Source organism: Uloborus diversus, chromosome 2 (genome assembly GCF_026930045.1).
Source record: "Uloborus diversus isolate 005 chromosome 2, Udiv.v.3.1, whole genome shotgun sequence".
NCBI classification, from domain to species: Eukaryota; Metazoa; Arthropoda; class Arachnida; order Araneae; family Uloboridae; genus Uloborus; species Uloborus diversus.
The window spans coordinates 33,309,626-33,381,714 of NC_072732.1; positions in this window are offsets into that span (position 1 = coordinate 33,309,626).

The following is a 72,089-nucleotide window of genomic DNA, read 5'->3' on the forward strand; positions in this document are numbered from 1 at the left end:
TCGTGATTCGTTTCAATCTTTTGTGGGTTACGTTTTGTTTATTCTTCAACATGATAGAGCAAATAACTGCAACAAATTTCTTTCAGTTTCTATGAAATAAAAGTTTTATGTATATTTTCACCCATTCATAGTAAAACAAAAGTTAATGCTATTTTTTTTTTAAATTATTTTATTTTTATTTGAAGGCAATTTTTGCCTTCAATTCACGAATCGAACCGCACCATGCTGCGGACACTCGCTGGTCAGATAAACTTATTTTATTTACTGGTTTATTGGCGCTCTCAGCTTCAATTAGATGACACCCGCCTCCAACTCGGTTATTCATTATTCCAGATTGAAGAGTTCTGATAAGAACGAAACTGCAGTCTCTGGATGTGATAACCGGGCTGCAGAGATGGGCAGATTCGTATTCGTAAATCCGAATCCGAATTTGATTCACAGTACCTTAACGTGTCAATCCGAATACGAATACATTCGTATTCACAAGTGTGAATCCGAATACGAAATTCGGATTCATACCTATGAATCCGAATCCGAATCTATTCAGATTCAGACCTATGAATCCAAATCATTTCTGATTTACATCTGTGAATACGAATCCATTTGGATTCACACTTGGATTCACTGAACAATTCAATTCAGAAGCCCAATATAAATAAATAAATGTCTGTCTGTACCTCGCTACAGGTCGAGTTTTTGGTGTTAGTGAATTTCTGAAGAAAAGTGACGATATTGTTATGGGTCCAAAAATTTTAAAAGTGGAATTCTACCAAAGTCATGTAAATTGAAACTTGATTTGTTTATATAGTTTTACCACAGATAATTTATCTCAATTTCACAACTTTAAAATGTAATGAATGTTCAGTGATTGATGTTACAAAGGACAAAATTTGACAAAATTTGATTGTAAAAATTTGTTGATGTTATAGATACTTGTACCGTTGAAAATGCCGATTCTCTTTGAAACGTTTCGTTAAAAGAACAAATATATTATGATGGAAGAAAACGGCTTTTTATTCAATAATACAAACATACATTTCAACACTCCGTCTCCGGAAGGAAGCATAATTATTTACTAATAGTTCTACTAACCAAATTTCTCACGAAAAAACAGAAAATGCGTAAAAGAAAGCTAGGTTGTATTTTGTACTTCGCATTTATTTTCAACTATCGCAATCATTGACTACTGCGAAAACGTTTTTTTTTTTTTTTTTTTTTTTTTTTTTTTTTTTTGTACCAATGAGTTCTATAATAGGGTAGAGGAACGACTCGTATACTGCTTCCATTGGCCGCCATGAACAAGCACGGACACCGATTTGAGAGAGATTAGAGTGGCAAGAACGGTAGTTTCGTTATGAAACGTAATGAAATTCAAGCGGCGATAAATGTTTATTAGCGTCAAATTGCTGATATTTTTCCTCAAATGCAATTTTAAATGGAAATAACGATGGAATCTGCTGGAATTTTTTGTTAAATAATTTGAGGTTAAACTGTATAAAAAGTTTTAATGCATGATGTATAAAAACATAATGCACTGACAGAATACAGTGATTTTCAACAGATAAATTGGGAAATTTTTAATCAGTACTCAAGAATAGCAAAAAACTCTACAGATTTTATTAAACAGATTATAAAATAGTGTTTAAATTGTTGGATCTTACTTCATAACAGGGTAGATAAAAATCAAGATTTTTAAATATATATATATATAAAAACTCGGATTTTTTTATTTAAATCGGATTTTTCTGTTTTAAATAGAATTTTTGAAATTTAAATTTATTTAAATATAGTATTTGATACTAACAAGTTAAAATGCTCAAGTTAGATGTTAAATTAGATAGTTCTTTTCCTATATATGGTTAAAAATTCATAAAATCTAAGTTTGAGTTATTCAGAAATCAGTAAAAAATAATTACACACCTGAGCTTGATAAAATCTTGCTACAATATAAAGTCCCATATCCATATGGGTGTATTCCCAGACATTTTTTAACAATCAAAATAAATAACACCTTTCTTTATTCTAAGGAAAAAAAGGGAAATAATATGGAAGTACATAAACTGAGAAAGAATAAAAATAGCGTAGAACATTGAATTATTTTCCTTTTTTTTTTTGGAAAAATAACACCTGAAATAAAATGCACGAAGAAAAAAAGGAAACCACATGCTTCTTGTATTTTAAATATTTTAATAAAACTCATCAAGGACTGAAAAGAAGACTGTTTTTTAGAATTATTATCTTATAAAACGCATACATATTTATTTTTCTCACAGTTTTGACTTACTGTAAGTTGAGGAGGATTGTATGTTTATTTTTTAGTGAATAAGTAAATAGCTTAACTAGGGTGGTTGAAAAATACATGTAAAAAAAGTTTCTGATAGATACTGAACAGGACACCCCTCAATATTTTTAGACTTGTGGATAGTAATATACCGGAAGAATTTTGACTTCTTATTTCAACTGAAAGAGAGTGCTCAACTCCCTCCCCCAAACATCGTGAGTATGGGGAGGGGCGTTAAAAATTACATTGAACTGAAATAACAATGCTACATATTATAATATACAAAAGTAATATGCATATACATTGCAAAAAAATTATTTACAAAAACACAGCTGGGGAAATCAAATGATTCCAGATTAGTGACATTTTCCATGCTACGACTAATGTTAAATTGAGCACCCTCTTAAAATTTGAGTAAGAAACTAAAACTTTTACAGCATAATACTATTAGTAAGTCTGAAAAAAAAAAAAAGGGTGTGTCCTGGACTTTAGCTAAAAAAAGTTTTTTTGAACCACTCTAAGCTTAACTCTTAATAGGTACGTATCCAATTTAATTTATTATTTTTAATTTCATTGAAAGGTAATCTGCAAGTTTTTTCTTTTTTAATGTTAATTGCTACTATGATTTTTTTAATATTTTTCTTCGGTTTCAATTACATTTATTTAATAACAATATGAATTTTTTTTGTTTCTTTTGTAAGATTACTTATTATTCCGAGGACAATTCTTTGAATTCGGAATAAGTAGTGGTACTAAGTGGTGATTTTTTCAAGCCGGTGAGTGATAATGCCGATGCTATTTCCCTGGAAATAGCCTCTCATAAATCTATTCGAGCTTTATGTTTAAAATGTGATGCGAATGTTTCCTCAAAAGCTAAAGAAGTTCAGGTGAACATTTTGAATACTTCGAATTTAATACGCCATTTACAGCGATACCACTCCACTGATACTGTGGAAGAATTCAAAGCTAGACTTATATCAGCTAGAAAAAAATTCGTTACCACGAACCCCCTAGGGAAGACCCTAACTTGGGAGAATGAACATTTTTTTTTTGTTTTATTTTTAAAGGGACAAATCTACACACTTATACCTTGTCTTGAAGGGACGTAGTAAGGCATAACCTGAAAATAGAATACTTCGTTCGAATGGAAAACATATAATTAATATGCTACTAGAGGTAAAAGTTCAAACCTGTCCCAAGTATGGGCACTTGACTGTACGAAAAATTAGCGAAAATTTTTAGTGTTCATGACCATAAAATCATGATTTTTAACTTTTTATGGACTTCTAAAACCTGGGTCCAGTAGTATTCGGCTTGGGGCTCCAAATAGTAGGAAGTTCATTTTCGGGTCAATTACTTAGTTTAACGCCAATAAATATACATCCAAAAACTCGCTAACACCCAAAACTCAAACTGTAGCGAGGTACAAAGAAACATTTATTTATTTATATTGGCCTTTTAAATTGAATTTTTCAGTGAATCCACGTGTGAATCCAAATGGATTCGTATTCATAGATGTGAATCAGAAATGATTTGGATTCATAGGTATGAATCCGAATTTCGTATTCGGATTCACACTAGCAAACATGAATCTATTCGAATTCACACTTGTGAATACGAATGTATTCGTATTCGGATTGACACGTTAAGGTGCTGTGAATCAAATTCGGATTCGGATTTACGAATACGAATCTGCCCATCTCTGCCGGGCTGTCTGGTATATTGCTCGTAATCTACTCTTGATTTCGTTCTTCTTAGCTTAGCCGATCGTCCCAAGAAACTTCGTGAATTGGCCGGACAAAGCCCGAAGTGAAAAAAGGATAGGACATTGGCGGTAAGGTAAACATCGAAGTTGAATAAAACGCGAATTGGCTGGCCAATTCACGAACTTGCCGGTTTGGTGCTTTGGCCGTAGCATATATAGATAATTGAATTAGTCATCGTATAGAATGTTTCTTGCGCATGTGAACTATATTACCCATTTATAATATAATATGGTACATATTATGTTATAAAATATAATATGTAGCATATATACATATTTGAATTAGTCATTATATACAATGTGAAATACACCGTCAGTATTTCTGCTTTAGCCCTGGCTAATGGGCGGTAATTTACTGAATATTATATAGAATGTTTTATGCGCATGTGAAATATATTACCCATTCGAAATAACTCAGCTATGGCTCTCTTCTCGAGGTTCAATGCTACTATACATTCTTAGTTCAAAAGAACGAAAAAATAACTTTTAAAAAGGGTGAAATCTATTGCGAGTGCATTCATTCTTCCTGAGTGCTAGCTTTATCGAAAAAAGACGCTTTACGAAAAAACCAAGACTGAAACTTTTCCTTATTGGCATGAAATTCGGAAACACTCCTTTTGATGAGCGAAAAATAAAAACATTCTTTAAAAGGACTCAAAAACATTTTCATTTGTGTCACGTGATTTTGTTTTGTTTAGGGAGAATATTCCATATCTCCACGTTCGGCTTAACTAACGTTGGTCGCGAGTACCAAGTGGATGTCGCCATCTAAATGTCTTCATTTGATAATTAAAACAGTTTTTGTTGCTGAATGAGGTTTCTGAAGGCAATGCACAAAAACTGCATGGTAAGTACGAATAATTTTCTTTTTTATTAAAACTTGTAACAGTTAATATTTCTTGAACTGCTCGTAAATCGTCACAAATCACCCACGTGCAATGTTACGACGAACTTTTTGTAACTTTTTCTTCCAAATTAATGAAAATTTCATCAACAATTTTGTTTCGTTCATCGAATCAAAATTATAACATTTGAAACAGCCGTTACCATCATTGGTGTGTGTGTACTGTATGTATATTTTAAATTAATCAAATATTGTTTGTGTGTATAATTAACTTTGAAGAGTATCATAAACCTGTATAATACACTCATTCATATGTGTAAGGGGCCATTCATTAAGTAAGGGTCCTGAGGGGGGAGGAGGTGGAAAATTCTCTACATACCCTTGCTTTGAGGGGGGGGGGGGGTAGATCCATTCTTACGTAATATTTTCCAAGCCGATATTTTATATTAGAAATCACGCGGTCAAGTGGTTTGGCAAAGATTATATTTCATTTGCTTCAGGAAGGTAAAAGGATGTATTATAGGATGAGCTGTTTTTTACTTGTGTTTCAAAGAATGAAACGTGTAAAATATAATGAAAGAATCAGACTGTGTTTTGCATGTCTTATTTTTAATTATTATCGCATCATATACAAAAATTATTTGTCGAAAAAACATTCGGTCTAGATTCCTGTTCAGAGTCACAACTGACTACAACTGTATTTATGTCGAGGACTGCATACTAAGTGCCTTGCCTCCATTATTTTATATACCGATAGATGGCAGCACCATCACCGGATCGAACAGTTAATGAGAATTTAGAACTAGTCCAGGAGCTAATAGCTACCTAGTGCTAGCACCCCCAGAGGTATCGTTTCACTTGGAGAACATTGAGACCACGAGCATATTTAACGTCGCCCAGTCCCCTTTAATGACGACGGTGGGTCTTCCACCATCGAGGTTCGAACCCCGGACCCTCCGGCCCCGAATCCGACACTCTACCGATCGGGCTACCACGGCCCGGTCTAGATTCCTTACAGTAAATATTTCTATACTCAAAAAGGTTTTAAAAAAATTAATGACAGTTAATTTAAGAAAGATCCCAGTGATGTAATATTAGTTATTTTATTATTATGAAGAAAAAAAAAAGAATCTTACGTAAGAGGGGGGGGGGAGGGCGGTATCTTACATACCTTTACATAAGGGGTGGAGAAGGTCAATAATTGCCAAAATTGTCCTTACGTAATTAATGAATGGGCCCGAAGAAAGAAAATGAATTCAAACGTATCTTGTCAAAATTTATGAGTGATTTTTTAAATTAATTAGTACTGATGTAACTTTTAAAACATTATTAATGTTAAAAGGCACACCGAGAATATCAATATAGAGTTTCAAAATTTTAAATCTATTTATTTGGAACTGTGTGGGTTTTTATTTTTATTTCAATCTTTAGATTCAGAGATGTACGTGATATTGCACGTGGTTGATTTGTAACGATATACGAGTAGTTCAAGAAATATTACCAGTTAAAGTTTTAATAAAAAAGAAAATTCTTCGTACTACTTACCATACAGTTTTTGTGCATCCTCTTCGAAAACACTAAAAACAGTTTTTTTCCACATTTTTTTAACCTAAAAACTAATTTTTTTTTTGAAATGAAATAAGTTTTAAAAACAGTTTTAAATTCAAATACACAGCATAAGCACATGAAAACACGTTTAAAAAACAATAGGGAAGTTTTCGATTTTTCAATTTTATTTTTATATGATAGAGTAACATGTATGAACATCATAGGTGAAAAAATTTTTGCGATACGATAAGTAGTTTTTTTAAAATTAATTTTTAAAGTTCAAGCGCTTGTGACGTCAAATGGCATAGGAAGTGACGTCATGCGCTCTTCCGATAGGGGAGAAGCCGAAGGTCACGCATTCGTCTTCGAAGACGAAACGTAAAAGGTTTATCTCCTCGCATTTAACTCCTCGCGTTTCTGGAACATTAAACCTCTCATCCTGTCGGAAATATTCGAATATCATCATTGATGTTACACGAGGAAGATTATTTAGATTGTGCTTTAACGAATCCGGTCTCCATAGTATGTTCAAAAGAATTATTGAATTTCTAAAAAATATAAATATCAGCGCGCTCAAAATGTCCCTAGCGAAAACAAGGGATCTTCGGCGGAAGGCTGCCCATTCGCGCCCTTTGACGTAGGCTCGTGACGTTTCAGATGAGCGCACTTTTGCGCGTGGATTTTTAAAAATTCATTAAAAATCAACCACGGTGTTTTAAAATTCGGCGATGGTGAATTTTTTAGTTTTGAGGGTCAATTAACAATATCCAATAGCCAAAATATGATCATTTAATAGGTTGCAACTTCCCTATTTCACCAAATGAGAGTGAAATAATTTTACCTATTTTATTCTAAAAAAGAGTGAAATATCGGCTTTCCAAAACGGAAAGCAGTCACTCATTTAGGGTATTAATTTAGTCTTAAAAAATGGAAAATAACTTATCAAAAGGGAGTGAAATTAGCTTATCCAAAAGGAGTAAAAATAATCTCTCCGCAAAAGGAATGAAATTCACTACTATAAGGAAAGTGCGTTTTCGAAACTGGAAAGGAGTGAAAATTTACTCAGTCTGAATTAAAATCGCTGGAATTTTTTAAGAGAGGATTTTCTTTTTTCCACCCTTGACCACCTAGATTTGCTCTGCTGCTACATAGCCCCTGTTAATAGCTAGAAATGGGTATTCCTTGAATAAAGTATTTATTACCATTTCTGTAAAAAGGTACCATTTTTTCTTTGAGAAAAATTAAGAATGATCAACAGGCATACGTGGTAAATAAAAACCTTTTACAAAGTAAAATCCCCGGAACTAATTACGATACTTGATAAACACCACGTTTACGTAAATATAATAAAATATTTAACGACTGCACGTCAAGTATTTTAATGTATTTATTTATTATTTTATTACTATTACATAAAATGTACTCAAAAATGATAAATAAGTTTATTGTTTCCCCCACTTTAATTAAACTCGTACTATTCTTACAAACACATTTGGTATTTAATGCATACAGTATTCATCCCAAATCTCACACATATATGTAAATTACAAAAGAGTTAATTCAATTTCCAGTATTTTATTGAATTAATTAGAATTTTAGCCTGAAGCATGAATGTTATTTATTCATGAGAACTGAAAGCGAGACTATCTCTTAGTCGTTTAATTTGATTTGTAATAATTAACCCTTTGAGATTACGTGCAGTTAAATTGTATATGCCTGTGCATTTATTACAATGATAAGCTATAGAAACTTTATGAGCTGCAATGTATCTATCACACAAGAGCTAAACGCAATTTCTCAGCTATGAATTAATTTGTAATACAAATACCTTGTAGGCACAAAACGTGCAATCATGGTTTATATTAAAGTAATATACCATAGCAGTAAGTTTTAGGGGGAAAATCAGTTTAAAAGGTCGAAATTTTAGTGTTTTTAGTGAATGTTTTTAGCATAACTTGTTTAAACTTGGAGGATATTTCATTCATCTTTTGAAGTACACTTTGCATTTTTTTCAAGTCATTTTTACCAGAAATATTGGAGTTAGAAGTTGCTGTCCGTGAGCGGTCGCCATCAGAGCTTGTGGCTGATGAGCATTACCGAAGCCACAATTATTATCTGTAATCATTACAATTTTTCCTTCTCGTAAACAACATATTTCCTAAGAATATGAACCTAACTATGATCAGCATGAATAGTTGATTTATATGAATATTAAAAAAGTAAATAAAAAACAGGTTAATTGTAATTTTTTTTCGCCGAAAGCGACGCAAAAAATTAGAAAATTGTAGTAAAATTTTGCTTTAAAAAAATCTGCATATGAACTTTAGGCTGCATCAAAGTTTTGCAACAGCAAGAGGCGTTTCCAGAAAATTGATTTTTAGACCGCAAGTCTTTTTTTCGTCATTAGCCGGCCCGATAAGCTTTAAAATGAGGGGGGGGGGGAATTCCTTCAAGAAGTAAGAAAGATCTCGCATACCGACAGAAAAATAATACACAGAAATAATATACGAGATCAGATATTGAAGAGAAGTGATTTTATTTTTGAAATTTTATATATTATACAATTTGTCTACAGTACGCCTCCTTGCAGCACCGGTAAGAGGCTGCAAAGGAAGCCCTTTCACCCCCTGGCTTTTCAAAATAAATAAATTTCTAAAATCAATATTAATCTAATATTTTTAACAGTAATATTGTGTTTTTAACCTTTTAATAACAAAAAATTTTGAATGAGTAAAATTCATTTTATTTTAAGCAAGACCAAACTACAAAAGTGCAAAAATATTGTAATCAGAGAGATTTGTAAAAATTATAAGTTAATTAACTTTATCAAAGATAAAAATACATCTCAGTATTCGCTTTTAAATAAATAAAATAAAAATAGATAAAACTAAATTAAAAAAAAAAAAACTAAAAATAAATAAATTAAAAAATTTGTAAAAAAAATTCTCAGCGATTTACATGAGGGTATACCCATCTGCATATGAATCTGCCGACGCCATGGGCCAGATTCAGAATTTTTATGCAACAAAGAAAAAAAATCGAACTTTTTATTTTCTTCAAATTACTGATAACTTGTCACATTTTCTTTAAAACTACATGAGCAGTAATTTTAAATAAGTAATAATTTCTGCGTAACAATGGGAAAACATTTTTTGAATCAAAAAAAATAAAAAAAAATCTTGTAACAATATAAGCACACATGTACATCCTACACCACAACAAACAACAGTGGCACAACTAGAAAATAATATTTAAGGGGGGGGGGGGGGCACAGTAGGAAAAAAATCTCATCAATTTGATTGATTTGATTTGCTCTTCAAAGCCCTCCATTCTGAAACTCGTAGTTTTAAAAACGCAATTTTAGACAGTCTTTTTGGTGATGTTAGGGGAAAGAACGGTACAAAAGAATTTGTAGAAATTGAAGCCTTAAACAGCGGTTTATAAGCCACATTTATTGACGTTCGGGTAAGGGATGGGGCTCCGAGACTCTCCCCGATCTTTTTTTTTTTTTTTGAAAAATAAAAAGAAATCAATTCCTCCTTCCCCATCTAATTTTTGGAAATTGCAGTTCCAAACACGCAATTTTAGACAAACTTTGAAGATTTTTACGGGAAGGGGTTCTGAAGCTTTCCCCTGGAATTTTTTTCAAAATTGTTTTTTCCAAAAACACAATTTTAAGCGATATTTGAACACAGTTTTAAGTAATGCTGTAAGGTATTCCTAGACTTTTCCTGAAATTTTGCGAAATTGAAGTTCTGCAAATGAAAGTTGATGCTCCGTAATATTTTTGGCGGGAGAGAGGGATTAGAAGGAGAGACTCTTTTATTTTCAGACGAACTTGGAGAATAAAGGAAGAAATAGGACGGGGCCGGGGGGAGGAGGGGGGACCAACTGACAAATTAACTGTAACTATTGAAAATTTTTAATTCAAAGATTTCTTTTTGAAAGAAATTAAGATTTACCCTAACATCATTATTTTTTTCGAATTAAAAATGTTTTCTGCACTGTCGTGTTTCTTAGATACGTTTTGATTTAACATACAATTTTAGCAACTAAATTAAAAACGTGAAGAAGTAATAACTATTAAGGTATATTCAAAAAAAAAAAAAAAAAAAATCTAAAAATAATGACTTTTTCTTTAAATTGTCATTATAGTACGCTAATTACTTGAAGACAAAGAGTCAAGAAATGAACAAATGGTCTATTGTGCAAATGAAGGCTTCTTCCTTTACTGTATGTTGTTTATTTTACTTAGCCTGAATTCCGTAAGAAGAGCATTCAAAATATGTAAAATAAACAACATACAGGCAGGGTAACGATCTCGGCGAATCCTGCTGTAAATATTGAGGCTCAATGCGTTGGTGTTGAGGAAAAAAAAAAAACAGACAGTCCTTGGCAGCGTATATAATCCGCACCTCATTAATTTTACATTTTTTTAACAGATAATCCGAAGATTATAGGCAAAAAAATTCGGTACAATTCTTTTTTTTTTTTAATTTCAAGCACGTACGCACAAAAAAAAAAGTTTTAAATTATTGTCTGAAAAAAAGTGAAGGGGCCCGGGCCCCCTCCGGCCCCTCTCACGACCACCACTGCCAGCACGTGTTCATTCTTTAGTCGAACGGTTACAATACAAAATCATTTAAACTAAGTTCGTTTCTTAAGCCTAGCTTTTTGAAAGTATAGTAAAAATTAGTAAAAATGTGACTGGCTATTTGTTTTTTGCCGAATGAAGAAAAAAAATGATATTTTACCCATCAAGCTGTCAGTAATTTTAATGTTTTACTTCGTATTCTAATAAATATTCATAATTTAACTAAATAAAAAGCGTAATTTCACTTTGTGGTAGAAATTTTTTATTTGTATAAAGGGTCAAAAACTCATTAGAAGAATCTACATTTCAGTATAAGACTTATTTTTTTTTTCGGAACAAAAAAGCTAGGTTGGCAATTTGGGGTGCGCTGCTTCACTTTTCCAACTGTACCGTAATTTGGTGGGAAGTCCGACTTCTACAGTACACATATGCCATAAGGACCCGTTTATAGGGTAGGCAACCATTCACAGCACAACAACGCATTCTCACGAAGAAAGGACAGGAGAGAGAAAGTACGTCCATGCCCGAGCCGGGATTCGAACCCGGACCTTCCTGTCAGTCAGACATCTCTGACCACTAGACAAGGCAGGCGGCATCCGGCCTATTATTTTCAAAAAAAAAGTTATTGAAAATTTAACCAAATGAATTTGTCACAGATTACTTTGTCAGTTTATTTTCTTCTGTCACATAAGAAAATGTGTCTTATCTGAGACGATACTGAATCGATAAGGTAAACTTTCGGCTGTAATACTTTTCACCAGGAAGTCACTCTACCCCCCCCCGGATACATAATAACTCTCTCTCTCTCTATATATATATATATATATATATATATATACAGTTGGCTCTCTGTTTAACGACGGCTTTTCACGGTCCCAGATGGTCCACTACAGTGTGAAAAGCATTCTATTTAAGGATGCTTTCTACTTAACGACGATTTTTTGTGGTCCCTTGAAAGTCGTTAAACAGAGAGCCAACTGTATATGTATATATATATATATATATACATTTTCTTTACTAATAATAAAGCTCAAAGTCTATCTGTCAGGATGTCTGGATCTCTGTGACGCGCATAGCGCCTAGACCGTTCAGCCGATTTTCATAAAATTTGGCCCCAAGAAGCGATTTTTCGAAAATTCGATTTTGTTCTTCTTCTATTTCAATTTTAAGAACATTTTATAGCAAAATTAATATAAGATGGACGAGTAAATTACGAAATTATCGTGACGGGGAATGGGAAAGCGAATGAACATAGCCAATTGGCGAGAAATTAATCATCCATTATTTGTAAATATACCGGCGAACCAAATGACCTTTTAATTTTCTACTACGGGCAAAGCCGAGCGGGTACCACTATTATATATGCAAAGAAGGTGGATTTAGTTTTACTTTGAGCATAATGCATAGATTCTTCGCAATGTGTACTCAATCTCTTCCCTTGAAACTAGGTTGACTGTTTTGAATATTTCTTTTAACTAAAAGCTTAACAGATGTAAACTTATACATCAGCAACATTTAGCAAAAACCATAAACTTCAAAAAACTTTTAAAACTCATTTTACGATGAATCAAATATCTTTACGGAACATTTTTAGTTTCATTCACTAAGCACCATACACTCCGCTTTTCATTAATCCTTCTTCACAGTGGATTTAAGACACTTGTTCGAAAAATTGTTAAGAACCCCTCTCTTTTCATTGCTTTCGTGAACATACACAATATGAGTACTTTGAGGCAATAAAAACTTTTAGTAGAGGCATTTACTTCTCTTTTTGAGCCTTTGGTCAATAACACTTCTCAGTTTCTCGATCACAAAAAGTAAAAAAAAAAAAAAAAACTATTCTAAAAAATATGCTGTCGTAAACCGGAGTAATTTGTACAGCTTCTAAATGTTTTTTCACACTGATAGTAAAATTTTTTATTTAAAAAAAAATATTTTTTAAAGTTCAGGCATAAGCGAAATGGAAGTTATCGCCTTTAGTTAGCATAAAAATCATTGATTTGGGGACTTGGCTTAATGTTATTTTGTGTGTGTAAAACAGCATCAGTGAACCATAACCTTCAGTTGAAATAAACCTCTATCTTTTAATTATTTCTCTCAATATTATTGACCAGGACAACGTTAACACATACTGTAAAAGCACATATTTTCGAGCCCGTCACTATCGCGAAAATTTAAGCCTCGCGAAATATTTCAACTTTTTATGTTTAGTCAACTCTCGGTTCGATTCATGTAAAATTCGCAAAATTGCCGATACCTTCATTTTTGCGTGCGAAAATTGCGGCTGTCAAAAGTATGTGCTTTTACAGTGCTTGAAACAAACGAATAGAAATTCAGGGTTAGCATAAACTAATATTCCGGTTTTAAAAATTTATATTTAATAAACTATTACACTTAGCACTATAAACGATACTCAAATAAAGATAAACATTCCAGATAAACGTTCCTTTTCAGTCAAAATGTTCGACGTGTGATCCTTTTGTAACGCGACACAGATCTGACCTGTATCCTAGTTCGTTCTATACATATGGGAGTGTTTCACTGTCAATTTTTTCGCAAGGCTACACATATGCGATCTTTCAGTTCTTGCAGTGTTGTAGGCAATGGTGGTGTATAAACAGTCTTTGACGAAACCCCATAAAGAAATTACATGGGGTTAGGTCCGGGGATCCGACGAATAAATGATAAATCATTATCATCTGCACGGCCAATCCAGCGTTGCGGAACGTGCACGTTTAAGTAATCACGTACGTTAAAAAAAACTTGTAATATTTATCTTTATTTTTATGTATTATTTATAGTGATAAAGTGTAATAGTTTAGAAAATATAAATTTTTAAAACTGGGATATTCTTTCATGATAACTCTTTGTTATACCCGAAAATAGTGCCTAACACGTAAAGGCATCAAAATTATAATTTTCTTGAAGTAATATTGAGTAACTATTGCTTTAGAACTATTCATCCATGTCCAAATGATTCCAAATGCGAAGTTTTGTGTGACAGAACATTGAAAGTGGAACAGCTTCAAATGCTACGATTTAAGGAAGAAAGCATAGTTCATTTAAGGTAATTTCGCGAATGAACTACAAATTAAAGTTACCTCATGCATTAAGATTACAATTGTTAAATTGGTAGTTCAGCACGTCTCGCGAGTGACAAAGTTTGACGCAGTTAATCATTTTCACTTGTTCCCAAGTTTCTGAAGTGAAAACGTACGTTTTAAAGATTAGTTCAATTTCTTAAAGTCAGCCTGCCTATAGTATTGAAGTATGACTTAGTTTGTAATTTGATCGAAGTTTTCTTTAAATATATCATTTACCACACGTAAGCAATTGGAAGTTCATAAATCACTTAAAGTTAAAAGGAGTTTTTAGCCATCCTCGAAGTATCTATAGTCGCTTCAGAGCAACAGTAAGATATTTAATCCCAGGAATAACAGTAAGATATTCTACTGTTGCTCTGGAGGTGACGATATATATATATATATATATATTGCATTTAAGCTAAAAGAGGAAGGTATAAATTTAACTACATTTTACATTTAGAATTGTTTAAATTTAATAACCGTGATGATCGACACATATAACTAGCTGATGTGCCCATTTTCGCACAGATTTTTAATGCAATATGTTGATCTTAATAGAAAAACAAATAATGAACAAAAAGGCTTAACGATTATCCAGAACAAGATAATTAAATTTAATTGCGTTAACAAATCGTTCTTAGATGTTGCTGCTCATTCTATCGATTAAATAATTTTTTCAGAGCCAATCGAAATTGAAATTACTTTGCGAAGATAAAAAGATTGCTTTTGTGGCATGCACTTTCGTGAAATAGAAAAGTTTATATTATGGTTTGCCAACTTTTTTCACTGCCTTTATCGGTTATGACCGGGCCCTTCAAAAACTCGTCTATCTGCAGGGGATCTGTGGTTTGCAATTTGAAAATAAGTAACTGTATAACTAACTTAGTCGTTCTAACGTTTCACTACACTTTTGCAACAGATTCGGATCACTTTTCAAAACCCTGCCTTTATAAAGGAGCATATTCAAAGCAGTTTAGTACACATTCAGGCATTTGGAATATCTTTTTTCAGTTAAAATGTTCAAAACGTGTTCCAAATGTGTACCTAGAAGCCTAGCCGTGTGAGTTCGCGTATAAGGTTCCTTGGACTAACGGGAAAATGGGAAATTGTGCTTATTCTTCTCTGGTGATCTTAAACCAGTTGAAAACTTTTGTAGAAGGGTACATGAAGTATGATTGTCTAAATCCAATGAGAGCCGAAAGCGAAGGTTTAGGAAGCTTTGTGCTAGACTTCAGATTTACTCACTTTTGAGAAAAAGTTCACAATTACATATATATAGTCTAGTATCCGCACTTGGGACAGTTTTGAACTTTTACCTTTAGTAGCACATTAATCATATGTTTTCCATTCGAACGAAGTATTCTATTTTTAGGATGTGCCTTAGTACTTCACCTCAAGACAAGGTATAAATGTGTAAGTATATCCCTTTAAAAATAAAAATAAAAGTAAAATGTTCATTGTCCCAAGTTAGGGATCTCCCTCCCTAACTTGGGACACTTATTATTTTGATCTTTCTTTCATGTATTCAGCAATAGATATTAGTTTGGGACACCAACTACACTTTTAAATAAGTTTTATTTTACAACCCAATAAAGAAAAAAATATCATTAGTTAGAAAATAATATAATCTTGTAAACTTTCAATGATTTCAGAACGTTACACTTGCTCCTGAAAACATTGAATGTATCCTTAGCTTTCTTAATTATTTTGAATGTAACATTTATGCTTGCCCCTCTATATCTGGAAGCAAAAAAGCAATTGGTGAACCCAAATAATTATTAACACAGCCTATTTTTAGCTCTCCATGTTCCTTATTTCACGTCTTTTCCCGTTCATTTCCATTCCGTCATAATGCTACGTAAAATTCACTGAAAATAAATTAACCTCATCCTATACTTTTGGGACTCATTTTTTATTGGTAGAACTAACATATGTAATATTTTATCAAAATGGCCTGTTATGGTATGACACATTTATTGTCATCAGAATAGCCCTCAATTTTATAAACATTTTGTATCTATATGTTTTTCTAAATACAATTATACACTTTATTTCCTCAATATTCCTTGTAGACACTTTCAATGCTTTAGTATCCTAACGTGGAATTCCCTAACGTGGAATACGTGTCCCAAGTTTGGAGTGTATTTGCAAATTCTCAAATTTATGAATAAATAAGTTCAACTCAATCAGTTGGGTGGAATTGAATTGTCCTGCATAAGGCACAGGTACATAACCGAGATGAATTGTGGAACAAATTCAGACTAATGCTGCTCAGTTGGCGTAAGTAACCAAAGTTATTTCTATACTTCAAAATCGCGATATTTTTTCGAAATTTTCAAAATCATAAAAATAACCCATAAAGCTCGTACATGCCTAGTTCAACTCACATAGCCTCATAAGATAACTATTCTTTTTATTCTGGTAACACCATTTATTTCTTACTGGTGAAATACCAACAGGTGTATCAGCCCTCAAAACTAAATTCGGCAAAATGTCCCAAGTTAGGGGTACTGTCCCCAAGCATGAGCACTTGACTGTATTTTGAATATTTATGAAAATAATACAAATTTAGTATTGAAGTGCATAAAAAAAGATCTTTGGTCTTCAAAGAGATAAAATTCCAAAAAATGCTGTTCGTAAAAAAGAAACTTATCCCAAAAGAACTTGAACACATCTGTCCCAAAAATAAAGAAATTGCCATTAATACTAATTTTTACTATAAATCTGAGCACAACAAAATCCAGTAAAATAAAAGAATGCTGTTTTTAAAGAGACGCTAAGATTGAAAATATTTTCAAACACTGCATTTGTTGAAAAGAGTTTCGATAAATATTTATTGTATAACAATTTCAACTCTTATACAATATTCCTTCGAGAAAACTTCAAAAATCGGTGTATATACCTGAATATCTCTGATAGTGGGAGAGGACTGTGATGTTAGTTTTTAAGCTTTGAACATAAGTATTGCAAATTTTTCTGGGAGAAAATTTCCCTATAACTTAAAGTGACTAAATTTGACACTTGTGAAGCGTTACTGAGATTCAGGCAATTTGAAGAATTTCTAGAGAATATTAAGCTCAGGTTTTTTTGTAAGATGAATGTAGAGTCAGTTGGGCTTAGATTCTCATCTATTTCTGCATCATTTTTTTATGTTTCTTATGAATTATTCATTTCCCCAATGTTTCTACTGCTGGCTCTAACTCAAATTCAGGAACTTTATGTAACCGGCGGACTACATTTGCTCTGACCCAGCCTAATACTTCATATTTTGGATATTTGCTGATATTTCTAGGTATTATCTGTATCCACCTACTGAATCATGTCTTCTATACAATTCTCTAAGGTACGTGACATAGAATTTGAATTTATTACTTTTTGTCGCATGGCAAACAATTAAATGTAAACAAGCACTATTGAAAATAGGGAGGCTAATTGGAGATTTCAGAAACGTTTGATTTGATTAGAAGCGACTTTCGCTTAACTTTGTAATGGATATTCAAAATATAAGTGAAAATGCCGCCTGACGACTGAAACCTTCATTCTGTCAAAGGAAAGGACATTTGGAAGAAATACTGCTGACAGAAATTGGCGTCAAAGAGAAAGTCCTAACTAAACACATAAATATGCTTGAATGCTTTTGAATCTTGGTGTAGGTTACTGAACATAAATTACATGTTTTCCAAGTTTTAGCGCTCTTAATTTTAGGCTAATAAGTTGAGAACGTGTCGGAGGTTTAAAATGAACTAAGTTCTACCTAAAGAATATCAGGCTGCAAGTAGTATACGTATTGAGGGTCCGACAAATGCCGGAAGCCAGACTGCCCGGACAACTGGAAAAAAAAAAAAACTTCTGTAATGTGATTTTTAAACTCCTGAATTTTTGCTTTTTATTCTGTTTTGAGTATTGCCCGGGCGACGAAAAAAAAAAAAAAAACCTTTACGGGCATAGTTTTTTTTAGAACGAAAGAAAAAAAAATCTTTTTAAATATATTTTTAAATCAATTGTAGTTTTACTATTTCTTTTGTTTTAAAAATTGGTCTGAGTGATACACCTTTGTACAAAGATAAATTTTCCTCTGAACAATACATTATTAATGTTTAATGCATGTGTACACTAATGTCAAAAAAGTTTAAAAGTTAGTACAATTTAATTTCGAACTTCAGAAATCAAGTCATTTAGTCACCAATTAAGTTATGAAAGTTGTCGATTTACAAAGATAGTACATAATGCTGGGCCATCCGTACACAGTGGTGTTTGGTATACGTGATTTCTTTTTTTCCAAGCACTCTAAACTGAACAAGCAAAGGCTCATTTAAGTTTTAGGAGATGTACATATAAATGATATCACACTTTTTTTTCACCAATTTTGACCCCATCTCCCTTTTGTCACATAGTGTCGCACTTTACATCCCCCCTCTCTACTTAGTGGTCTGTCCAGTGGCGTAGCTAGAGTGGGGTGGAGGGGGGCGGTCCGCTCCGGGCGGCATACTTTTAGGGGTGGTGGTTCAGCATCTTTGACGTGAAAAAAATTTAAATAAGTTAATCATACTTTAAACGTATTTTTCTAGAGGCAAAGGAAAAAAACCCCTTCGAAATGTAAGATTTTGCCTTGACACAGCTGCGCTTCTCAGTGTCCAAAGTTGAAATATTTATGCAGTGAGCCCGCTGAACCTTCCTCATTCCCTTAACGTCCTTTAAGACAGACTTAAATTGTAGTTTCAAAACTTAAATTTCCGAAAATATTCAAGAAAAGACCCTGACTTTCTAACGTCACCAAAGGCTAAAACTGACTTCAGTTTTAATGAAGATGTGGGAGAGAACCCTATCGCCCCAAACGTTACTTTATTACCTACCTCCCCCCCCCCCCTCCTTTTTTTTTCTTTGTAGGAAGAATACGGAATAAAGATATTTCCCTTTTCTTCCTTAAATGAAGTTTTCTATTTTAAGTTCAATAATTTTCGACGGTTTAATGTGTTAAATATTTAGATATGTTTCAATGAAAGGGCGGCAAATAGGGGAATAGCACCGGGCAGCAGAAACTGTAGCTACGCCACTGGGTCTGTCACCCAATTTTTCATAAACATATTCTCATAAAAAAATATTTGATGTTACTCTTCTTGTCACCTCCTTCTTGTCACAAACTGTCAGAATTTCCCAACCCTCCTGAAAGCATGACATCATTTGTAAACGGTCGCTAGATAAATATTTTTTTTCATTATTTGAATTATCTGAAGCAATATATCTTCCAAACATTTTAAAGAAAGGATTTTCCTGCTTTAGCTTTGATGAGTTCAATTGAAAAGCTTATTGAAAAGTTTAGCTGCTCATAGCAAAAGGATGCGTGAACCAGCTATGTCAAACAGATATTTTCTCAAGACTTGATGAACTCTTAAACATAAATCTCAGGCGACTAAAGATTTTTCCTGGCGTCTAAGATTTTAAAAATTTTGTCGGATTTCTGCATGTTATTGATATATCACTGCGCATTTTGTTTCATACTTACAGTTCCCTAGTTTGTTGCAAAACTTCTTCGAAGCTTAGAAAGACCTCAGTCTTATTTTGTATTATTGATTAGTGTTTGAAAGCAATAAGGAATTGTGAAACATTTCATTTTAGCGAATTAATGCAGTGAAAAAACCAACAAGGTTAAAGCACAAATAAAAATAGGGCTGAAACGAAATAACTTTTCAAAGTTCTTTCTCCAGCGATTACCTCAAATAACAATCAGTATTAAGCTAAAAAGCTCTACCAGTGTACCAGTTTTTTTTTATTTATGGACTATTTCACAGTATTTAGTTCGCAACATGACACCATTCTTTTGTCTTAACTGTTTAGTTTGTAGTTTGATTGGCACAAATTTTTCTTCTGAGCTGACCCTACCAACATATAAACTCGAAATAAAACAATATGCTAATCAAACAGTAAATTAAAAAATTATATTCATTTGAATTTTTGGTATCTTGAATTCAAATTATGTTTTTCGCAATCACGAGCGTGTGTGTGTATGAAGGCGCGTGTGTGTTTGTGTAGGCGCATGTGTGTGGGTGTGTGTATGTATGCATGTGTGTGCGTGTTGTGTATGCAGTGCTGTGTGCGTAGGCGTTCGTGTGTGTGTGTATGTAGGCATATGTGTTTGTGTCTGTGTGCAGGCATGAGTGTGTGTATGTGTATGTGTGTGTGTTTGTGTCTGTGCTCAGGCATGAGTGTGTGTATGTGTGTGTGTATGCGTGTGTGTGTAAGATATGGACGCAACCTGGAGACGGTTATCGCAAGAGGAGCAGCACCGTGAGGCCGGTTGACGCGACGGTGGTGCTGGAAGAGGGTGCTGGTGGGAAAAGAAAATGATGGGAATTCAAAACAGTCAAATGAGAACAACAAGCAATCGTGATTGCTCAATAATTATGGCAAAAAAAGGTTTATGTTGCGGACTCTACAAATGGATAAAATACTGTGAAATGGCCCTTATACTAAGTACCATAGAAACTTTGAAACAGCTGCTTGCTATTGAGTCTATCTTTTATTTCCTGGTTTTTATTTGTATTTGATTTTGCACAATGTTTCATTGTTTTCATTTATTATTTTGTTACTATTAATTTTGAGAATAAAATGTCAAAACTTGAAATGTTTGAAAATACTTTATTGTTATTTCAATATAGAATAAAAATCTCTCCACAAATATCCAATAAATTTATTTCGTTTCTTAGAAATATCCTTTAAAGAATGGTGTGAAAAATAACAATAACTGTTTGCAAAATAATAATACAGGGCATTTGCTTTGCCCTCTTTAGAAGTAAATGGAAAACGAAAACACACTTTATGAACTATTGTGAAATATATTTTTACGTGTAAAAAAAGTGGAAAGAACCCTCCTTCCAGAAGATTCACAAAAAGAGCAGTATTGATCTTTCCATTTTTCAATTACGAGTACATTTCAGGTTTTGAAATTTCTTTTCTTTGTCTGCTTTGGAAGAAGTTGAAGTGTTTTTCTTTTTGACTTTTTCTAGTAACGCTGTTCACTTTCTTCCAAATTGTACGACACGTTTGCTACAGCTAAAATTGTTTCTTGGATATAGATTTGAATTTTTCAAAGTGACTAAAAAAATGTAAAGTTAAAAGTAATAACCCTTGATTGTCATACGGATATTTTTCCATCAAAGAGGCGTTTTTTTCACGATCCACTTGTCACTCAATCTGTTGAACTTTTTCATTTCATTCTCTTCGTTGTAAAATAAAATTGAAGTATATTTTTGGCATGTAGTTAGTTTTCAACCCAATTGCAGAAAAGTCATTTTTTTTAGCTTGTGGGAAATACATTCAAAATTTGCCTGATTCCTCGTCTTAAAATTTTCTAACCTGACTGAATGCTTAACAAAATGGAGCAAATGAATTCAGTTAACTTCAGGTGAATTAAAATCACAATATTGTTTTATGCTATTTTGAACATATCTTAATTCTTTTTGAACCTGAAGTTATAAAACGTTAGTGTTTGTACGTAAACAAGTACTATTTAGTAGTTCTTTAGCATTCTTGCCTTTTTATTTCAAAAATATTAAACACTTGCCACACCAATTGTTTTCGTATCTTCTCGAGCATAACTTATGAAATAATCGAAAACGTATTAGAAATGTTGCATTTTAGTATCATTTGGAAGCAGCTATTGTTTTCCTTACAATTGCAAAACTATTCCCGGTGTGCAAACATCCACGCTTCTGTTCAGACTAATTTTAAGGAAAATAGTTGCTTAATGAAGAAATTGAAAAAAAAATTCCGTGTTCTTGGGTTTTGAAATTTTGTAAATATAGGTACATTTCAAAACGTGTTTAAAAAAAAACATTTTTTATTTAGCTAACATGCATTTGAAAGTTCTGCGTAGTAAGTAAACCAAGAGTTTACTCCTGTTAGGGATTCCATGCGTTCCCGCCAGCTAAAAAGCTCCCCAGAAGTTTAACTGGAGATTTTTTTCAAATTTTTACTTCTTTAATAATCGATTCGATCATAAAATATTTCTTGCTCTCAAATCTTCAGTTTTTCATTAACTTTTTTTCACACAAATAATTCTTTACGTTCTACAGTTCAGAGATTTAAAAAATATTTAAATTCATTAGTATTACTAATATCAGATATTTTCTAATCCGTTCGTTTACCTAAATCTTCTGAATTTACAAAATACATCTCTGCCATGGGAAGGTAAAGCATAGTAGTATCTGCAAATTTTTAATTTTTTTTTTCATTTTGTCATCTATATTACTTAAGCTTTGTTGTGCACGATTGCTTATTTGGTTTCTGCTGGGGGAAAAAAAATAAATAAATTTAAAAAAAAACGGTCAATTTAAAGCATTTCCCTCTCATTAGTATAAAAATAAGGCAGATCTACCTTTTTCTCTCCTCAACTCTTTGAGGACCATAATCTTTGCAGTGAAATTATGAAAACTGTAGTATTTTAAAAAATATGTTACAATGTATTTTTTGAATATTTTTTCTTTTTACTAATGTTGATTCTGATGAATAGTAACAAAGGAAATGAATAAACTTGATAAATTATTTGTATTCGGTAGTTTGTAAAAAACATTTAGAGACGACATATGTCTCATCCCGGGGGCCCTTACTAAGATTTTCAATCCGAAATCCTGATCCCGAATCCCGTGGGATCCCGCATGATATTTAACGGGATTGTTCCCGCTGGATTGACAGAAAAATCCCGCTAGATTTCCAATCCCGCAAAGATTTTCCATAAAAACTTTTCCAACTTTTGCCGCTTATAAAACGAATATTTTTATAAGCATCATTTGAAGTTTGAATCACCTTCCTCTATTTCTGTAGGAAAAGCAGGAAAAACTTTGTGTCTCATATGATGAACGATGGATTTACCATTTAAGAACACAATAAAAATGGAGTATATTTTTCTGAGAAGGAAATGGTATTTTCATTTGAGGTTTCAGTTTTCATGCGTCCGACAATTCAGAAATTGCGAGAAAATTACGAACGTGTTTGAAAACCATAAAAAAAAAATACTAAAATTCGATACCTATTGAATTGCGCTTTAAAAAAAATTGAGAAAGTGCATTACTGATTGCAAAACTCGCTAGAGTAGTCTGAATACAATGTTGGAACGCTTCAGTAAGCTTAAGGAAAACACTCAAATACGTAAACTTATTAAAAGTGCACAATACTTTTCTCTGATGAAAAAAGCAATGAAACACCTAACAGTATTGTTACAAATTCTGTAAATAGTAATAATTTTTGTGATTAATTTGTCGTAATCCAGCTAAATTTGGCATTTATTAAATTATCTTTCATCTAAAATTATTGTAGTAACGTAACCTGTAAATAGTTTCTTGTAATGAATATACATCTCCCGTACATTCGGCTGAAGTATACGGTTCTCTCATTTCTATTCCTATTCCTATTCAGAGTCACAACTGACTACAACTGTATTTATGTCGAGGACTGCATACTAAGAGCCTTGCCTCCATTATTTTATATACCGATAGATGGCAGCACCATCACCGGATCGAACAGTTAGTGAGAATTTAGAACTAGTCCAGGAGCTAATAGCTACCTGGTGCTAGCACCCCCAGAGGTATCGTTTCACTTGGAGGACATTGAGACCACGAGCATATTTAAAGTCGCCCAGTCCCCTTTAATGACGACGGTGGGTCTTCGACCATCGAGGTTCGAACTCAGGACCCTCCGGCCCCGAATCCGACACTCTACCGATCGGGCTACCACGGCCCCTCCCTCATTTCTGAATGATAAAATTTGTGAATGGAAAGAAATAAGATGGAGGTAGAACAGTCTAAGATTTTCTGGAACATTTGGGAGCTCTTTTCGATGTCTATAAATAGCCGTGCCGCATGATAAAAAGTCAGTCTCGATTGGGAAGCTGTACTGAGAATGTGTTATTTCTGTTTTTTGCGAGGCATTTCGCTGTGATTGATATTTGCTTAATTGCTGATGATTAATTTAACAGTTGTTAACGATCTTTCCTGTACATAGTGTAAATAAATATTCCGTGTTTTCTCAAGAACTGTGTCGTCATTGAAAGAAAGTTGGAAGTCGCACCGGATCCGTAACAGTATTTATGTTCTCTAACCTGTAGAAAAAGCCTGCCAATGTCTTTGTTACCGTGAAGCTGGAATTAGAAATGTGGGTGGTATCTTGAAAATTATGTTGGATGAATTAGCTGGCTAATCTTCAATATTCGCCACGACTCTAAATGAGGCGACAGAAACTTGGATGAAACACAGGATGACTCGCAGTAGTTTAGCGGCTCAAGTTTCTGAATTTATCTTTTAAATAATTTGTAAAATTAGCGAAGTTATCCAAAGACTTTTACGGAGACAGTGACTTGGTAAGAATTAATCAGCATTCACTCCCTGCTGTCATGAATCAAATGCGCTGACACAGTAACCAACGTTAATGTAGCAACAAGGTTAGTGATTGCAATACAGTCGAGTCCCGACTTACGCGAGGGATGCGTTCCAAGACTCCTCGCGTAAGTCAAAATTTCGCGTTGTGGAAAAATGTATGCATAAACATTTTTTAGTAGCATACTAAATTTTTTAGACATTTGTAAGCACCCCTCAAACTGCTTTAAAGCATTCCTCAACTATACATTACAGTTTCTTACATAAAAAACTCAACTTTTACAGTATTTAAAAAATAAAAAAGCTGTTTTATTCAACATAAAATAGTTAAAATGCACAAAAAGAATGATTGATAAAATAAAACAACAGGATACGTACAGTATGTAGTAATAATAAAATGCTGCACGATAATAGTACTGTACAGTAGATACAGTAATAATATTTATGAGTTAAAAAATGAAGATGATGAAGATTTATGCTGCATAATCAGATCGTTATTTTTTATGAAATACATTTTAAAATACGGTTGCTTCACCCTTTCTTTTATAACGTTTCCATTTATGACAACAAGCCTCTCTTCCCAATCTCTTTAACCACAATGCAAGAGCAGTTTCCATTTTCATAAACTTTACTCAGACTCTGCAAGCTTTAACATTGAAACTAAGTTCTGAACTCATACGGATATCATTTTGTTTTGACTTTTAACTGTACGTATGGAAGATTCACTCATACTTATTGCGTTGCTACCGTCAACGTTTGGTAGTTGTCCAATCATATCGAGAATCTTAATCTTCTTTTTATTGTCAGAAACTTTATCCCCCCCCCATCTTCATAAACTTTAGATGAAACAGCTCACTAAGGTGCCATTATATTTCATCAACTTTAATGTTTAGAATGTAAAAAAAAGAAAGCTGCTGAGAGGTTTTTTTATGCACTAACAACGTGATGCATAGACTAGTTTGATGTGGGAACTTTCGATGGTCAGTGTGATGCTAATGGGATGTAATAACATTCACAAAATATATATTTAGTTGTCAATAACGAAGCCGCTACTTCCTTCTAAAGAAATTCATGTTGTGGACGAGGAATTCGCTCGCGTCAGCTCTAAAATTCATTGCTCGTGGAAAATTCGCGTTATAGCCATTTCGTGTAAGTTGAATCGCGTTGTAGCGGGAGTCGACTGTACCGGTATACCGGTATACCGAATACCGGTATTTCAAGAAATTTTTCAATTTCAAAATACCGGTATTGCTGAGGTAAAATACCGGTATTTTCGGTATTAGCTGAAAATAATAATTAGTTACAATTAAAGAATGTTCAATTTAACTTAATAAATATCTACTTATATATTTTATAGTATACATTTCTTTTTCCATGCTACAGATCCAAACCCAATCTAATGATGTAAAAATTTGACTTCAAAATCACGAACTAATAGAATAACATTAAACCAAAGTAGAGAAAAATTGCAAAATTATATTGTCATAACCATATGGTGAGATGAGTCGCATTTTCGTGCTCTTTTGTGCACCGTGATTTTAATCTTTCCATTTCCCTGATCACTCACTTTCCCTATTGTGAGTTAATTTCGAGTGTAATTTTGAATTCATTTATCCAATGTCTTATGAACAATTTAATTGAACCATCAGTTGTAGTAATACTTTATGATTACTTTTTTAATTATTTGTCTCAACTGTACTAAATTTTGAGAAAAACTTTTTTTTTTTTTTTTTTTTTAAATTAGCATAACAAATAGTAATTGGATGCCACCAGCATTTGTTTGCTGTCTTGTCTCACTATTTGGTTTTATATTTGGCAATATAATATTTAGAAACTATATAGTGCCTTGAAAATTTTCATAGTGGTAAGCATAATCAACTGAAACATATTTTCAGATATTTACAAAATTATAAATGCAAAGAATTTTGAAAATAAAGCAAAAACGAATAAGAGAAACTAACAAGATCAGATTTAGTCATGTTTACTGTAGATTTCGTCTCTCGAAAAAAAAAAAAAAAAAACAATTAGCTATAAATTAAAAAAAATACATATATTGTGTATATGTGTATAAAAATACTGTGTATTGTGTATATGTGTGTATTATAATAATAATAATACACACAATACAAAAGAAACACACAGAGAAAAGGATTTATCCAAAAATAACACGCAAGAGACCAAATTACTTGAAAATGAAGAATTTCTAGACAATTAGAGGAAGAGGAGGTATATCACGCACTGTTAACAGTACCTGCGTGAATTCTGAAAGAGTATTTTCAACTGTAGGAAAGTTGAGCACTAAAATGAGTTCCAGGCTTTGAGACAATTCAATAGATGCACTATAATTTTTTACTATTTTTGACTTTTTATTATGACATTTGTTCTGTCATTTTATATTTGTCCTCAATACGTTTTCATAAAAAAGACAATTTTTGTACAAAATTAGGAACTGTGGCAACGAAACGAAATGTTTTGAAGTATCTTATGAGAAATTTCAAATACCGGTATTAAAACCCGTATTCCGATATCACGTTTTAAAAATACTGAATATCGGTATTGAATTTATGGTCCAGTATTGCAATCCCTAAAAAAAGTTAAGTATTCTCAATGCTAGTTAAATTGGATAAAACAATACACAAATCATATAGACATCGTTTCTGCCCGAAATTTGCATTTCTTAAGCAAAAGCCAAGCATGACTCTCATAAGAAAAGAAAAATCTATTTTAGAAGGTCATGAAGTTAATGGGGATCTTTTGCTAAATAACCACAATTATTTACACTGTATAAATCCAACTGCACTGGAGCCATAGCACTTTTCATCTAGCGCATTATTTTTTTGGGAAAAAATCCCTTCCCATCCCATACGAAGCGAAGGGCATACCAAACATACTTTTGCATACCAAACGAAAGTTGCTAATTGGTATGCGACTCAGCAATACTCTACTAATGGTATACGGAATTCGAGTAAACTACAAGTAACGAAAGCAGTCTTTCCTAAAAAGCACAAATTTTTCTATTTGACCCTAAAATTAAACTTTTGAAGAATAAAGTCGATCCTGCGGGCTCCCGGGATCCAATGGGATTAGCTCCTTTCAATTCCGGAATTCCGCCGGACGGAATTCGGCGCGGGATTGGAAACCCCAATCCTTACAGATTTTAAAGTGCTTAATTTTTGTGAATTGTTTACAGCCAATATTACAGGTTTCTTCAGTTTTCTAAAACAGAAAACTCTAAAACTATTCCTAAATATGTAGTTTATCTCCGAGTAGTTTAGATTCTAATGTCAAAGCTGCCAGCATTTAAAGATGGAAATTAGGATCACTTATGCGTAAAATTAGGGAGATTTCACATAAATAAATTTTGAGTGTAGAAAGGTTTTTCAAAATGTAAGTAGAGATTTCTCATATTGAACCTGTAGAGGACTCAAAATTCGGCGCTCGGACATAAAGAAGGGCCCCAATTTTGGAAATTAATATTACTATTTTCACATTTTTAAAGTAAATAACCCCCCTCCGCCCCCTCCCAAGAAACATGTTTTGGAAGAGGCAAAAGTTTATTTTTCCTCGTATTGAATAGTAAACATTTCATCCGGTAGTCCAAAGAAGCAGAATACTTTTCAGGAGTCTGCGACGCAGATTTAAAAGAGTGACACATTTTAATGCGGTTTAAAACCTTTCACATTTTTATTTTTCTACATATCCTTTCCTTTTCCATTTTCATTTTACTAGAATAAAGTTAATTTTGATTTTTCATTTCGTTGCTTCACATTATGATTTTTATTGCTTTGCATTAATTCATTTAATTTAAAATAAGTTTTGCTTATTGTTATAACAAGTTTGGTAATGTTACCTCAAGCTGAGCATTTCACCTGATGGAGTGAGGCGAATTGGCTGACTGTCAAGGTAATACGCCACAATCAGCAATTTTTTTTTCAATTAAAAAAGAAACTCAGTTTTGGGTCATGATAGATTTTGCACAGCATCTGAACCTATATTAAGAGATGTAGGAGGTATTATCTTTTCTTTTTCGTTAACATAAAAATTTAAAAAAAAGTTAATGCTTAGTTGCGGCGTGATACCGCAACTTACTCAATCATACCTCGAAACGTTTGCAAAATTTCAATCTATTGACACCACCATTCAAGTTTCAAAAAAAAAAAAAAAAAAAAAAAAAAAAAAAAAAAAAAAAAAAAAAATTGAATCTTGACCTCTTGAATTCAAATTACGTTTTTCGCAATCACGAGTGTGTGTGTATGTAGGCATGTGTGTTTATGTGTGTGTGTGTGGGGGGGGGTATATGTGTTTGTGTGTAGGGGGTATGCGTATTTGTGTGTAGGCATGTGTGTTTGTGTCTGTGTGCAGGTATGAGTGTGTGGGTAGTTGTGTGTATGAGTTTTTGTGTGTGGTGGGGAATGTGTATGTGTGTGTAGGCATATGTGTTTGTGTCTGTGTGCAGGCATGAGTGTGATGAGTGTGTGGATAGTTGTGTGTAGGTGTGTGTGTATGTGTAGGTGTTTGTATGTGTAGTTGTCAGTTATATTGTGTGTGCGTGTATGTATGTGTTTGAGTGTGTGTATGTGTTTGTGTGTGTAGGTGTATGTATTTGTGTGGGGGCGTGTGTGTGTAAGTGTAGTTGTGTATGTATGCGGTTGTGTGTATGTAGCATATGGATGCAACCTGGAGACGGTTTTCGCAAGCGGAGCAGCATCGTGAGGAGCCGGTCGACGGTGGTGCTGCAGTGGGTGCTGGCGGGAAAATAAAATGATAGCACATCAAAACAGTCAAGTGAGAACAATAAGCAATCGTGATTGCTCAAAAAAAAAAAAAAAAAAAACAACCTCAATTTGTTTTGCAGTTCTTTTTAAATGAAAGTGCACATTTAAAGTAAGAGCGCCCTCCTTATTTATTCCAGCCATTAATTCCAGTCTTTTCCTTTTTATAAAAAAATGCAGTTCAAGCGGGGAAAAGGGCTCTCATCAGTAACGTAATAAACTGCTGCAAAAGTTATACAAAGGATTAAATCAAATTTTGAACTGGTAACTGTTTAATCTGAGGATGAATGAAAAAATCTGCAAGATGAATCAAAATGTATGCAAAATTAAAACTTTTTCAAAGAAGTAATCATTTAGCTGGAGTTCTTGATTGCGAAATCTTTAATTTGTCAGAAAAGAGTTTAAGTTTTAATTTTTTTTCTTTAATTTTTTTTTCTATGCTTCTTATACCCGATACCAAACGAACAACTTACTGACAAATTAGCGATTCACATTATTGATTGTGCAAATGCAAGATGAAAGCTTTAAATGTCAAATCCATTTTTTAAGAATAAAAATGTACGTAAGAAATATGAGAAACAAAATTTCCATGCCAGAAATGTTTTTTTTTTTAATATTTAAATAAAATACTGTCACAAGGAATGAAAATAAGCCTCGAAAATGATTTCTTTGTTACATAATTTAAATTTAACGAATGCAAATTTGTTTTAGTAGAAAACTTCATATTTATTCAAAAAGTGGCAACATTTGGGAGCATTTTGAAGACTTATTTTCTATTTAAATTCACTGTAGGAAGTAAATCTAATTTTGTTACTTATCGAACATTTTTACTGATTGCTGAGTTTCCGGGAATATGCTTTCGAAAACAATTAGTATAAAAGAAAATAATGCTTTTATTATTGCTAAAATATTTTGATGCTTCAAAAAAAAAAAAAAAAGAATATTCAGCTAAGCCGTTTTATTTAGTGTCTCCGTTCAAGTGATAAATAAATATATATAGTGGCCTTAACTCAACCTATTCAAATGAGATCATGAACAGAAAGAAGTTAATCGCCCATTGGACCTACTTATAAGAAAGCTTTCACTCATTTCCTATTTAGTATTAAAAAATTGAAAAATAATAATGTAATTAATAAAGCGTGCATCGATTAGTTGTTTTTTGGCAAAGATGACCATTGACTTTTTTTCCCTTAAAACGGGATATTTACCATTTATTTAACCATTTGCAAATGAATATTCATAGGAATTTTTTTTCCTCTTTTTAAAAAACGTTTATGACAGGCAAAAACAGAGGGGAACACTTTAAACAGAAGAATTGGTCTACCTGACTTTTTTAAGGTAATTAGAAGTAAATATGCTTGAATACCTTTTTTAAATAATAGAAATAAGGTAAATGCAATTGATACTTAGCACATTTTTGTAATTATAGTTTTTATTTTATTATTACTAATCATATTTTGAAAGTGTTGATACGGAATATGGACTGACAGTAATTAAAATTGAAAGTATTGTCATTTAATGTGACATCTTGGATTCATACTGAGCCGGAAGGATGGAAGCTTATTCATGTCCAACAACGGTGGAAACGTTGTTCTAAGAGATTGGTAATGTATTGATGTCATCTTCGTCCCCTTCGTCCTTGGTGCAACTGCCCTTGCAATGCAGGCTTGTGATAGAGTAGTTTCTACAAGCGACCTTTTCCGGTGTTACATCTTTTCGTGCATCGGTCAAAATCACCGTCAAGATTCCATTAGGACCAACATTCAATTCCGAAAGTTTAGGCACGAGTTGGTCATTCCTCCTTTCCTAAACCCAAATCCGGTACTTTACCATGAAGTTCCTAGTCACAGGTGTACTTGGTGGCAGTGGTGGCCTTAGGTTTTGCGGAGCCCTGGGCGAAGACTTTTTGCGAAGACACCAATTAAAAATATTAACGACCGTACTAGCAGATCGTCCGGGATAGGCGCGAACAGTCATTCAGCTGGTTACCAGCTGATCAGGCTATTCACCTCTGTCGTTCATAGCGCAAGTTAAACTTATAAATGTAACCGAAAAACTCAATCCAGTACTTTTAAACTGGTTTTTTTTGACAGGAAAAAAATATTTTTAGCACGTGAGTCTATTTTTCGTCATTAGTCAGCACGATAAGCTTCAAAATGAGGGGTAAATTAAGAAAATTGATCAAGAATTGAGGAAAACCTCGCGTATCGACAAAAAAAAAAAGGCTACAGAGATAATATATAAAGATTCACTGTATTACATGTGTTTAAAAATTAATTAAATTTTTTGTCTTGAAACAGCCAACAAAACCCAGTTTTTGAACAAGAAAAGATTTTATGTTTGTTTTCTGTAATTGTGACCTTTCTTAATGATTAGAATTGTTTTTTAGAGGCTTATTTGTCCATTCTGACTTGATTATATTCAAATAAATGGAGAATCAATAAAAAATATAATTAGTAGTAATGATTGAAATGTGATTTTAAAAACTCGAAAGGTGGTAAGACATGATTTTACTATTTTCGCAAGAATGACCCATAATCTAAAAGTTAAATTTATTTGCTGCGAAGCACCTAAAATATTCGCGAGAAATATCCCTGGGTTAACTGTAACTATTTTTTCATAGCTTTTGTTAAAGAAAAGTAATAAAACTAAAGTTTAAAACAAGTTCACCGTTTACTATACACGTAACTGACCCAACATATCTTTGAAATTGCAGTGAGAACTACAAAATGTGAGTCTTTGCACGTTATTTTGCTCTTTAGTTTCCTTCGAATTGAAAATCGATTTTGCAGAAGACTGCTTCTCTTTTACATAGATTTGCACCATTTTCGTTATATTCCGAAGAAGTGCTTTTAACTTAGCGACGGAAACAATTCTTCAAGATAAAGTTGCTTCGTCTGTTGCAGCAAAAACATTTTACTGGTGCGTTTATGAATTTATTTTTTAGCAAGCTCATTGTTTTGTACTAATTTTTAACTAACGGAAGCGTATATTTTTGCTTTGATTTACATAAAATTGTCTAAAACTTTTGAAATAAGTGCTTTTATAACCAACAAATATTCAGAACGGAAGAGTTTGGCTAAATTTCTCAAAAGTTTTCGGTGTGTTTTTGGTGTTTTATTTTTAGTAAGCTTAATATTTTATTTTAATTTTTAAAAATAGAACTGACGAAAACGTAGATTTTTGCTTTGTTTTACATAAAATGTTCTAAAAGTTTTGAAACAAGTGTTTTTATAACCAACAAATATTCACGATGGAAGAGTTTAGCTAAGTTTTTCGAACTGTAATGGTGCGTATTTCCAAAACATTTTAAATGCGTTTGTGGATTTTTGTTCTTAAAATTTTTTCGGATAGAAAATTGTAAGTAAAAAGAATGTATTTCCACTAACCTTTTCTTAATACTCACTCTCAGCAACAAATGTTTTAATAACTAAAACTGAAGCTGAACTGTCTCCAGGGAGGATTCTACTCAACTGGTAGGGTTCAATTATTAGTCAGGCAGAAAATGTTATTGATCTGGGTATCTTAATAAATCAGGACTTCAAGTTTAGTCAACAGTGCAGCATTGCAAATAACAAAGCCAACATAATGCTTGGGTTTATCAATAGATCTATTTCAAACAAATCTAAGAAGGTTCTTCTGCCTTTATATAGGAGATTAGTAAGACCCCGTTTGTAGTATGCTATCCAGTTTTGATCGCCTTATCTGAGGAAAGATATTTGTGTGTTGGAAAGGATTCAAAGGAGGGTAACTATACATGTAAGGGGACTTTCAGGTTTAGATTATGATACCAGACTTAATAGTCTTAACATGTATAGCATGGAGCAAAGGAGGATCAGAGGGAACATGATCCAGTTGTTTAAATTAATCAAAATGAATGATGTTAATGGATTAAATTTTTGCACCGAAAGCAGGACAAGGGGTCATTGCTTTAAGCTATTCAAATCTCAGGATAACCTGGAAATAAGGAAAAACTAGTACCGGCTACAGCTTACCGGAAGAGTTGGTAACGAGCAAGGGGGTGGATAGCTTTAAGAGGGCCATTGATCTTCAGTGAGAACTAATAAATTGACTAGGATCAGCCTAGCTGGGGCAAGAGACTGTTGCTGGTCGTCACATTTGTATTTGTATTTGTATTTATGATGCAATCCTGTATCTACTTAATTAGCCTTGATCATCTGTCATTGGCATAGTTGATAACAATAAAAATACTACTGTGATTGAGGCAAATCTAACCTGGTAGCATTGTGAAGGCTAAGCAAATCCTAATCACTGCATTATCTCGATTCCAGGCTGGGCTTACGCCCACTATAGAGTAATGACACAGAAGAAACTTGATGCTTGCTTCAGAGAAGCCTTCATTCAAAATTTTCATTACAATTACTATTAATGTTACTATTGTATGGCACCAAACTTTTGTAACAATGGGTTTTATCTGTACTAATATTATAAAGAGAGAGGGCGGATTTTTGTGTGTTTATATGTTCGAGGTAATCTCCGGAACCACTGCACCTATTTGAAAATTTCTTTCATTACATGAAAGGTGCTTTCTTACTGAGTAACAATGGCTATAATTCGAAAAAACCCGATAAATAGTTCTTTTTTATTCAAATTTAGGTCCAAATTTCACGTAAACTGCCAATTATTGGCTATTAAAGGGGTGAAAAATTACATGCACATATTAATATTATATATCGTTGAAAAGGGCAGAATTTTCTGCGTTCTGAACAATTTATTTCAATGCTCTAACTTAATTACGGCGGGAGTAATTTGCGTTTTTAGCTCGAACTTTTTTTAGGCTTAGCTGAAATTTAGGCAATATTTTCTTCATAAAATCTATCAATAAAAAGTGAAGAAATTGTCCCACAGTTTTCTTTTTGACAGCATTGGAAAAAGCGAGATTTTTTACTCCAGATCTCTCTCGAGCTATGGTCGAAAAAATTAGCTTCTATCTTCAAAGGAAAAAAAGTTACAAGCGTTTTTAAATCAATTTCGAAATATGTCATTTTGAATCAGGTTGTCAATTATTTTATTTTCGCGTTTCCATGGTTACGCTTTTTGAATTCATTGTTTATCTCTCTCTCATAATTTGGTGCATCGTTTCCTTATTTTGCATCTGATTTCTTAAAACTTATTTTATTTCATGTTTCCATGGTTACGCTTTTAAAATGCATCTTTCGCATTTTAATTTCTTAAAAGTATTTTAATATCTGTCGTCATTGTTTGGAAGGGTAATGTTGCATGGTGTTTTTTTACTTTTATTTAAGTTATTCTTTAAATTATTAAGTTATTTTTTTAATTAATTGTTGAATATATGTCACTTGACACAATTTTTGTTCTCAAGGTAGACCGGGCAAAGTCGGGCAACGCAGCTCTTAATATATGAAGATTTGAAAGCTACTGTTAATGTGATTTTATACTTTTTTGTTTGTTTGGCGAAACATTTATTATTGTCAAAGAAAAAACACCCGCTTCACTCGCAAAAGGGCTGGGTTCCGGTAGCGTGGTCGCTTGGCACGTTAGGCGCTGAGCAGTTCAGTCTAGGATTATTGTTTTAAGGCAATTAATTGTTTGGCGATTTGTTTTGAAAGAAAAGAAACTTTTGATTTGTTTTTATCCGAGTGAAATGTACGACATTTACTTCTTTTTTTTCTGACGATGATTTTTGAAAGTTCCACGGGATGTTTTTTTGCTTTTTGTTAGACGAATGGATTACGATAGCGTAGTTTGCTGGGCAAGTTTGGCGATAAACAATAGAGCTGCGGAATTATTTTTACGTTTGAACGATATTATTTGATCTCTTTTTTTTTTGTTTATTTGGCGAAATATTTTAAATTGCAGTAAAAACCGCTTCACTCGCTAAATAGAGTTTTAAAGCAGCTGTAAATCTAATTTAATGATTTGTCGAAAAGTTTTAAATTCCAAAAAAACTTTAATATGTTTTTCTTTTTTGAAAATGTGTGTAGCATTTCATACAAAGAAAAATGATCATTTCACATCAGAGGGGGAGGGGGCGTCATTTTTTTTTATTCAACGGACTTCCATCAAATTTTTAGCACGGGCATCGCTGTGCGGGTACTGGTAGTATTCAGTAAATTACTGCCCTGAAACCAGAACTAAGGCAGAAATACATGAAATACACCGCCAGCTCAGCCATTCCAGCCGACGACTGCAGTTTCGTGCTTATCAGCACTCATCAGCCCGGCATTAGCACTCATTAGCACTGACCAGAGTTTTAATTCTACATTAGCTACCAGTTTGTTTGGCACTCTTGGCTTCCTTAAGAGGTTTTTCCACCTCCAGCTCAGTCACTTCCTATGCCGGAAAGTGACTGAGCTGGAAAATGACCAGAAAATTGCGATGATTTTAACTTTTTAACTGTTGCCATCTTGTGTTTGTTAACTAATAAATGTTTGTAATTATTTTAAGCAAGCCTTTTAAAATAACTTTCAGTTTTCATTCTTTGCTTTGCTTTTGAGATAAATCGGCAATTGGGATGGTCACCAAGTTTTGACATGTGTAATTTTGTTTTTGTTGGGAATATTGCTTTCTCGTCAAGCATGGGGAGGGATCAGAATTATAAAATTATAAGAAAGATATAGAAGAAGGTTTCGTGATCGCCACAACATAGTACAGTTGACTCTCTGTTTAACGACTTTCAGGGACCACAAAAAATCCTCCTTAGGTAGAACGTATTTAAATAGAATGCTTTTAACACTACAGTGGACCATCTGGGACCGTGAAAAGCCGTCGTTAAATAGAGAAAGTCGTTAAATAGAGCGTCGTTAAACAGAGAGCCCACTGTAGTTTGACTTGAATCTACTATATGTTTAATAAGACAGTTCAGGTATTGCCAAATAGGAGGCACTGCAAACGTTGTAAAATATTTTGCCATTTCACTTTGCCTCGTTATTTCACTTTATCCCACATATCTCTACGTTCTAAAGAATAGTTGTTTATATTTGGTACTCTTCAATAAATCGCCTTTCACGCGAGACCGACATCTTCTAAAATCTATTTAAAACGAATGAGGTAGATGATCAGAGTTTGTCGTATTAAATGTCTGTATCGAAAAGTGAAGTAATATTTCAGTTTTTACTTCATGTGTATGTAAAATAAAAACTCAATAAAAGCAGGAATGTCGATTGCTATTTTTATTTAAAAATTCAGTCGCGAAACAAAACGTAAATTCAGGAATGTATAACAATGGGGTGGTTTCCTTCAGTCAAAAGTAGTACTTTTAGTCACTGAAATTGATAGAATATGAAAAAAAAACTTGGACCCAGAAAATACTTTTATTTTCCCAACCGTTATTTTTTAATTAATTTTTTAAACTGTCCGATTTTTGAAACAAGGCGTGGCCTTTATGACGTCACAAATGATGCACTTTGCCACATCTTTCACCACGTCTCCAAGTTATGATAATCAAGAAGCAAAAATTGCGCTCTACAATTGCTATCAACCATATCGTTGCCAATACACGTGAGTAAAGATGTGAATTGAATAATTTGGACCGTGAATGGCAACACTGATTGGCATTTCATCATTTGTGATGTCATCGGCAGAAGCGTTAAACGATGAAAGAGCACCGATTTGAGTAATTTTTTAAAAATATTAAACTTAAAGAAATTATTTAAAACATTGTCAGATTCTGTGTTTGCATGCTCTTTCAAAAAAAAAAAAAAAATGCTTTTAAAATTTTGGAAACTACCCCATTATGGAATTGTAGTTATTTTGTAAAATATAAAAAATTATAAGAAAATACAAATTTTTCTTATTTTGTTTTAGTAAAAAACATTCATATATAAACGGATTTTTATTTGAATTACGGAAGTTAAAAGACAAAAGCAGTGTAGTTTCTGCTTGTCCAAAACCATTGGGCGTATCCGTCGCATTCTTCCTGCAGAAAAATATCTTTTCCTTTCAAATTACTTTCTTATATTATGTTTGAAAAAGTAGGTTAGACAGTTTGGAATTGTAACTCACATTCTTTAAAAACTATTCTGCGGGGAGATTCTAATAGAATAACAAAATAAAGGGAAGTTTTATTGCAGACTGTGGTTTTCTCTTTTTCAAATGGATTTTCTTTCATTTAGTATATGTCTTGGAAGAACTAACAGCAAAACAATGCTCTGCTGTTATTCATTTTATATTTCTGTGAAGTAAAGAATTATTGCACCAACAGTTCTTTCTCGAGTAACTATTCTTTATCCTAACACTTATAACGTCCTGTTTATTAATTCCTTCAATCATGCAGTTTTAGTGTTGATTTCACTTAAATTTAATTAATAAAGAAATAGAGGTCAAGGCATGCACTAAAAAATTCGAAATTTAATCAGGAATCCATTTCTATTATCTAAGATACTAGAAAGTCGCCCATCAAGGTATGACGAGTGAAAATTGCTTCTACATTTCAACGAAGCAATTGCCTGTTTGGTGATATTTTGATAGTTGAAATTTTAACCCTAACTCCAATGGATGAACCCAAAACTCCAGTAGATAGCGTTCTTTGTTGATCATTTTTACGTTTCTTCATTCTCCTAAAATGAGTCTTTAGTTACCGGATCCAGTTCAGTCCTGTCAATATAAAGCATTTCCCTGCATTTCAATTATCAAATTATCTTGCCGTAGTGCGAGTTTCATTGTTGATGACGTCAGCGTTACTCAATCATTGGCTATTATATAAAAAACTTGGATTAATTGAAAACTTCAAATTTGGTCCTTCTTTTTTTGTTTTTTTTTTATTCAAAATAAATAATTGATCGTACCTCGGTGTGACTTTCGCAGACGATTTTTTTCACTCACGATGAATTAAATTCATTAAGATTAAATTATTGAAAAATTAAAAAACAAAAAAACTACTTTCCTGTGTCTGGTAAAATTATATCGCCTGCTTTTTTCGTGCCCATCTAAAATACCGCATTTCTTTATCTTTTTCTTCCTCCTTTTTTTAGCAATTTTCTTCAGATTGAAATTTTTTGGCATTTTTTATTATTTCTGTATATTGTTTTCAAAAACAAATACGACGATAATTATGATATTTTATATCGTATATCATTTAATTTTCATTTTTTATTCTGTCTGCTTAAAAACGCATTTTATGAACAGTATGCTTTGTTGATGATTACAACTGTTCTCATTTCTTACTGCATGGACAATTTATTACTTTATGATTGCTTTCATAATATAACTTTTTAACCGTTCCGACTTACTAGTATTGTTTTCGTATATAAAGTGAATAAAAAATTGAAAAAAAAAAAAGTCTAAAATTCATGCAGAACTATAACTTAAAAACTCCAGAACAGAAAAATTCGAAAAAAAAAAAAAAAAGATTCAAAAATAAATGTATTAACCAAACATTATTTTAAGACCTGACCACAATCCTTGGTTCGAAAACTTTTATTTGTCAAAAACAAATTAAATTTCTTTCTTTATTCCTGCTGTCGTTTAAGTATTCTTTGCGTTATGTGCTACTTTACATTTAATGGTTGAAGAATATATCAACCAAAAACATTTTTTTCAAAATTATACTTATAAATCCCACTCTTACTAATACGAGGGTCAGTCAGAAAGTTAGTTGCACTGCTAAAAAAACAAAACAAAGGATTGAAGTTTTAACAATAACTTAATTGTTATCTTAAAGTTCTATTCCAAATCTACATTTTAGCCCAGGCACCTCCGTTATTCAAGCATTTGTTGAGGCGTGACACAAGATTTTCGATACCTTCTGCAAAGAAATCTCGTCCAATGTCCGATAACCATTGTCGCGTTGCAGCTTTCACTTCGTCATCCGAATGTTATCGTCGCTTTTTAAGCTCTTGTTTCATGGGACCAAAAACATAAAAGTCAGGAGGTGAAAGGTTTAGGCGGCTAAGGAGGGTGATCCCACACTTCCCACCTAAAGCCTTGGTTTCCTAGGAGCTAACACGCCAATCGTCGGCGTCGCTCCTCGCTGAGGCGAAACCCTGATTCTTCTGCCCATGCGCGCCCGAGCTAAATCGACGTCGTGAATGACCACGCCGGAATCCATTCAACTTTGATTTCAGCGTCACGGCGAGGAGCGACATCGAAGGTCGGCGATTCGCTTCTAGGCTTAAACTTCGTCTTCCCTCGCGCTCAGCGTCGTCAATATCTGTACGTCCATTCTCAAACATGTTGCACCATTTCACGATAGCTTAACGTGACATTGCATTTTAACCATACACTTCATGCTATTCCCCGTAAATTTCAGTGCAGTTGCGCCTTTTTGCATACAAAATTGAATCACTGCACGCATTTCCAATTCGGACGCTACTTGCAGCTGTCGAGACATGTTTGCGACTCATTATCAGAAACACTAAACTTGTAAAATAAGGGTAAGAAGAAAAAAAAAAAAAAAAAAAAACTTGTAGTTTTGAAAATTGCCACACATGTACAGGAAGGGCTCCTGATGAACATACTAAAGGTCCCCGGTGGTAGGGGGGAGCTTGCAGCGCCACCTAGGATTTTATAGGTGTGTTTTTTCAGCTTTCGTCTAATATCTAAAAAACTACTTATTTGCGAACAAAATTGTTATTTCATGAACAAACGAGCTTAAAATTATCTTTAAAAAGCATATTTTATTTTTTATTGTAACTATAATAGTTTTCGAGACATTACATTTCAAAGTTTGTGAATTTTTGAAAAAGGGACCATTTTAAAGACACCAATTATAAAAATTGGTACACTTGTACAAAAAGGTGTCCTAACGGACATAGTAAAAGTCCCCGGTGGTAGAGGGGTTTTGCGGGGAGCTTGTGTCGCTATCTTGGAATTCCTTTTTATCAGTTTATCTTGGATTCCGTTTTTTTCAGCTTTTGTCTTATATCTCACAATTTTTTTCTTCTTGAGAGCAAAATCATCAGGTGCTAAATTAAAGTGCACAAAATTACCTTTAAAAACGTGCTTCTGTTTTTGTTATAATTAAAATAGGTGCAGAGACAATGTGTTTCCAAATTTGTGAGATTTTGAAAACTATTAACTTTTTCCCTTTTTTCCTTTTCGGGACTCCGTGAATGACATATTAATCACATGTTTTTAAATAAATTAACCCTGTTATGTCATTTACGTTAACTAAGACTCAAAAAGACCTCTACGCATGTAAGATATAAACGTGTAACCTTGTGCGGTAAGGATAAATGATAAAAAATTCAAACATGCAAAAAGGGCATCTTCTTCCTTAGATTTTTACTGTCTGACCACGGATTGTATGGAAAGACAAACATCCGTTTTACAGCCGGAAATGGACGAATCTATTATTTTTTACCGATGTCAGCTTTTGCAGAAGCAGAGTCTCATTCAAATAAGCGGAATACGCGTATCAAATTTTTACTTTTCCCCTTATTCATGTAGATTCGTCTTATCTGGACGTTGGAAAATTCCATGCAATCCGTGGTTGGACAGTAAAGCTGTGTTATTTGTTGAAAAACCGCTAAGGTTAGTTTTTATTTAATCCCGGCAGTTTATGCAAGCATTGCAACAGGTTTACACTTAATTTTCTGCAACCACATCTTGTGCTACATCCTTTCGTTATGAACGAAATATCCGGAGAGAATGGAGTAAGGAGCAGAACGAGTCTAAATGAGTTTCCACGAAGTACCGGCTTTTTTTATCCCAAAGATCAGCTGGTAGTGGTCTTCCCAACAACTTTTGTTAGACGTGTCGGTATACTCATAACGTATCAAATTTTGTGACATCGTCGCCTGGAGGAAAGGATGCAAAATGTGGTTTTTCCGTGCTTGCTACTATCTGGAAAGATATAAACCTGTGTTTATCCAGAGAAGTTGCATTTAAAACATCCCCATGTACGGCCAAGAAAAATGTTTGGCCATACTTGTCAGGTAGCGGAGGCAACTCCGTTACCTGATCTGGAGTAGAAAGGGGGCTAGAGAATGCTTCCGGAATGTAGATCAACGATTTATTTTTCTGCAACAATTTTATGAATTTTGTTTTACCTTTGTTATATGTAGTTGATGTCATGCTGCAAACGGAGAAAGCATGGAAAAAAAAAAGATTTGATCCTTGATTTTTCAAGTGTTTTGCAATTCTTGTGTGCAAAACATCTTGGTTTCCATTTTACCTTTCCCTGGTCTTCACGAAAGGAATATTATTATCCCTTGGAGTCAGAGCTATTAATAGCATAACAAAGATACACGTCTTCACCTACGACAACTTCGCAAAATAATAATTCTCTCCAGATATTTCGTTCATTACGAAAGGATGTAGCACAAAATGTGGCTGCAGAAAATTAAGTGTAAAATGTAGCATTGCTTGCATAAACTGCCGGGATTAAATAAAAACTGACCTTAACGATTTATCACCAAATAACACCGCATTAATTGCTCTCAAGAAAAAAGATTGTGAGACATAAGGCGAAAGCTGAAAAAACGGAATCCAAGATAAACCGAAAAAAAGGAATTCCAAGATAGCGGCACGAGCTCCTCTCAAAACCCCTCTACCACCGGGGACTTTTAGTATGTCCGTTAGGAGACCTTTTTGTACAAGTGTACCAATTTTTATAACTAAACGTTTATTTTTTACCCTCATTTTGGGTCTCCGTTTGCTGGATTAAGATGGAAGGGAAAAAAAAAAGAATGAAAAGAATACCTGCACATATTTTTTCTTTCTGCATTACTCGCCTAATTCCTCCCACACCTGCCCTCTAATTTCAAGAAATAAAATCCTCCAAATAACGTGCACTACTTCAGACCAAAAAGAGGAAAGAATTACATCAAATAAATTCTCGAAGGCCTCCAAAAATAGAAAAAAAAAAAAAAAAAAAAAACGAAAAAATGCTCAGTTTTCCAAAACTAACTTTGGAAACTGTGTTTTCCAAATTCACTAACTTTGAAATTTAATTTCTCGTCAACCATTATAGATAAAATAAAAGTAAAGAAAGCTTTTAAAAGATAATTTTACATTCTTTAATTCATCATGCACCGATTTTGTTGGAAAGTAAATAGTTTCTGAGATATAAGACAAAAACTGAAAACACGCACTTGAATTTCAAGATGGTCGTGCGAGCTCCTTCCCTACCACCGGGGACTTAAAGTACCCTCACCCTGCTTTCCAGTTTCATTAAATCAAATCACCATAATGACCTTCACTACTTAAGACTGAAAAGAGAAAGGAATCACATCAAATCAATCACTGAGGAGGCTCCAAAAATAGAAAAAAAACGAAAAAATGGTCCATTTTTCAAAAATTCACTAACTTTGAAATTTTATATCTCAGAAACTATTATAGCTGCAATGAAAAATAAAATATGCTTTTTAAAGATAATTTTACGCTTTTTAATTCATCAAGCAACAATTTTGTTCGCAAGTAAATAGTTTTTAAGATATTAGACGAAAACTGAAAAAACACACCTATATATATATAAAATCTTAGGTGGCGCTGCGAGCTCTTCCCCTACCACCGGGGACTTTTAGTATGTTCATTAGGAGCTCTTCCTGTACATACATGTGTGCCAATTTTCAAATCTACATTTTCAATCCGTTCATTGACTAGACTACTTGGGGAAGCCACTACGTCACACGATAAAGGTACATATCTGAAGTGTTGCTACTGAGTTTCATCTTTCATCAAAATTGTCTTAGACGAACATATTTACAAAGAAGTGCAACCAACTTTCTGACTGACCTACGCAATTAAAAAAAAAGAAAAACAGTTGAACAATTTTTCTCCTATAAACAAACGTTTTACTTGTGCCATAAGCGTTGTTGGTAAAAAAAAATATCATAATTTCTGCAAGTTTCAGCTCTTAGGAAGGAAACTGTGCGCTATTTCTGAAAATAGAGGATTAAAAAACCCTTTTAAGTTCGCAAACATGATACACAGTACTGTTTCATATGCGCTAATGCTGTTAAGGGCCATTCATTAATTACGTAAAGATAATTTTGGCATTTTTGACCCCTCCTCCCCCATGTAAGTGTATGTAAGATTTTTCAAACCTCCCCCCTGCTTTTGCTTAAGATTCCATTTCGTTTTTCGAAATAATAAAATAAGTAATCTTACATGTAATAGTGCGATTCTTTTATTATATTTTACACTATTCATTCTTTGTAAAATAAGTAAAAAACAGCTCATCCTAATACGTTTCTTGCCTTCCAGACGCAAATGAAATATAATTCCTGCCAAACCACTTCACCGCGCAATTTTTAATATCAAATATAGACTTGGAAAATATTACGTAAGAATGAGTTTGAACCTCCCCCCCCAAAGTAAGGGTATATAGAGATTTTTCCAACCCTCCTCCCCCACGGGGCCCTTACGTAATTAATGAATGCCCCCCTTATCAGTGTAGAAAAAAATAGAATTGTTAAGAGATTTTTATAGCAAATTATCCTTGATTGCAAAACGTTTATCAAGAACATTCAAAAATTCTATTTTTGGACTTACTCCAATTATTCTTTCTTTTATTAAAATACGTCTATCGAAAAAGGTAATAATTTTTTGAAATGCATCGTTTGGAAACGTAAATGTTTTTTTTTTTTTTTTTTGCCTTATTTTTATCCTTTTGTACTGATTTCTTTTTTAAGGAATTTATTTTTCACCCAAAAAATAACTGCTGATATACAGCTATTGATAGAAAACTTCTCAAAAGAAAAATGTCTATCTACACCGACCGTTTCCTTCGAGTGATATCAAAGAGTTCAGAAGGTGTAAAACTCAGATAAAAAGTATCAGCAGGAAGTTTTGTAATAAGTTTTTTTTTTTTTTTGGAAAAATTCATCCTCTGATGAAAAATATTTTCACACAATATTCTTTTCTTCTGCAATCGAAAAAGTATCAAATTACGACGAGTTTTTTTCAGTTGTAAAAGGCCGATTACGCTGTTGAGTGATATTTTCTGAATATCGTTTGCGTCAGAGCAGTGCTGTTGTTGAAAAAAATATTTGAGGGGACGCACCTTTCTATAAGGTTAATAGTTGACTGAGTATTTATTACGTGCAAAAAAATAAAATAAAATAAAATAAATAAATAAATAAATAAAAATAAAACATAAAAATAAATCAGTAACTAAATAAGTAAATAATAATAATAATAATAATATTAATTTGATGCTGTAAATTAGTGCCTAAGTAATCCAGAAAACTTTATTTTGTACCTTATATTTATGCATAAATTCTGCAACTAATTATTATGTTGAATTTTTAAAAAAATATTTGATTACTAAAAATATGTAACCGTTGCAGAGGTAATTAGGATGGCTCAGTTTAGGTTACTTATCCAGATTTGCCTTTCTGTTCGTATTAAAATTCTTGTTTTTATTTTGTAAAACATTCAAATAATGTCCAGTTGACGTACGTTTCCCAGCGGGCGCCTGGTTGCTCGTGAGTTGTTCTCTCCCCCTCCTCCAGTCACCACATCCGGTTTGTAGCTTTACATCCGGTTAAACCTTCACCAGGGTAGGTACGGTGGTGATCTAGTTTTGTTTAAATAAATAAATAAATAACTAAATAAAGAAGATTGTTGTATAGTTTGCATGTATCCTGTTATTTGGTAGTTGCAGATATTCTCTATTTCTGAAATTCTGAATAACGTATTTAAGATCTTCATTAAGAATTCACCGATATGAATTTTTGCTAAAAGTACTTCCTTTGCATATAGAGCTTAACTGCGTTGATGCGGGGGGCACTTTGCGGCTCCACCGACTCCGAGACGACCCTGTATTGGAGAGCCAGAGAACGCCTGGGGCAATCACTTCGGTCAATTTGTGTTAACTTATGCACTATTCTACATGTTTTCATGTTTTTGTTCTATAAGTGTAACCTGCCTCGCCATTAGAAAAAAAAATTTCTTTGCATTTGAACTTTGAATATGAAAACATTAATACTAATCTAATGCAGTAGTTTTGTGCCTAAGTACCGTAAAAAAATTATACATTATATTTCTGCATAAATACAACAACTAACTATTATATTAAATTAAAAAAAAATAATGAATGAAAATATGGGACCGTTACAAAGGTCACATATTTTCATCTAACATTTTAGGTTAGGAAGTCTTCTGTTAAAGATGGTAATCCTCATCGAGCAATTCGAATAACAACGAAAAGTTTAATGCTAACTACATGAACTATATACTTCAACTGTTTATTGCAAAGATCTTTGACGTATCTTCATTTAGAAACTTCAGTAAGTGTTTTTAGCTCCAATAAAATAACCCGTAAAGAAAAACGGCGCCGACTCTGGATAAAGATATCCTCAATATTTTTTCCATTTCTTATCTTCATTTATGTGGTTCTTCTGAGCGAGGTTTGTATCTAAATATCTTCAAGTTACTGCTGAAGTACGTAATAACGCAAGAGAATCATATCTCTGGTATTTCTCATAAAAGTCAATTCGATACTGGTGCCGCCAAAGACTCATAAACCGGCAACGACCGCTAAATATTCATATCTTCCCCACAGCAGGAGTCCTTACGTGGTCGCATTTGCGTAGTATTTTACCTAAGGATATACCCATAGTCCTTAGAAATATCATCACGAATAGTTATCCACGAAAATGCTTTGTGAGTTTTCAGAAAATTTTATTTCACGTTTTATGGGACATGAAACGAGACTATTGATTTTTTTTTATGAAATAAAAAATAAACTTGGTTAAAATGTCCTTTCAAGATAGTTATGTTTATAAAATGTAACTGTAATTGTAATGTTATAAATTTAATGATCCGTTTCAAAAGTTTAAAATCACTAAGTTTTAAGTATTTTAATATTTTCCATCGATTTTTTTTCAATATTTCATCTTTTTGTTATGTATGGAGAGCACGAGTTGATTCCTGTGGCCAGTTGTTATGCCAATGTTATGAATCGAAAACTATATTTTGGAACCTTCAAGAACAACCGATGGCCTTTATTCGGTATAAAGAAAAATTGTAGCAAATTTGGAGAAACACAGTGAGAGAATGGTCTCTATAAAACGAGCTGATGTGTGCATCACATGACTTCCTTTTACTCAAATTTAATGTCATTTCCCCATCACTAGCAATTTTAATGTGATTCAATAGTTTACTCTCTAAATATCACCAACAGTGGCCAAATTGAAACCAAATTAAAAAAAAAAATCGCCAAATTTGTCTCCAAGTTGGCAACAAAACTTGGCGACCAAAAGATTGGCGATATATCGCCAAGTGTCCGACAAATTATAACACAACTTGAGTTTACATCGAAATTAACAATGATTTCCCCCCAAAAAGGAGCAAAAGACCTCTTCAGGAACATCCGAATGCAACCAAAAGGGAAGGTGCACAGCTAGACCCCACTAAGAGTCTACGTACCAAATTTCAACTTTCTAGGACATACCGTTTTTGAGTTATGCGAGATACATACGCACATACGCACATGTACATACGTACATACTGACATCTCGAGAAAATTCGTTGTAATTAACTTGGGGATCGTCAAAATGGATATTTCGGGTGTCTGTACGTTCCTAGGCATATATCCACGTGTGATCGGGTCGGAAAAAAAAACTCATTCGGGGGTTAGAAAAATGGAAATTGAGGCCGATTTTTGAGTGAAAATTTTTTCGCGTATACAATGCTTCCTTTTTTGTAAAAGGAAGTAAAAAAGATGGAAGCTTCATATTAATGAAATAAAAATGTAGTAATGATAATTACAATTCTTCACCTGTCTAATTTCTTTTTTTTCCCCGTGTTTTCCCATTTTAACTAAAAAACACTTAAATGAATTAAAGTTTTATATGTGCTCAGGTTTGCGAGAAGAATATAAAATGAAGAATATAAAAAAATAGAATATAAGGTGAAACCCTTGGGTAAAAAAATAATAATAAAAAAAAAACGTGCTCACGAACGCCCGCACGCACACACACACACATACATATACACGAGTATACATACACGCACACACCACACTAACACATACACACGCGCACACGCAAGCACACACACACACGCCTACACACACGCATATTGTTCAGTTCCACTAAATTGAAGCAAAAGCACTTCTTAGTTTTAACCTCCTTCTGCTCTTCGGTTGAAAATGAAATATATAATTCAATTCTAAACACTCTCACAACACAAATTACTTTAGCTTCCGTTTCACAAAAGTTTTTAACTTGTTTCCGCCAAATATATATCAGTACTCGAAATTTCTCTCCATGAGTTGAATAACAATATAGACTCCCACAAGATTTATTGGAAAATGTTTGTTTGGTTACTTGAAGAATAAAATAAAATAAATAAATTATGAGGGGGAAAAAAAACAGAAAAGTGAAGCAAGTTTTATGAACTAGCGAGAAAAAACGTAACATTTATATTTGTTAAAAAAGTTTACAGCGCTTTTTTGAAACCAATAAACTGGCAGTGTTAATTCTTTCTGCTTTTAGTTACGAGTATTGTCGAATATTTCACCAGTTTCTTAGTTAAGTTCCGCAAGGAAACGGAAGCAATTTTGCTTCTTTCTCTGAGTGGAATACATTTCATTTACTTGTGACTAATTATTCTTATTTAAATATCGTCGCCTCAGAGCAACAGTAAGACATCAAATCCCAGGAATAACACTAAGGTATCCTACTGTTGCTCTGAGGTGAAGATATGACAGTGGCGTACTTAGCATGGGTGACACCCATGGCGGTAATTTATGGTGTCCAACACCCCCTACTGACGCAAAAGAAAAAAAAATATATGTAAACATGAAATTCTCGCAATTTTCAGAGACGATTACATTTGTGCTATACTGAAATTTTAAGTGGCCTAATGTACAAAAAACAAATAAACGTGGAGGGAGAGTGGGTTACCCTACAGAAATTTTTCAAATTTGTAGTCTTAAAAATGCATTTTAGCTTCATATTTTTCAAAAACTTGCAATTCCATTTAGGGTGTCATCCTCAGACGAGTGACACCCGGGACGGACCGCCCTCCTGCCCACCGTAGCGACGCCACTGAATATGAACCAAGCTTAAATGAAGCACATATGATTCGTTAGAATTTATCAGGTGGGGGTTAAGAATTAAATAATTAACGCACATATAAAGTTTAAAAAGTAACAGTAGGGGAAAGTGGGGTAAAACCGGAAAGTCGGAAGCAAACCGGCTTCCTCCTTCTAACCCCTTTAAGCGCTGCAATCGCGTGGACCTGGACAAGAGAGGAACTACCTTCTACCTTGATGGAAGAAGCAGCGGCAATTATATTAGAACGTAATAGACTCGCTTCTTTCGTTCCTGTGAAGAAAATTCTGTTTGAGCGGTTTTGCTTAAAATGTTTGAACAAAACTAGAAGGATTATACTGCGTTCCTGCTTCTGCAATAGTAAAGGTATTTAGCTCTCTTTTTACAACATTTAATTACCTTCATTATCATTCTAAGCAATTGTCTGTAGCATTCTGTAAAGTCATATGACGGCATTTTTTATGAAAGCTGTACGTGCGGGGTAAAACCGGATAATACCCGGTTTTGCCTCTTGATTTTTAAAAGATAGTAAGTTTATTATATAATGATAATAAAACTTTCATTTGACCAAATTATTTTACAACGGAGATCAGGTGGCTGAGGGGGGGGGGAGAGGGTTGCTGTAGCCCCATAGCGCTCCTCCTAGATTCGCCATTGCGCTCAAGTAGTGATGTTACTCTAAAATGATGCTATTTTTCCCTTATGGGTTTTAATTTTTCAACTGTGCAATGATATATTTTTTAATGTGAGGATATAATTTCGCTACCCTCTAAGAAATGCTTCGAAGAAATGCCACAGGTTGGGAACGCCGATTTAGAGGAAATCTTAGAAAAACAGCAAGTAAACTATAATTTAAGTAGAGTCGTTGCCAGGACGCTTCAATCCAGAATTTCATTCTTCAACATTTTTGTTAAATTTAGAACCATTCAAAAGATTTTATAGTATACTAGCTGCGTTGCCCGGCTTTGCCCGGTCCACCTTGAAAATAAAAAGTGTGTCAAGTGACGTATATTCAACAATCAGGCGTAAAAAATAAATTGAAAAAACATGATTTCCCTTCCAAACAATGACGACAGATATTAAAATACTTTTAAGAAATTAAATCCAGAAAGATGGATTTAAAATACGTAACCATGGAACACAAAATAAAATAAGTTTAAGAAAGTAAAATGCGGAAGAAAATGGTTCACAATTTGAATGACTCACAAATTTCTTAAACTTGATTTAAAAAAGCTTGTAACTTTTTTTTCTTTCGAGATAAAAGCTTACTTTTTCGACCATAGGTCGAATGAGATCTGGAGTAAAAAAGGTCTCTTTTTCCAATGGCGTCAAAAAGAGGGCTGTGGGACAGTTCCTTCACTTTTTATTGATTTATTTAATAAAGTAGTGCCTAAATTTCAGCTAAGCCTAAAAAAATTCGAGCTAAAAACGCAAATAACTCCCGCCGTAATAAAGTTAGAGCATTGAAACAAATTACGTAGAACGCGGAAAATTCTACCCTTTCTAACGATATGTAACATTAATATGTGCAAGTAATTTTTCACCCCCATATTTGAGAATTTATGTGAAAATTGGGCCGAAATTGGAATAAAAAAAGAACTATTTATCGAATTGTTTTCGAACTGCTCTGCAAACCTTCTCAGGACTTAAAGGAACAAACTGTGAAAATTTCAGCGAAATCAGCCGGGTAGTTTTCGAGTTTTGCGAGTTCAAACACACAGACGCTTTTTGGAGACTTCATTTATAGGGTCTGGTGGGGTAAAGTGGTCATAAAATCGTAGGTTTTCAACTTTGGTGGATAATAAATACAACAAATAATTTAAACATCTCAACTTTTTTTGTTGTTATTTTACATTGCATTATTAAAGAACACAGTACACTGAAGTTTAGAAAAAAAAATATTGATTTAATTAGTTTTATAACACTTTCTTTTCCCTTTGTATTTATGACCACTTTACCCCATGGGATCGGGGAAAGTGGTCATAGCATGGGGTAAAGTGGTCATAGTTAAAAATAAATGCAAAACTGTATTAAATAACCCTAATATTTGTATATTTCAGTTATTTTATGGTTACAAGTATATGCACTAATATATGCGTGTATTCACGAGTATATACGTGTCGTGTAAACATGAGTAATCACGTTCATATATGAGTAGATACCGTGCATACCTGAGTATATACATGTATAGTAGACGTATATACGCATATATGTACAAGTGTACATGTGGGTATATACATAACTGTACATAAATGTATATACGGGTATAAACGAGTTAATTCGTGGATGCATCCAGTGCGTGTTTGTACGTGTCTACTCACGTATATACACGTATATATGGAAGCACGAGTATATACGTATGTATACGTGTAAACACAATTATATACCTGAAAAAACGTATATACGTACATTTATGTGTCCGTACATACTCGTCAACCAGTACATATATGTATTCACGAGTATATACGCTTACATACATGTATGCCTACAGAGTGAATCCAAGCTCTTGAGCAAAAATCTAAGGGGTGTGAGAGGTGAGGATAAAAAGCAAAGAACAATAAGGAGTTTATGGTCGTTGACGCGCTACATGCACACAAAGCCAGAAACTGATGGATGCAAAACAGGTCACAAATTTTTTACACAAAGATGATTTTACTCAAAATTTAGTTTTTAAGAAATATTTAAAGCACTTTTTAAAAGTTATGGTCCGTAGTAGTTCTAATACACGCATCGCAACAAAGGCGCAGCGACGGATGAAAGTTTTTCAAAAGTCTCGTTATTAAAACAGAGAGTGCTTTGTGATTGCGACGCATGCATTACAGCTGCAGGCCGCAAATTTCTTCAATCGCTTTAAAACCTTCTTACAACCTAAAATGTTGTGCAAAATTGTCTTAGTGTAACAAATTTGTGACCTGTTTTGCATCCACCAGTCTTTGGCTTTGCGTGCATGTAGCGCGTCAGCATTGTGTTTGTGATCATATGTTCCTTGTGATTCTTGCTTTTTATCCTCCCCTCTAACACCTGGTAAAAATTTTCCCATGAGTTTAAACTAACCCTGTATACTTGTATGTCATATGCTTGTATGTAAGTATCTACTCGAGTACGTACGTGTACATACGTGTCTACCTGAGTATATAAGTGTTCGTATACATACGAGTAAAAGCAAGTAGATACTTGTATAGTCGAATGTATATCTGCATAAATAAAAAATACCCATATCGCAGATACCCATATACGTATTTATTGGTGCATTTATGTGAATACATTTGTATACGTGCCTACACGAGTATATGCGTATGCATACGTATATACTCGTATATGGGGTACGTATATACCCCATTTACGGTAAAAACAATACATATTAAGTGAAATTAATATTTAATTCATATCTGCCTTATACATAACTCTTAAGTGACATTAGAAGAACAATATTCGTTAAGCCTAATATTATGACCACTTTACCCCATCTTACTGAAATTGTTCTGAAAAATGATCTAAAATATATTCAGCTAACTGCTAATGAGTAAGCGATCTTAAGACATGTAGGAAGCTTCCTGTGCCGTCAATCTGTTCATAATTCTAACAAACAAAATTTCCTAAAAAAGTTAAAAGAGGTGTTTAGATTTTTAAAATTTTCATATTTACACAAAATATTTTTTTTACCAAATAAAATTTTGCCAGGTTTGGAAATTTCGTATTCAAAATGTAGTTTCTAACTCCCTGAACCTAAAATAAAATATTCACATTCATTCGAACATTTATTTCCAAGCTATAGTCATTTATTTGACGTATGACCACTTTACCCCATTGACCACTTTCCCCCACCAGACCCTACTATGTAGAGATAAAATATTAGTTATTCGACGAATGTATTTTCTTCGTTTACATCTTGTGATCATATAATCATAAGAGTTCAGGCGATTTTATCAGAAAATCACAGTTCATGGAATACAGGAATAAAATCTTTTTTTGGTTTGACAATTTAAATATCCTTTTAACAGTTAATAAAATAAAAACTGGTGTTTTTGAGCAAAATTTGGAACAATTTAGCGGAAGAAGTGTAATAAACTAAAATCATATGGAAATGAACTTTTGTAAAGGATATTATTTTTTAGTTAGAGAAATATTAAACGTTTCAAAATTAAGGAAACGATTTCAGTGTTTAAAAATATTTCAATTCTTTAATTTTGTTGTGATGGCAGCCATAATAAATTAATAACTAGGAAAAAAAAGGCAAATAAATAATTAAATTAAATAATTACATAACTACAAAATTAAAAAACACTATTTCACGCATAAAACACTATTTGTATACTGAAAGTGTCAACTTACCTCACCAAGTGTAAATGTTGAAGTTAGTTATTAATAAAAGCTGATTAATTCATTCAATTTCTTTTAAGATCACTTCATACAAAACTATATAAAAAGTACTTTAATCATCTGAAATGTAAGCCATTTCGATACATAAATATTTGAATATGCAAGTTTTTGTTCCGGTTTTGCAAACACTTTTAAGTGCAAATGTCGAATTTTAAATATGTATTCTACGCTCATCTCAAACTGACTTCGAAAAGAAAAGAACTATTGCACACTATTTTAATTATCTTCGTAAGAAATGACGGTGATGTTTTAAAAAATCACGCATCAGTAAACGCGAAGCAGAATTAATGTTTTTTCCTGCGGCACATTCCACACGAAAATGATTATTACTTCACTTTTTCCTGAACAAATATTAAAATCGCTTCAGAAATGTCGCCGTAAATTTGCATTTATCGAAGTCTGAGAAATTAAAATAGAAAAATCAATTTTAAGCCTTGTGTGTCATTCTGTACAACCGAAGGAAAAAATTGATTTTCTTAAAAAATAAATTAATATTAATAAACTCTTCCAAAAGTGAACAATTTCCTGTCAACACTTCTTTAACATAAAAGAAAAATTTTAATCATTAAAAGTAATTTATTTTCTTTTTCCGAAATTGACGCTCTTGAAATATTTTGAACATTAAATTTTGTTTAAATATAAGTTAAAAATATAAACGTTGTTAAAATCAATAAAAGTTACTTTTTACTTCCTTTTACAAAAAAGGAAGTATTGTATTCGCGAAAAAAATTTCACTCAAAAATCGACCTTAAATTTCCATTTTGCTGAACACCGAATGCACGTTGAGATTTTTTTCGATCCGACCACACGTGGATATATGCCTAGGAACGTATAGACACCCGAAATATCCATTTTGACGATCCCCGAGTTAATTACAACGAGTTTTCTCGTGACGTCTGTATGTACGTATGTCTGTGCGTATGTATCTCGCATAACTCAAAAACGGTAACTCCTGGAAAAGTGAAATTTGGTACGTAGACTTCTAGTGGGATCTAGTTGTGCTCCTTCCCTTTTGGTTGCGTTCGGATGTTCCTAAGGGGGTCTTTTACATCTTTTTGGGGGGAAATCATTGTTAATTTCAATGCTAACTCAAGTGGTGTCATAATTTGTCAAACACTTGGCAATATATCGCCAAGCTTTTGGTCGCAAAGTTTTTGTCGCCAACTTGGCGAAAAATTTGGCGATTTTTTTTTTTTAAATTTTAAGTCTGGCTTTAATTCGGCCAATGTTGGGGATATTTAAAGAGTTAACGACTGAATCATATTAAAATTGCCAATAATGGGGAAATAAATCTGTGTAAAACGTTTTTTTTTTTGCTTCGGTTCGCAAGAAACTAGAGGTGAAAATATTTAGTGTTTTCTTACTTACTCCAAGGCGCTATTATCATTAAATTGGCGTAAAAGGAAATCATGTGATGCACACATCAGCTCGTTTAGATAAAGTGCACGCAATGTTTTGATTCACACTGGGAAATATGTCTTAACGTTGTAAAAAGGTTTAATCATCGCTCTTGTGTTTTAAGTTACATGAAAGTAAATCTACAAATCTAAATGGTCAATTTAGCATTCAAAGTAATAGCTTTTTCAAGTTTGAGGGCAATAGACTGTAAACGCGGGCTACTTTGGCCCACATTTTGAAACTTTGCCCACACATTAACTTTATAACTATTCATACTTCCAAGCTTTGGAAACCTAATTTACGCATCTGAAGTTCTCTTAATTTGATTTCTGAATAGTGGTCGTTTTGTTTCCATTATTATTACTTTTTTTAAAAAAGCATGATAGTAATTAAATGAATGATAGTAAGAAACTATAATCTCTACATAGTATAAAATGAAGTCTCCAAAAAGCGTCTGTGTGTTTGAACTCGCAAAACTCGAGAACTACCCGGCCGATTTTGCTGAAATTTTCAGTTTGTTCCTTTAAATCCTGAGAAGGTTTGCAGACCAGTTCGAAAACAATTCGATGAATAGTTCTTTTTTTTAATTCCAATTTAGGTCCAATTTTCACATAAATTCCCGAATATGGGGGTGAAAAATTATTTCACATATTAATATTACATATCGTTCGAAAGGGTAGAATTTTTCGCGTTATAAGCTATTTGTTTCAATGCTCTAACTTTATTACAGCGGGAGCTATTTGCGTTTTTAGCTCGAATTTTTTTAGGCTTAGCTGAAATTTAGGTACTACTTTCTTCATTAAATAAATCAATAAAAAGTGAAGGAGTTGTCCCACAGCTTTCTTTTTGACGCCATTGGAAAAAGCGACCTTTTTTACTCCAGAATTAACTCGACCTACGGTCGAAATAATAAGCTTTTATCTCGAAAGGAAAAAAAAGTTACAAGCCTTTTTAAATCAAGTTTTAGAAATCTCGATTCCATTCAAATTGTGAACCATTTTCTTTCGCATTTTAATTCTTTAAACTTATTTTATTTTGCGTTTCCATGGTTGCGCATTTTAAATCCATCTTTCTGGATTTAATTTCTTAAAAGTATTTTAATATCTGTCGTCATTGTTTAGAAAGGAAATCATGATGGTTTTTTTTTATTTATTTATTAAGCCTGATTGTTGAATATACGTCACTTGACACAATTTTTATTTTCAAGGTGGACCGGGCAAAGCCGGGCAACGCAGCTAGTCATTAATGTTTTATTTTTACTTGCAATAGAATACACAAAACAATAGCTGCAATTAAATTTATTGAACAACAAACATATGCAATGATACAATATAGAGATAAGAGCAATGTGCGCATTTTTAGTTTTAAACCAGCGAAATATGTAACATTTTTGTTGTAGAAAACATTGCATAAAAGGAAGAGATCGAGAGAGAAAAAAAAAAGTTTTTATTTTCTAGGTAAAATTTCTTTTTTGCAATATTTATTCGTTTTGAAGCTCATTTTACTTCCGTACCGGAAACACTGATAAATATCCTTGAATTGATCTACAATAATCAAATCTAAATTAATTAACTGAAACGTAGGATACTTAAGCCTAATGAGGCAGTGAGAAGCAAAGAGATGTAAGTTGCAAAATTAAAAATTTGGATATAACCAGTACACATGGTAGTTGAACCTCTCCTCTGTCCTGGGGCAAGAGATGGTACTAGTACCCAGAGCTAGATAATGTAGAAGCGCGCACGCCGTAGGCGGATACATCCGCTGACGTGCGGATACATTCGCCGCGGAGTTGCAACGTCGTCCGATAATTGTAAAAGCTCTTAAATAAAAGATAAAGATTAGATCAATTGAAGATCAATTTGAAACGAATAAGAAGTAACGATAGTATCTTTACTTCTAATTCTTTTTAAATTGATACTGATATTATTTATTTAGATTGTAAAAAATTAATTGTTAAAAATTATTGTAATGTGTAATTACAAGATAGTATATAAACCCGCGCGTTCGGTGGATATATTCATTGCTGTGCGGATACATTCGCTGTGGGCACGTGCATCTCGCGATAATCGTTCAAGTTCTTACTTTTTGCTTTTAATTTGTTTTAAACTGATACTATTTAATTAATTTGTAAAAATTATTAATAGATAGCATATATGCAAGCGCGTAAGGCGAATATATTCGCTGCTGCGCGGATACATTCGCTGCCAGCAAGCGCATCTCGCGACCATCATTCAAGTTCTCCTTCTTTACTTCTAATCAGTTTAAAATTAATATTGCTAATGTAAAACGTAATAATCACAGCTAAATAATATAGACGGACGCAGATAAATTCCCCTGCTGTAAGAAAATATTTGGTGCTTTGTGGATATATTCATTAAGGACATGCGTATCTCGCCCTAATCGCGAATAATGTTCTAGTTTTCCACCTGTCATTTTTTTTCTTTCTGTTAAAAAATTACTAAAATGTTAATCCCCCCATTTCTGCTACGCATCAAGTGGTGACAACTGAGCAATTCTTTTCATGTGACTTTGTATTTACTTTTTTTTTTCTTTTTTTTGTGCTCATATCAAATCAAAAAAGCACATATGTGGCTTTAAAGCTTATCATATGAGGTCAGCAAGTTCGCACTTGCCGTATTTTTGGAAAATTGCACCGCACCCGGCGTAAGCGCCGCGCTTTCAGTTTAACAAACAATGTGAAAGAAAAGTTTTTTCTGTTAGTTTCTTTTTCCTGAAGATATCTGGAACGTAATTTAAATAGATTAAATATTTCATTTTTTTTTTTAACTACTGAAAATACCATGCCTTGCCTTCAATCGAGTTGAACCGAACCATTGCTTCGGTCACTCGTCTGGTCAGTGCTAATTCTATATTAGTTACCAGTCTGTTTGGCACTCTTGGCTTCCTAAAGTGGTTTTACACCTCCAGCTCAGTCACTTCCTAAGCAGGGCTGATGAGTGCTAATAAGCACGAATTGCAGACCTTTGCTGGAATGACTGGGATGGCAATGTATTTCATGTTCTTACTGATAGTTAATTACCCAAAATCAGACAACCACGGACTTTGAAATTTATCTTGGGTCTTTGCATCCATAACATGATTGGCATGAAAATTAGTTCCTTGTAACCTCAAAGCATATACCTGCAAGTATTTATTTCTTATGATTAAAAATCTTTTTTTTTTTTTTTTTGAATCCGGACAATTCCCCCTCCCCTCGTTTTTTTTAAATATTTATTTTTATTTATTTATTTATATTTTTTTTGCGTGATAGACAATGATTAGCTTGCAGATACTTTTGAGTTGCGTGCGCAGATACTTTATATTTTTATCTGACTCTGCTAGTAGCCCTGGTAGTTGCTGATATACAGCATGATTTAAAACACAATTTAAATGAAAGGCTTTCTATGATGTTATCTTTAAACGCGTTTTACTCAAAACTTTAAAATGTCCATTTACATCCCTTTGCTTCTCACTGCCTCAAATGGGTTTAAGTATCATTCAAATAGGGAAAACGTTTGATGCTTCAACTATTACCACCAAAAAAAAAAAAGAAAAGGATTGTGATTACTTAACTAATCTCATTTGAAAAGTTTTATCTTCAAGCTCAGCTCGACTGGAATAATTTAGACGAATGCAAATGATTTGAAGACATGATGAACCAAGAGAATTCCGGAGAAATTCACTTTAAAAATAATTCTAATGCTAGGCGAAGTGTATATTTTGCTGCTTTGCTATTATCTATCTATTAAGCTTCACTCAACTTGTACTCAATCATGGAATAGAATGATTGAATTTTATATGCTTGAAGTTGTTTTAAAGGAGATTTGTAAAATTGGAGCGTATTTCCCTTGAAATGTTACGCTGAAAGACTTTGCATCCGTAGAAATTTACTTTTCTCTTGTTATGAACAAATAAAATATTCCAGTTGAAGCTTTACAAGTGTTAGTTAAGTACATTCCTACAAAGCTTATAAGAAATATACCCTTGTGTCACTCTTAATACTCTACTAATCGAAAAAAAAAAAAAAAAAAAACGAGCTGATGTGTGCATCACATGACTTCCTTTTACTCCAATGTAATGTCATTTTCTCATTATTGGCAGTTTTAATGTGATTCAATAGTTTACTCTCTAAATATCACCAACAGTGGCCAAATTGAAAACCGATTAAAAAAAAAAAAAATAAAAAAATAAATAAAAATCGCCAAATTTGTTGCCAAGTTGGCGAAAAAACTTGGCGACCAAAAGACTGGCGATATATCGCCAAGTGTCCGCCAAATTATAACACCACTTGAGTTTACATCGAAATTAACAATGAATCCCCCCCCCCAAAAAAAAAGGGGCAAAAGACCCTCTTCGGAGCATCCGAATGCTACCAAGAAGGGAGGTGCACAACTAGACCCCCACTAGGAATCTAAGTACCAAATTTCAACTTTCTAAGACATTCCGTTCTTGAGTTATGCGACATACATACACACATACACACACACGCACATACGTACATACATACGTTCATACAGACGTCACGAGAAAATTCGTTGTAATTAACTCGGGGATCGTCAAAATAGATATTTCGGGTGTTTGTGCGTTTCTAGGCATATATCCACGTGTGGTCGGGTTGCAAAATAAACTCAACATTCATTCGGGGATGAGCAAAATGGAAATTAAGGCCGATTTTTGAGTGAAAATTTTTTTCGCGAATACAATACTTCCTTTTTTGTAAAAGGAAATAAAAACTGTTTAATACAAGACAAAAGTTACACTAAAAACAAAAATAATTAAATAAATATTTAAAAAGGAAAAGAAAGGGTGTCAGGGTGTCTGGATTGGGGCAAAAATATTTTTCAGTCTGTCTCCTACTCCCCCGTAATAAATTTGATGCAATACTCCGATTCAGACAAACCGTTTTCTAAACATAAAAAAATATAAAGTTAAAACCGTTATAAATGCACAAGTTCCAAAAAAAAAGCAGACACGTGTTTTGGGATTACAAGAAGCCTAGTAGCATAACATGTCACAACAAAGTTACAGGGACATCCTCGTGAGTCACACTGGTCAAAGTCATGCAGTGATAGAATTGTGACGTCTCACAGGAGTCACGCGGTGATACATTTGTGACATGTTTCAACTGCAACATCTCTGCAACGATAAATTTATTGCCGGATACTTTGTGACGTTATAAAGACGTCACTGCAACGTCACTTCATGATATGTACGCGGAATGGCATTCGTTCCTGCTGGTAAAATTCGTTCGACTGGTAAATTCCTGCAACCTGTTGATGATTTAGAGAAACGTTTCGTGACTTCCACAAAATAGTACCATTTCAGCCACTGTGCTATTGGGCTGTCTTTCAATTTGAAAAGATGCAAGCTTGAGGCATTTGACAAAAACCAACTTTTGTCCCTTTATCTTCGTACTAGTGGTACCCACACGGCTTTGCCCGTAATAGAAAAATTAAAAGATCTTTTGGTTCGCCTGTATATTTACAAATAATGTATGGTGAATTTTCTCGCCAATTGGGTTGTACCCATGTTACGGCTCCACGTTATGATAATTTCGTATCTCTTCAATTGGCTTGTGCCCATGTTACGGTTCCACGTTATGGTAATTTTGTAATTTACTCATCCATCTTATGATAGTTTTGTTCTTAAAATTGGAATAGAAAAAGAACCACATCGAATTTTCGAAATATCGCTTCGAGGTGCACACCCCATGCTACAAACTAACTTTGTGCCAAATTTCATGAAAATCGACCGAACGGTCTAGGCGTTATGCACGTCACAGAGATCCAGACATCATACAGACGTCCTCCGTACATCCAGACAGAGAGACTTTCAGCTTTATTATTAGTAAAGATTAAAAACATTAGGTTCATTTGCCCAATGTGTAACCATTGACAAGCATGAAAACCATGATGGTATATTTTAAATCTTCCCTCGTTTCAACATTTCGAAATATAGATATACATTATTTCTACTATTTTTAAACGTAGGAATAAATATTTGTATTTAAACCAAGAGTAATGTTTCCCAAAATAGGTCACAAATTCCTTTTCAGGCAGAAAAGCTAAACAATTCTCAGTTGGAACTTTTGACAGTCAACGTTCCGGGACACTTTTGAGCATAGAACTTGAAAATAGCGAGTGAAGTTACTAAGACATTCATTTAATAATGAGTTTTCGTACAGTCATGGCATTGGAAATCGATGTTAGGAATATTTTTTCACAAAATATTCATTTTTGCGGCAGTTTGCTTGCGAATTTTATTGATGAAATTGTCGTGTTCAAAGTTGGAATTTAACAGTACTAGCGAGAAAAAAGGAATAAACTCACTAAATGGTGTGTTAAGTCTTAAAACTTTCTTCAGGCCGTTTGCTGTACTTTTGACTTTTTTAAATTACTTATTCTGCCATTTTTAATGCAGTTGCTGAAAATATTTCGAATGAAAGTTCCTTAAGGTATATTAATATAAAAAGATGATAAATGAAAAATTTGAACGGAACACTATGAATTCAATGCCCATAGAATCGATAGATATGCATGATATACAAAACAGCGAGAAATCAACTTATTTGAAGCCTACTTTCCCGCAAATGAAAAAAAAAAAGAAAAAAAAATTAGTTTGAATTTTGACATCTGGGAATTTATATTATGTTTTTCGCAATCACGAGTGTGTGTGTGTGTGTATGTAAGCGTGTGTGTTTGTGTGTAGGGTGTATGTGTATGTGTGTGTAGGCATGTGTGTTTGTGTCTGTGCGCAAGCATGAGTGTGTGGGTAGTTGTGTGTAAGAGTGTTTGTGTGCGTGGGGGCGGGGTATGTGTATGTGTATGTAGGCATATGTGTTTGTGTCTGTGTTTGTCTGTGTATGCGTTTGTGTGTGTATGTGTAAGTGTCTGTATGTATGCATGTGTTTATGTGTTTGTGTATGTGTAGGGGTCTGAATGTATGAGTGTGTGTATGTCTTTGTGCGTGTGTATGTGTATGTGTATGTGTGTAGGTGTATGTGTTTGTGTGTGTGCGCGTGTGTGTATGTGTGTGTATGTAGTTGTGTATGTATGCGCGTGTGTGTAGGATATGAACGCAACCTGGAGACGGCTTTCGCTAGAGGAGCAACATCGTGAGGAGCCGGTCGACGGTGATGCTGCAGAGGGTGCTGGCGGGAAATTAAAATGATAGCACACAGTCAAATGAAAGCAATAAGCAATCGTGATTGCTCAAAAAAATCTTAAAATACCGTAAATACATCTTAAAAGTTAAAATTATTTTATAAAATAAAATCCAATTCAATAAATATATTGAATAAAAAAAAAAAAAAAAACTCTTGAAAGTAGGGTTATGAGATGGAGTAAAGTTGAATCTGTTCCCTGACATTTTTTACTACTGCTTTTAAGGAGCTTATCTTCATTACTCTTTCTTTTCATGTACTAAATTTTACCATTAACACTTTGGCAGAGCTCAATTTCTTCATTTCCCAATTTTAAGAACTATGTTTCATGACCAGGGCGGTCATTCCAAGTTCGACAGCTTGCGAGATCGAGATTTTCGCTCACGTGATCGGTTGTGACGTAGAAATGTCGCAAAGTAGGATTTTAATCACGGAGTAGGAAGAAGGAGAGAAATGTCCTACGGGATTGCTAGTGTAAAAGTGGCAACGATTGTTCACTTTTTTAGAGGGCGCTGTCGGCGAACCGCTCCCGTCAATCGCAGCAGATCAATGTAAATGATGCTAAGTTTCTCACTTTTTTAGAGGCAGCTATTAAAGCAAAAAAAGAAAAATACTACTGGAAATTGGTTGTAATAGGGGGCTAATATAGTGGACGATGTACGGTTTTCGTCCACAGGAAGTTTGCACAGTATTTTGATGGAAAAATTAATTTTATTTTTCATCACCAACTTGCCGAATTCGTCTGCTAATAATATTGCGCTGTGCGATGTTCTTTTTTTTACGAGTTGGAATGTTTCTATTCCTATAAATAATTGACGAAATGAGAATATAGTAGAATTAATTACGTAAATACTTTTTTTTTAATTAGTTGTAAATTTCGTGACATGTTTCGAGAACTAATTAAAGCGAAATAACTTTTACTTTCACGACCTTTAACAGATAAAAATAAATGTTAACGTTCTATTTACTTAACTTTAAGCTGATATTGATTATAATAATTTCATTCATGTATTTACTCACTGCTTAAACAGAATTGTTATAATTATTTTTTTTTTATTATTGCATTTATTTCGACAACCAAATGGAAAAAAAATCGAGAAACCTTATTCATTAAAAAAATTATACCTTGGAACGCTTTTTTGAGATATTTGGGATTTTCTGTTGAAATTAATCAAGTTTTCAAAAATATGTATTTTTTAAATGAAAAAGGTTTTGCAATTTTTTTTCGATTTGACTGCAGAAAAAAATTCAATAATAATGAAAAGCAACGATAATAATTATGTCTAAGCAGTGAGTAAATACATGAATAAAATTTTTATAATCAATATCAGCTTGAAGTTAAGTAAATAGAACATTAACATTTATTTTTATCTGTTAAAGGTCGTGAAAGCAAAAAATTATTTCGCTTTAATTAGTTCTCGAAACATGTCACGAAATCTACAACTAATTTTTCAAAAATGTATTTACGTAAATAATTGTACTACATTCTCATTTCGTCAATTATTTATAGGAATAGAAACATTCCAACTCGTAAAAAAAAGAACATCGCACAGCGCAATATTATTAGCAGACGAATTCGGCAAGTTGGTGATGAAAAATAAAATTTTTCCATCAAAATACTGTGCAAACTTCCTGTGGACGAAAACCGTATATCGTCCACTATATTAGCCCTTTATTACAACCAATTTCGAGTAGTATTTTTCCTTTTTTGCTTTAATAGCTGCCTGTAAAAAAATGAGAAACTTAGCATCATTTACATTGATCTGCTGCGATTGTCGGGAGCGGTGCACATACAGCGCCCTCTGGAAAAAGTGAACGTTGCCACTTCTACATAGTAAAGATTTATCTCCTCCCCTTTAACCTCCCTGATTTTAATCTACTCGAACTTAGCTTGCGGCTAGGTTCGAGTAGATTAAAATACTACTTTGTGACATTTCTACGTCACAACCGATCACATGAGCGAGATAATCTCGATCTCGCAAGCTGACGAGCTTGGAATGACCGCCCAGTCCTTTTGTGGACAACCGGTGTTTTCAACGTTCTTCGCTTTGAGAAACAGGTTTTTATTTATTTATTAGCAGTACCCGCACAGCGATGCCCGTGCTAAACATTTAATTGAAGTCCATCGAATAAAAAAAAATTGACGCCCCCTCACCCTCTGATGTGAAATGATCTTTTTTCTTTGTATAAAATGCGTACACACCTTTTCAAAAAAAAAAAAACTTTTTTAAGTTTCTTTGGAATTTAAAACTTTTCGTCAAATCATTAGATTAGATTTACAGTTGCTTTAAAACTCTATTTAGCGAGTGAAGCGGTTTTTACTGCAATTTAAAATATTTCGCCAAATAAACAAAAAAAGACATCAAATAATATCTTTCAAATGTAAAAATAATTCCGCAGCTCTATTGTTTATCGCCAAACTTGCCCAGCAACCACGCTATCATAATCCATCCGTCTAACGAAAAAAAAAAAAAAACATCCCGTGGAACATTTAAAAATCATCGTCAGAAAAGAAGAAGAAAATGTCGTACATTTCACTCGGATGAAAACAAATCAAAATTTCTTTTCTTTCAAAACAAATCGTCAAAACAATGAACTACATTAACGGTTGCCTTAAAGCAATAATCCTGGACTGAACCTGCTCAGCGCCTAACGTGCCAAGCGACCACACTACCGGAACCCAGCCTTTTTGCGAGTGAAGCGGATGTTTTTTCTTTGGCAATGATAAATGTTTCGCCAAACAAACAAACAGGTATAAAATCACATTAACAGTAGCTTTCAAATCTTTATATATCAAGAGCTGCGTTGCCCGGCTTTGCCCGGTCCACCTTGAGAACAAAAATTGTGTCAGGTGACATATATTCAACAATTAATTAAAAGAATAACTTAATAACTTAAAGAATAACTTAAATAAAAGAAAAAAAAAAACACCATGCAAAATTACCCTTCCAAACAATGACGACAGATATTAAAATACATACTTTTAAGAAATTAAAATGTGAAAGATGGATTTTAAAAACGTAACCATAGAAACATGAAATTAAATAAATTTATTTCCTTATTTTGCATCTGATTTCTTAAACAATGGATTCAAAAAGCGTAACCATGGAAACGCGAAAATAAAATGGTGGACAACCTGAATCAAAATGACATATTTCGAAATTGATTTAAAAACGCTTGTAACTTTTTTTCCTTTGAAATAGAAGCTATTTTTTCGACCAAAGGTCGAGAGAGATCTGGAGTAAAAAATATCGCTTTTTCCAATGCTGTCAAAAAAAAAAAAAAAAAACTGTGGGACAATTCCTTTACTTTTTATTAATGAAGAAAATAGTGCCTAAATTTCAACTAAGCCTAAAAAAGTTCGAGCTAAAAACGCAAATTACTCCCGCCGTAATTAAGTTAGAGCATTGAAATAAATTGTTTAGAACGCAGAAAATTCTACCCTTTTTAACGATATATAATATTAATATGTGCAAGTAATTTTTCATCCCTTTAATAGCCAATAATAGACAATTTACGTGAAATTTGGGCCTAAATTTGAATAAAAAAAGAACTATTTATCGGATTTTTTCGAATTATAGCCTATGTTACTCAGTAAGAAAGCACCTTTCACATAGTGAAAGAATTTTTCAAATAGGTGCAGTGGTTCCGGAGATTACCTCGAACATATAAGCACACAAAAATCCGCCCTCTCTATAATATTATTCGATTCGATTCGATTCAGAGTCACAACTGACTTCAACTGCATTTATGTCGAGGTCTGCATACTGAGTGCCTTACCTCCATTATTTTTATATACCGATGGATGGCAGCACCATCACCGGATCGAGCAGTTAATGAGAATTTAGAACTAGTCCAAGAGCTAATAGCTACCTGGTACTAGCACCCCCAGAGGTATCGTTTCACTTGGAGGACATTGAGACCACGAGCATATTTAACGTCGCCCAGTCCCCTTTAATGACGGCGGTGGGTCTTCGACCAGCAAGGATCGAACCCGAGGCCCTCCGGTCCCGAGTCCAATGCCTTACCGATCAGGCTACCACGGCCCCTCTATAATATTAGTAAAGATAAAGATTTATTTGATTGCAACTTGTGAGTTGCCAAAGCAACTCTTAGTGAGTAATCGAACTCGCCAGGAAACCATACGATAGTGTAATTCTGAAAATAAATAAATAAATAATTAAATAAAATAAATAAAAAAATAATAAATAAAAAGCTATTGAAAGTGCATAGTAAATCATGTTTCTGGACGTATAAATTACAATCTTCGTATCCATATTATCGAAATATAAGGTCTTAAAGTCTGCCAAAATTTAATGAAAACTCGCCAAATAAAAGAGTTGCGGTGAGTGATGGAAGGCATCTTTCACAAGTTTTGCAGATGGATATCCTGTCACATGCAGTCAAATTGCGTGTTAATTTAATTTCTCGCCCAGTCTTTCAATTTGGCGCTTTTATAAACATTTCGGCGATCTTTATCTGGATTACGGGGGCACGACGGCAAATAATTTTTTATTAAAATTCAAATTTTTCTATTCTTACTTATTTATGCATTTTTTAATTATTACGCTATTCGTGTGGTTCCTTGTTCAGTACTTCACAAGTGGAGGTGAAAAAGTTGAACGATAAAAAAAAACTGACTAAATAGTGTTAAGATGTTTTGAAGAAACACAACTCTTTTGTTTAAAGATTGAAAATTTTTTCTTTGTGTTTTGCTATATATTTCTTTGCTTTATTCAGAAAAAATACGGAAATCTCTAGAGATGTCCCCTCTCCAGAGGTGCGTTTCGTTCCTCACCCTGTTTTCTTTGCTGCCATTAAAACTCCATCCTTCTTCAAGACTGCATTAAAATACTAGTTCCTTTCTAAAAACTGAAAAGAATCTCTTCTTTAAATTATTTTGCTTAAAATACGTTGTAAAACCAATCTAATTTCACTGTTAAAAAATAGAAATGTATCTGTCAAGAAACATGTAACATAACCAATTTTCATTTTGTATCTAACATGTCACTTGTTCCCGAATTCATCTTAAGAAGAGAACTTAAAATTTCTTCTGTCCAAAGCTATCGGGAGCATTCTTTAACTTCTCAATAGAGAAAAAATATATTTTCTGTTTAAATTACTTTACTTCGACTTCTCAAAAAAGTAAGACTGACAGTCTGAAATTGCGGTCTTTCTTCGACGAAAAACAATTGAAAAATTCCCTTAAGATATTTCAAAAGCATGATCCAAGAGGGAAAAAAACATTCTCAATTCTGTCTTAAAAAAAAAAAAAAAAAAAATCAGTTTTGCGTCCGTTTCAAAATTGAGTACTGAATTTTATTTCTTTGAAATTTTTCAAAAATGAAAATCTGTTTAAAATGTAAAAAATGTAACAAACTCATATTTTTGAAATTTTGGTGGATTCTGTTAGAACTATCGATAATTAATACACTCCTGTTTGTGAAAATTGCAACACCACGAAGGACTTAAGGCGAGTGGGCTGAAAATTGCAGGAAATGTAAAGTAGGGCATGATATGCAAATGATTAGAATTGCAGACCGGTAGCGCATACGAATGCTGAGCAGCGCCCTCTAAACGGCGGATCGAAATGAATATAAATAAACGACTCTAGCGAGGAGTGTATGATTATCCGTGGTTATATGCTAGAGTAAACGTTAACTGAATCTTTACTATGCCTCTTCGACGAAAGAAAGCGAAATTTGAGCAAATTTCGGAGTTTGAACGGAGCAGAATCGTCGGCCTTCGTGAAGATGGATTGTCTTATCGTGCAGTAGCCGCTCATGTGCAGAGTAACAGCAGCACAATCATGCGTGCTTGAAAGCAGTGGACGGACGAGGGTCGGACAGCTCAGAAATCCAGGAGTGGACCCCGAAATGTGACGTCAGCTCGCGATTACAACCACCTGGTGAGTATGGCGCTGACAGACCGCACAGCTTCTTCTAGACAATTGGCAGCACAGTGGTCAACAGCTACAGGTGTTTCATTGTGTGCTTCATCAATTCGGAGACGCCTGCTGCAGCGTGGGCTGCTCGCCAGGATTCCTTTATACAGGATTCCTCTCACGCAAAACCATCGCCGCCTGTGGCTACAATAAACCAGTGTGCATAAAAGCTGGAGTGCTGATTGGCTGCAGGTCGTCTTTTATGACGAATCCCACTTCAATTTGTGGCACCATGATGGCCGAATTTGTGTCAGACGCTATGCCGGTGAACGGCACATTCCGGAGTGCATTATCGAACGCCACAGTGGATGAACACCCGGATTTATGGTCTAGGGTGTCATAGCATATCATGGAAGATCACAATTTCTACAAAATGTGGGCAATTTGAACAGTACCCGATGCATAAACGAAGTTCTACAGCCCCAAGCTATTCCTTTCCTGCAAAGATTGCCAGGGGCTGTATTCCAACAGGATAATGACCGTCCACATGTCGCCAGTACTGTCAAATCCTACCTTGATTCGCAGCAGGTACAGCTTCTTCCTTGGCCTGCATGTTCCCCAAATATGTCACCGATTGAACAGCGATGTGTGGTATTTCGTTGGGCGGCGTCTTGCTCGTGATCCTCGTCCTGTTGCTTCGACAGACGAACTTTGGTTGCGCATACAAATAATATGGAATAATCTTCCGCAGGCAGGTATCCAAACTTTGGTATCCAAACTTGTATAACCTATAAAATGTTTTCATTTTTCAAACTGAAACTAAGTTATTAGGGACAGGAATCTTTAACATTGGAATGCTTGATTTTTAAAAACCTGTTCTTAAACACTCTGTGACTTTAACTTCTTCTTTCAGTTATGTAGAAAATGTTGTAAAAAGCTCATATTTTAGGTCAAGTATAGTAAATATTAAAAAAAAAGCTATTTGACAGCTTTGACTTTTAATTGCAAACGCGACAAATACTTTATGGTCAAGAATTCTAAAGTATTGATATACATTTTAAAATATGGAAGACTCTCAAAAATCTGAACTAATTCAATGAATTTCCGAATCATAAATACAAGTTATTTATGAAATGTGGAACAATCGCAGAAGTTTTGCCAATTTTCATTAAAAAAAAAAAAAACTCAGTTTGTGTGAGCTTATAATTTACCTTTCTGTTCAAGCATTATACAGGGTTAGCATAAAAGAATATCCCGGTTTTAAAATTTTCTACTTTACAAACTATTACACTTACCACTATAAATCTATATATATATATATATATATATATATATATATATATATATATATAAAAGAATGTTTGTCTGTATGTCATCCATGAACTCTAAAACTACCCGGCAGATTTGGCTGAAACTTTCACCGTTTGTTATTTTTGGTACTGGGAATGTTTATAGACCAGTTCGAAAAAAATTCGATCGATAGTTCCTTTTTTATTCCAATTTAAGTCACAATCCATTGGATAAATACGGATAAAATTATCGGCTGAGGAAATTAATTCGCGTGAAAGATCTCATTGATAAGAAGTTAGCTGTGGCCATTTTTCTTGAGTTTGAACAAATAAATTCTTTCTTTATTGTTTTATTGCTTTTCTTGCAACGGTGGGATTTAAAACTTTTTCTATTTGATATTTTTAGCGATTGATTGATCTTGCAAACCGCGTGAGTACAAAATTTGAGTATAGTCACGGCTTCACTTGATACCTGGACCGATTATTATGAAAATTGCTATATATATATGTATTTTTCCACGGAGAAGGTGCATAATATGCTCATTGAAGCCACTCGCCACCAGGTGGCACTGCAGAGTAGCAACTTCTGCCCCGTTCAACCGATTGTCATGAAAATCAGTATAGTGATGTATTTTTTTGTTGGCGTAGCAACGCGCATCGGGTACAGCGTGATACATAAAAATAAAGATAAACTGTCCAATTTTTTTTGAACGTATGTGATGAAACGTGAACGTTCCGCAAAGCTGGATTGATTGCGCAGATGATGATGATTTACCATTTATGCGTTAGCCAACCAGATTCCCGTATTTTTTTCTTCATGGGGTTTCGTCAAAGACTGTTTATACCCCACCATTGCCTACAACATTGCAAGAACTGAAAGATCGCATGTGTGTAGCATTACGAAAAATTGACAGTGAAACACTCCAAAATGTATGCAAAGAACTAGAATCAGGTTAGATGTGTGTCGCATTACGAAAGGCTCAGATATCGAATATTTGTGAGTAAAAAAAAAAATGGAATGATTATTGTTGAAAGGTTGTGTAAAGCAGAGATTCAGACAGCTGAACATAAACAAATACGAAACATGGGGACACACATACAGCAAGACATATAGAAAAGTAGTGAAGCCCTGATAAACAGACTGCGGCTCTTTAAATAGAATAGAGGGCAGACTTTCAGTATCCAACGATGTTTCTCAAATAGCAATAAGCTTTCTCCTAAGTCCGATGGTTGATTAAAGAAGAGATTTTGCGAACTCCGTGGAAAGCTGCAAATGTCTCTTCCAACAAGAAATAAGCACAGTTCTTTCTTTTAAACCAATGGAGAAAGCGATTACATTCAACAATTATCTTTATTTTTATATATCATTTATAACTCTAAGAATGAATAGTTTATGAAAGATAAATTTTAAAAATCGGGATATTCTGTTATGCTAATCCTGTATTTTTACTCTTCAAAGATTAACAAGAAAATAAAGTTCTCAAGCGAACAAAATGTACCTGCAGCACCCCCATAAGGAAACGAGCTGATGTGTTCCTCACATAACTTCCTTTTACTCCAATTTATTGTCATTTTCCCATTATTGGTAACTTTTATGTGATTCAAACGTTTACTCTCTAAATAGCACCAACAGTGGCCAAATTGAAACCAGATTAAAAAAAGAAAAAAATCGCCAAAGTTGGCGACAAAACTTGGCGACCAGAAGACTGGCGATATATCGCCAAGTGTCCCTTGAGTTTCATCGAGATTAACAATGATTTCCCCCCAAAAAGGTGCAAAAGACCCCCCTAAAAACACCCGAATGCAACCAAAAGGGAAGGTGCACAACAAGACCCCACTAGGAGTCTACGTACCAAATTTCAACTTTATAGGACATACCGTTCTTGAGTTATGCAGCATACATACGCACATCCGCATATACGCACATACATACATACGTACATACAGACGTCACGAGAAAACTCGCAGTAACTAACTCGGGAATCGTCAAAATGGATATTTTGCGTGTCTATACGTTCTTAGGCACTTATCCACGTGTGGTCGTTTCGAGGAAAAAAAAAACAAAACTCAACATTCAATCGGGGGTGAGCAAAATGGAAATTAAGGTCGATTTTTGAGTGAAAATTTTTTCGCGAATACAATACTTCCTTTTTTGTAAAAGGAAGTAAAAATAAATCTATTCATATCAAGTTGCACAAAAATAAGATTTGGTTACTATTTCATCTTTAGCTCCTTTTCAGCCTATTGCTGTGGTGCTCCCAGCTCCTCTTCTGTTAGAGTCATAAGAAATGATATTTGCAAGTAAAAATTAATATTAGCTTCTCCAATTTTTATTTTATTGATTATTGGCAACCGCCCGGCTTTTATTTTGTTTGTCATAGTATTTTGGAAGACTAAATTGGAAGCATTGCCTCATAGAAATTTACGGCGTTTAAGTGCTTGATTTCAACTTATTCAAACTTGTGTATATGAATATCTCATCAAAAACAACCCTGTTGTAAAAATTTCCCCGCCAAGAAAACCTTTAACTTTTCCGCACAAAAAAGAAAACCTGCATCCTAAACTCAAAAACCTTCAGCCATAAAAAGTTATGATATCTAGTTTGCTCGCCAAGTATCTGCCAAACTATCATCCTCCCTCTTCTCCTTTTTCATCACAGCTACTTCCATTAGAACCTCCTCCCACCTTCAACTCCTCAGAAATATGGATAGTTTTTTTAAATTGTTTGGCTGGAAGCTTTTTGCTCACCAAGCAACCACTTCACTTTGAAAAGCTTCCCGCCAAACAAGTTAAACAATTTAAAAAACTATCCATATTTCTGAGGAGTTGAAGGTGGGAGGAGGTTCTAATAGAAGTAGCTGTGATGAAAAAGGAGAAGAGGGAGGATGATAGTTTGGCAGATACTTGGCGGGCAAACTAGATATCATAACTTTTTATGGCTGAAGGTTTTTGAGTTTAGGATGCAGGTTTTCTTTTTTGTGCGAAAAAATTAATGGTTTTCTTGGCGGGGAAATTTTTACAGCAGGGTTGTTTTTGATGAGATATCACATCTTTTTGCATTGATATTATTAATTTGTCTGTATTTTTAGAATTGAGAACATCAAGTCAAAAAAATTTCAATTGAAACAACGCTGTTTTGTGTTTTTAAGGAACAATAATGGCTAGCCTAAATTTACGTCAAGTTATTTTCTGACTATTAAGATTCTATGTTCATTTTGCGAGAATTGGGCGGTTTAAATTTTATTACAATTCTTGTATCCTCTCTCTGTTGCGAAGAAAACTTCTTGGATAATAAAATACTATATTTTAAATTACATTGCTTTCGAGTATTTTACAACTTCGCAATAAATTCTGTTACAGTTTCTTTGTTTGACAGATTATTCAACATTTTCATTAAGGTTTCTTTAAATGTTTTACAGCTTGAGGGCTATTTTAATCTAGCTTTTCACTTTTTGTTTAATTACATTTTTTCTTAAATCGTGGATTATTTTACGTTTTATGGGATAATTTTAATTGTTTGGTGATTTATCTTTTTCTTGATAGAAGTCTTTGTCTTGTTTAATACCTAGTTTTGTTTAAAAGTTCATTTAAAAAACGAAATAACGCATGTTATCTCCAAGCAAAAAAAAAAAAAAAAACTGAGCCATTAAATATTTTAAATTTGAATGTGTCAGAAGATCTATAAAATTTTACTCGATGTCAAATCGCGGATATCCCAAATTTGCCATAGCGAATGCGCATGTTGCGCGCGGACTAAGCTCATTAAAAGTCTTGCTTAAATTAATTGCAA